Below are 72,089 nucleotides of genomic sequence, written 5' to 3'. Positions count from 1 at the left end.
GGTTGTATCTATGATGGCACTGGTGTCAATAGTTGGTCCGTCCGTTGTATCTATGATGGCACTGGTGTCAATAGTTGGTCCGTCGGTTGTATCTATGATGGCACTGGTGTCAATAGTTGGTCCGTCGGTTGTATCTATGATGGCACTGGTGTCAATAGTTGGTCCGTCGGTTGTATCTATGATGGCACTGGTGTCAATCGTTGGTCCGTCGGTTGTATCTATGATGGCACTGGTGTCAATAGTTGTTCCTTCGGTTGTATTTATCCTCGTACTGTTATCCGCAGTTGTTGTAGCAATGATAATCTCTGATGTACCGATTGTAGCTACAGCCTGGCTTCCATTAGGGTCTATCATGGTGATACTGATCTCCGGTGGTATGGGGGGGGTGATGCTGCCATCTTCAGTGTCCACAGCTGTGGTGTCAGGCTCAGGTGACGGTATGTACGTCTGCTCTGTTCCTATTGTTGATGGATCCGGTGATGTATATACGGCTGTGATTGTCTGACTGGGAGTGGGAACAGCCGCTGCAAGGGACAATAAGTGGGAACATATGAGTTAGTAATAGATAGTAAATAGATAATAGATGATCAATAGATAGAAAATATATAGATAATAGATGGATAATGGATAAATAGATAGAAAGATAGATTGATAATAGATAGATAATAGATGATAAGTCTCTGTCCCTCTTACCATAAAACAGCAGACTCAGGATCCCACATAAGCTCCATCCTGTCCTCGGGGCCATGTTTTTCGGTTCTGGACCTCCTTCTGGCGAGGATGGGTTTAGATCTCGCCCTCCTTCGCTCACCTGTACTCCTGACCTGTGGGAGGATCTTACTTCTCTCCAGAGAATTTATGTGACTTTTATAGCCGTGTGTACATTACACTGAGCAAGCACGCCTGACTGAGGACGGGAAGGAAACCTGATCTTAGAGATTTCTCTACTAAATTATCTTTACCTGCAGGACATAAGAGAGGAGAGCGAGTGTGGTCACATCGTACAGTCAGAATGTGTGCCACCACTTTAAACCACATCGGGGGGCTTCCTTATACCACATCGGGGGCTTCCATATAACACATCAGGGGGCTTCCTTATATCACATCGGGGGGCTTCCTTATATCACATCGGGGCTTCCTTATATCACATCGGGGGGCTTCCTTATATCACATCGGGGGCTTCCTTATATCACATCGGGGGCTTCCTTATATCACATTGGGGGGCTTCCTTATATCACATAGGAGCTTCCTTATATCACATCGGGGGGCTTCCTTATATCAAATCTGGGGGCTTCCTTATATCACATCGGGGGCTTCCTTATATCACATTGGGGGGCTTCCTTATATCACATCGGAGCTTCCTTATATCACATCTGGGGGCTTCCTTATATCACATTTGGGGGCTTCCTTATATCACATCGGGGGCTTCCTTATATCACATCGGGGGCTTCCTTAGATCACATTGGGGGGCTTCCTTATATCACATCGGAGCTTCCTTATATCACATCGGAGCTTCCTTATATCACATTGGGGGGCTTCCTTATATCACATCGGGGGCTTCCTTATATCACATTGGGGGGCTTCCTTATATCACATCGGGGGCTTCCTTATATCACATTTGGGGGCTTCCTTATATCACATTGGGGGGCTTCCTTATATCACATCGGGGGCTTCCTTATATCACATCGGGGGCTTCCTTATATCACATTGGGGGGCTTCCTTATATCACATCGGGGGCTTCCTTATATCACATTTGGGGGCTTCCTTATATCACATTGGGGGGCTTCCTTATATCACATCGGGGGCTTCCTTATATCACATTGGGGGGCTTCCTTATATCACATCGGAGCTTCCTTATATCACATCGGAGCTTCCTTATATCACATCGGGGCTTCCTTATATCACATCGGGGGGCTTCCTTATATCACATCGGGGGGCTTCCTTATATCACATCGGCGCTTCCTTATATCACATCGGGGCTTCCTTATATCACATCGGAGTTTCCTTATATCACATCGGGGCTTCCTTATATCACATCGGGGGGCTTCCTTATATCACATTGGGGGCTTCCTTATATCACATCGGAGCTTCCTTATATCACATCGGGGGCTTCTTTATATCACATTGGGGGGCTTCCTTATATCACATCGGGGGACTTCCTTATATCACATCGGAGCTTCCTTATATCACATCGGAGCTTCCTTATATCACATTGGGGGGCTTCCTTATATCACATCAGAGCTTCCTTATATCACATCGGAGCTTCCTTATATCACATCGGGGCTTCCTTATATCACATCGTGGGGCTTCCTTATATCACATTGGGGGGCTTCCTTATATCACATCGGGGGGCTTCCTTATATCACATCGGAGCTTCCTTATATCACATTGGGGGGCTTCCTTATATCACATCAGAGCTTCCTTATATCACATCAGAGCTTCCTTATATCACATCGGGGGGCTTCCTTATATCACATCGGGGGGCTTCCTTATATCACATCGGGGGGCTTCCTTATATCACATCGAGGGCTTCCTTATATCACATTGTGGTGCTTCCTTATACCACATCGGGGGGCTTCCTTATATCACATTGGGGGGCTTCCTTATATCACAATGATGGCTGATGGAGCATGGGAAAGCTTCCTTATATCACATTGGGGGGCTTCCTTATATCACATCGGGGGCTTCCTTATATCACATCAGAGCTTCCTTATATCACATCGGAGCTTCCTTATATCACATCGGGGCTTCCTTATATCACATCGGGGGGCTTCCTTATATCACATTGGGGGGCATCCTTATATCACATTGGGGGGCTTCCTTATATCACATCGGGGGGCTTCCTTATATCACATCGGGGGCTTCCTTATATCAAATCAGAGCTTCCTTATATCACATCGGGGCTTCCTTATATCACATCGGAGCTTCTTTATATCACATCGGGGCTTCCTTATATCACATTGGGGGGCTTCCTTATATCACATCGGAGCTTCCTTATATCACATCGGGGGGCTTCCTTATATCACATCGGAGCTTCCTTATATCACATCGGAGCTTCCTTATATCACATCGGAGCTTCCTTATATCACATTGGGGGGCTTCCTTATATCACATTGGGGGCTTCCTTATATCACATTGGGGGGCTTCCTTATATCACATCGGAGCTTCCTTATATCACATCGGAGCTTCCTTATATCACATCGGGGGGCTTCCTTATATCACATCGGGGCTTCCTTATATCACATCGGAGCTTCCTTATATCACATCGGAGCTTCCTTATATCACATTGGGGGGCTTCCTTATATCACATTGGGGGGCTTCCTTATATCACATCGGGGGCTTCCTTATATCACATCAGAGCTTCCTTATATCACATCGGGGCTTCCTTATATCACATCGGAGCTTCTTTATATCACATCGGGGCTTCCTTATATCACATTGGGGGGCTTCCTTATATCACATTGGGGGGCTTCCTTATATCACATTGGGGGCTTCCTTATATCACATTGGGGGGCTTCCTTATATCACATCGGAGCTTCCTTATATCACATCGGAGCTTCCTTATATCACATTGGGGGGCTTCCTTATATCACATTGGGGGCTTCCTTATATCACATTGGGGGGCTTCCTTATATCACATCGGAGCTTCCTTATATCACATCGGAGCTTCCTTATATCACATCGGGGGGCTTCCTTATATCACATCGGGGATTTCTTATATCACATTGGAGCTTCCTTATATCACATCGGAGCTTCCTTATATCACATTGGGGGGCTTCCTTATATCACATTGGGGGGCTTCCTTATATCACATTGGGGGGCTTCCTTATATCACATCGGAGCTTCCTTATATCACATCGGGGCTTCCTTATATCACATCGGAGGGGGCTTCCTTATATCACATCGGGGTTCTTCCTTATATCACATCGGCGCTTCCTTATATCACATCGGAGCTTCCTTATATCACATCGGGGGGCTTCCTTATTTCACATTGGGGGCTTCCTTATATCACATCGGAGCTTCCTTATATCACATCGGGGGCGTCTTTATATCACATTGGGGGGCTTCCTTATATCACATCGGGGGACTTCCTTATATCACATCGGAGCTTCCTTATATCACATCGGAGCTTCCTTATATCACATTGGGGGGCTTCCTTATATCACATCAGAGCTTCCTTATATCACATCGGAGCTTCCTTATATCACATCGGAGCTTCCTTATATCACATCGTGGGGCTTCCTTATATCACATTGGGGGGCATCCTTATATCACATTGGGGGGCTTCCTTATATCACATCGGGGGGCTTCCTTATATCACATCGGAGCTTCCTTATATCACATTGGGGGGCTTCCTTATATCACATCAGAGTTTCCTTATATCACATCGGGGGGCTTCCTTATATCACATCGGGGGCTTCCTTATATCACATCGGGGGCTTCCTTATATCACATCAGAGCTTCCTTATATCACATCGCAGCTTCCTTATATCACATCGGGGCTTCCTTATATCACATCGGGGGGCTTCCTTATATCACATTGGGGGGCATCCTTATATCACATTGGGGGGCTTCCTTATATCACATCAGGGGGCTTCCTTATATCACATCGGGGGGCTTCCTTATATCACATCGGGGGCTTCCTTATATCACATCAGAGCTTCCTTATATCACATCGGGGCTTCCTTATATCACATCGGAGCTTCTTTATATCACATCGGGGCTTCCTTATATCACATTGGGGGGCTTCCTTATATCACATCGGAGCTTCCTTATATCACATCGGGGGGCTTCCTTATATCACATCGGGGGGCTTCCTTATATCACATCGGAGCTTCCTTATATCACATCGGGGGCTTCTTTATATCACATTGGGGGGCTTCCTTATATCACATCGGGGGACTTCCTTATATCACATCGTAGCTTCCTTTTATCACATCGGAGCTTACTTATATCACATTGGGGGGCTTACTTATATCACATCAGAGCTTCCTTATATCACATCGGAGCTTCCTTATATCTCATCGGGGCTTCCTTATATCACATCGGGGGGCTTCCTTATATCACATTGGGGGGCATCCTTATATCACATTGGGGTGCTTCCTTATATCACATCGGGGGGCTTCCTTATATCACATCGGAGCTTCCTTATATCACATTTGGGGGGCTTCCTTATATCACATCGGAGCTTCCTTATATCACATCGGGGGGCTTCCTTATATCACATCGAGGGCTTCCTTATATCACATAGGGGGGCTTCCTTATATCACATCGGGGCTTCCTTATATCACATTGTTGGGCTTCCTTATACCACATCGGAGGGCTTCCTTATTTCACATTGGGGGGCTTCCTTATATCACAATGATGGCTGATGGAGCATGGGAAAGCTTCCTTATATCACATTGGGGGGCTTCCTTATATCACATCAGGGGCTTCCTTATATCACATCAGAGCTTCCTTATATCACATCAAGGCTTCCTTATATCACATTGGGGGGTTTCCTTATATCACATTGGGGGGCTTCCTTATATCACATCTGAGCTTGCTTATATCACATCGGGGGGCTTCCTTATATCACATTGGGGGGCTTCCTTATATCACATTGGGGGCTTCCTTATATCACATCGGGGGCTTCCTTATATCACATCGGGGGGCTTCCTTAGATCACATCGAGGGCTTCCTTATATCACATAGGGGGGCTTCCTTATATCACATCGGGGCTTCCTTATACCACATCGGGGGGCTTCCTTATATCACATTGGGGGGCTTCCTTATATCACAATGATGGCTGATGGAGCATGGGAAAGCTTCCTTATATCACATTGCGGGGCTTCCTTATATCACATCGGGGGCTTCCTTATGTCACATCAGAGCTTCCTTATATCACATCGGAGCTTCCTTATATCACATCGGGGCTTCCTTTTATCACATCGGGGGGCTTCCTTATATCACATTGGGGGGCATCCTTATATCACATCGGGGGGCTTCCTTATATCACATCGGGGGGCTTCCTTATATCACATCGGGGGCTTCCTTATATCACATCAGAGCTTCCTTATATCACATCGGGGCTTCCTTATATCACATCGGAGCTTCTTTATATCACATCGGGGCTTCCTTATATCACATTGGGGGGCTTCCTTATATCACATCGGAGCTTCCTTATATCACATCGTGGGGCTTCCTTATATCACATCGGGGGGCTTCCTTATATCACATCGGAGCTTCCTTATATCACATCGGGGGCTTCTTTATATCACATTGGGGGGCTTCCTTATATCACATCGGGGGACTTCCTTATATCACATCGGAGCTTCCTTATATCACATCGGGGGCTTCCTTATATCACATTTGGGGGCTTCCTTATATCACATTGGGGGGCTTCCTTATATCACATCGGGGGCTTCCTTATATCACATTGGGGGGCTTCCTTATATCACATCGGAGCTTCCTTATATCACATCGGAGCTTCCTTATATCACATTGGGGGGCTTCCTTATATCACATTGGGGGGCTTCCTTATATCACATCGGAGCTTCCTTATATCACATCGGAGCTTCCTTATATCACATCGGGGGGCTTCCTTATATCACATAGGGGCTTCCTTATATCACATCGGAGCTTCCTTATATCACATCGGAGCTTCCTTATATCACATTGGGGGGCTTCCTTATATCACATTGGGGGGCTTCCTTATATCACATTGGGGGGTTTCCTTATATCACATTGGGGGGCTTCCTTATATCACATCGGAGCTTCCTTATATCACATCGGAGCTTCCTTATATCACATTGGGGGGCTTCCTTATATCACATCGGGGGCTTCCTTATATCACATCGGGGGCTTCCTTATATCACATTGGGGGGCTTCCTTATATCACATCGGGGGCTTCCTTATATCACATTTGGGGGCTTCCTTATATCACATTGGGGGCTTCCTTATATCACATCGGGGGCTTCCTTATATCACATCGGGGGCTTCCTTATATCACATTGGGGGGCTTCCTTATATCACATCGGGGGCTTCCTTATATCATATTTGGGGGCTTCCTTATATCACATTGGGGGGCTTCCTTATATCACATCGGGGGCTTCCTTATATCACATTGGGGGGCTTCCTTATATCACATCGGAGCTTCCTTATATCACATCGGAGCTTCCTTATATCACATTGGGGGGCTTCCTTATATCACATTGGGCGGCTTCCTTATATCACATTGGGGGGCTTCCTTATATCACATCGGAGCTTCCTTATATCACATCGGAGCTTCCTTATATCACATCGGGGGGCTTCCTTATATCACATCGGGGCTTCCTTATATCACATCGGAGCTTCCTTATATCACATCGGAGCTTCCTTATATCACATTGGGGGGCTTCCTTATATCACATTGGGGGGCTTCCTTATGTCACATCGGAGCTTCCTTATATCACATCGGGGCTTCCTTATATCACATCGGGGGGCTTCCTTATATCACATCGGGGGGCTTCCTTATATCACATCGGCGCTTCCTTATATCACATCGGGGCTTCCTTATATCACATCGGAGTTTCCTTATATCACATCGGGGCTTCCTTATATCACATCGGGGGGCTTCCTTATATCACATTGGGGGCTTCCTTATATCACATCGGAGCTTCCTTATATCACATCGGGGGCTTCTTTATATCACATTGGGGGCTTCCTTATATCACATCGGGGGACTTCCTTATATCACATCGGAGCTTCCTTATATCACATCGGAGCTTCCTTATATCACATTGGGGGGCTTCCTTATATCACATCGGAGCTTCCTTATATCACATCGGGGGGCTTCCTTATATCACATCGAGGGCTTCCTTATATCACATAGGGGGGCTTCCTTATATCACATCGGGGCTTCCTTATATCACATTGTTGGGCTTCCTTATACCACATCGGGGGGCTTCCTTATTTCACATTGGGGGGCTTCCTTATATCACAATGATGGCTGATGGAGCATGGGAAAGCTTCCTTATATCACATTGGGGGGCTTCCTTATATCACATCAGGGGCTTCCTTATATCACATCAGAGCTTCCTTATATCACATCAAGGCTTCCTTATATCACATTGGGGGGTTTCCTTATATCACATTGGGGGGCTTCCTTATATCACATCTGAGCTTGCTTATATCACATCGGGGGGCTTCCTTATATCACATTGGGGGGCTTCCTTATATCACATTGGGGGGCTTCCTTATATCACATCGGGGGCTTCCTTATATCACATCGGGGGGCTTCCTTAGATCACATCGAGGGCTTCCTTATATCACATAGGGGGGCTTCCTTATATCACATCGGGGCTTCCTTATACCACATCGGGGGGCTTCCTTATATCACATTGGGGGGCTTCCTTATATCACAATGATGGCTGATGGAGCATGGGAAAGCTTCCTTATATCACATTGCGGGGCTTCCTTATATCACATCGGGGGCTTCCTTATGTCACATCAGAGCTTCCTTATATCACATCGGAGCTTCCTTATATCACATCGGGGCTTCCTTTTATCACATCGGGGGGCTTCCTTATATCACATTGGGGGGCATCCTTATATCACATCGGGGGGCTTCCTTATATCACATCGGGGGGCTTCCTTATATCACATCGGGGGCTTCCTTATATCACATCAGAGCTTCCTTATATCACATCGGGGCTTCCTTATATCACATCGGAGCTTCTTTATATCACATCGGGGCTTCCTTATATCACATTGGGGGGCTTCCTTATATCACATCAGAGCTTCCTTATATCACATCGTGGGGCTTCCTTATATCACATCGGGGGGCTTCCTTATATCACATCGGAGCTTCCTTATATCACATCGGGGGCTTCTTTATATCACATTGGGGGGCTTCCTTATATCACATCGGGGGACTTCCTTATATCACATCGGAGCTTCCTTATATCACATCGGAGCTTCCTTATATCACATTGGGGGGCTTCCTTATATCACATCAGAGCTTTTTTATATCACATCGGAGCTTCCTTATATCACATCGGGGCTTCCTTATATCACATCGGGGGGCTTCCTTATATCACATTGGGGGGCATCCTTATATCACATTGTGGGGCTTCCTTATATCACATCGGGGGCTTCCTTATATCACATCGGAGCTTCCTTATATCACATTGGGGGGCTTCCTTATATCACTTCGGGGGACTTCCTTATATCACATCGGAGCTTCCTTATATCACATCGGAGCTTCCTTATATCACATTGGGGGGCTTCCTTATATCACATCGGAGCTTCCTTATATCACATCGGGGGGCTTCCTTATATCACATCGAGGGCTTCCTTATATCACATAGGGGGGCTTCCTTATATCACATCGGGGCTTCCTTATATCACATTGTTGGGCTTCCTTATACCACATCGGGGGGCTTCCTTATTTCACATTGGGGGGCTTCCTTATATCACAATGATGGCTGATGGAGCATGGGAAAGCTTCCTTATATCACATTGGGGGGCTTCCTTATATCACATCAGGGGCTTCCTTATATCACATCAGAGCTTCCTTATATCACATCAAGGCTTCCTTATATCACATTGGGGGGTTTCCTTATATCACATTGGGGGGCTTCCTTATATCACATCTGAGCTTGCTTATATCACATCGGGGGGCTTCCTTATATCACATTGGGGGGCTTCCTTATATCACATTGGGGGGCTTCCTTATATCACATCGGGGGCTTCCTTATATCACATCGGGGGGCTTCCTTAGATCACATCGAGGGCTTCCTTATATCACATAGGGGGGCTTCCTTATATCACATCGGGGCTTCCTTATACCACATCGGGGGGCTTCCTTATATCACATTGGGGGGCTTCCTTATATCACAATGATGGCTGATGGAGCATGGGAAAGCTTCCTTATATCACATTGCGGGGCTTCCTTATATCACATCGGGGGCTTCCTTATGTCACATCAGAGCTTCCTTATATCACATCGGAGCTTCCTTATATCACATCGGGGCTTCCTTTTATCACATCGGGGGGCTTCCTTATATCACATTGGGGGGCATCCTTATATCACATCGGGGGGCTTCCTTATATCACATCGGGGGGCTTCCTTATATCACATCGGGGGCTTCCTTATATCACATCAGAGCTTCCTTATATCACATCGGGGCTTCCTTATATCACATCGGAGCTTCTTTATATCACATCGGGGCTTCCTTATATCACATTGGGGGGCTTCCTTATATCACATCAGAGCTTCCTTATATCACATCGTGGGGCTTCCTTATATCACATCGGGGGGCTTCCTTATATCACATCGGAGCTTCCTTATATCACATCGGGGGCTTCTTTATATCACATTGGGGGGCTTCCTTATATCACATCGGGGGACTTCCTTATATCACATCGGAGCTTCCTTATATCACATCGGAGCTTCCTTATATCACATTGGGAGGCTTCCTTATATCACATCAGAGCTTTTTTATATCACATCGGAGCTTCCTTATATCACATCGGGGCTTCCTTATATCACATCGGGGGGCTTCCTTATATCACATTGGGGGGCATCCTTATATCACATTGTGGGGCTTCCTTATATCACATCGGGGGCTTCCTTATATCACATCGGAGCTTCCTTATATCACATTGGGGGGCTTCCTTATATCACTTCGGGGGGCTTCCTTATATCACATCGGGGGGGGCTTCCTTATATCACATCAAGGGCTTCCTTATATCACATAGGGGGGCTTCCTTATATCACATCGGGGCTTCCTTATATCACATTGTGGGGCTTCCTTATACCACATCGGGGGGCTTCCTTATATCACATTGGGGGGCTTCCTTATATCACAATGATGGCTGATGGAGCATGGGAAAGCTTCCTTATATCACATTGGGGGGCTTCCTTATATCACATCGGGGGCTTCCTTATATCACATCGGGGGCTTCCTTTTATCACATCAGAGCTTCCTTATATCACATCGGAGCTTCCTTATATCACATCGGGGCTTCCTTATATCACATCGGGGGGCTTCCTTATATCACATTGGGGGGCATCCTTATATCACATTGGGGGGCTTCCTTATATCACATCGGGGGCTTCCTTATATCACATCAGAGCTTCATTATATCACATTGGGGCTTCCTTTAATCACATTGGAGCTTCTTTATATCACATCGGGGCTTCCTTATATCACATTGGGGGGCTTCCTTATATCACATCGGAGCTTCCTTATATCACATTGGGGGGCTTCCTTATATCACATCGGGGGCTTCCTTATATCACATCGGGGGCTTCCTTATATCACATCAGAGCTTCCTTATATCACATCGGGGCTTCCTTATATCACATCGGAGCTTCTTTATATCACCTCGGGGCTTCCTTATATCACATCGGGGGGCTTCCTTATATCACATCGGGGGGCTTCCTTATATCACATCGGGGGCTTCCTTATATCACATCAGAGCTTCCTTATATTACATCGGGGCTTCCTTATATCACATCGGAGCTTCTTTATATCACATCGGGGCTTCCTTATATCACATCGGGGGGCTTCCTTATATCACATCGGGGGGCTTCCTTATATCACATCGGGGACTTCCTTATATCACATCAGAGCTTCCTTATATCACATCGGGGCTTCCTTATATCACATCGGAGCTTCTTTATATCACATCGGGGCTTCCTTATATCACATCAGGGGGCTTCCTTATATCACATCGGAGCTTCCTTATATCACATCGGGGGCTTCTTTATATCACATTGGGGGGCTTCCTTATATCACATCGGGGGACTTCCTTATATCACATCGGAGCTTCCTTATATCACATCGGAGCTTCCTTATATCACATTGGGGGGCTTCCTTATATCACATCAGAGCTTCCTTATATCACATCGGAGCTTCCTTATATCACATCGGGGCTTCCTTATATCACATCGGGGGGCTTCCTTATATCACATTGGGGGGCATCCTTATATCACATCGGGGGGCTTCCTTATATCACATTGGAGCTTCCTTATATCACATTGGAGGGCTTCCTTATATCACATCGGAGCTTCCTTATATCACATCGGGGGGCTTCCTTATATCACATCGAGGGCTTCCTTATATCACATAGGGGTGCTTCCTTATATCACATCGGGGCTTCCTTATATCACATCGGGGCTTCCTTATATCACATTGTGGGGCTTCCTTATACCACATCGGGGGGCTTCCTTATATCACATTGGGGGGCTTCCTTATATCACAATGATGACTGATGGAGCATGGGAAAGCTTCCTTATATCACATTGGGGGGCTTCCTTATATCACATCGGGGGCTTCCTTATATCACATCAGGGCTTCCTTATATCACATTGGGGGTTTCCTTATATCACATTGGGGGGCTTCCTTATATCACATCTGAGCTTCCTTATATCACATCGGGGGGGCTTCCTTATATCACATTGGGGGGCTTCCTTATATCACATCGGGGGCTTCCTTATATCACATCGGGGGCTTCCTTATATCACATCGGGGGGCTTCCTTATATCACATCGGGGCTTCCTTATATCACATCGAGGGCTTCCTTATATCACATTGGGGGGCTTCCTTATACCACATCGGGGGGCTTCCTTATATCACATTGGGGGGCTTCCTTATATCACAATGATGGCTGATGGAGCATGGGAAAGCTTCCTTTCTAATGAAGGAGCTGATGGACTGGTAGTCTGGTCACCACCTCCATCATTTCCTCCTCCTCCACCACCCCCATTATTGCCCTTTCCACCACCACCATCATTGCATTCTCCCCCACCACCCCATCATCATTTCTTTTTCCCTCACCACCCCATCATTGCCTTCTCCCCATCACCCCCACCATTGCCTTCTCCCCATCACTCACATCAATGCCTTCTCCATCACCCCATCATTGCTTTCTCCCCATCACTCCCATCATTGCCTGCTCCATCACTCCCATCATTGCCTTCTCCATCACCCCATCACTGCCTTCTCCCCATCAATCCCATCATTGCCTGCTCCATCACCCCATCACTCCCATCATTGCCTTCTCTCCATCACTCCCATCATTGCCTGCCTCATCACCCCCATCATTGCCTTCTCCCCATCACTCCCATCATTGCCTTCTCTCCATCACTCCCTTCCCCCATCATTCCCATCATTGCCTGCTTTATCACCCCATCACTCCCATCATTGCCTGCGCCATCACCCCTTCATTGCCTGCTCCCCATCACTCCCATCATTGCCTTCTCCCCATCACCCCCACCATTGCCTTCTCCCCATCACTCCCATCAATGCCTTCTCCATCACCCCATCATTGTTTTCTCCCCATCACTCCCATCATTGCCTGCTCCATCACCCCATCACTCCCATCATTGCCTTCTCCATCACCCCATCACTGCCTTCTCCCCATCAATACCATCATTGCCTGCTCCATCACCCCATCACTCCCATCATTGCCTTCTCTCCATCACTCCCATCATTGCCTGGTTCATCACCCCCATCATTGCCTGCTCCATCACCCCATCATTGCCTTCTCCCTATCACTCCCATCATTGCCTGCTCTATCACCCCATCACTCCCATCATTGCCTGCTCCATCACCCCATCATTGCCTTCTCCCCATCACTCCCATCATTGCCTTCTCTCCATCACTCCCTTCCCCCATCATTCCCATCATTGCCTGCTTTATCACCCCATCACTCCCATCATTGCCTGCTCCATCACCCCTTCATTGCCTGCTCCCCATCACTCCCATCATTGCCTTCTCCCCATCACCCCCACCATTGCCTTTTCCCCATCACTCCCATCAATGCCTTCTCCATCACCCCATCATTGTTTTCTCCCCATCATTCCCATCATTGCCTGCTCCATCACCCCATCACTCCCATCATTGCCTTCTCCATCACCCCATCACTGCCTTCTCCCCATCAATCCCATCATTGCCTGCTCCATCACCCCATCACTCCCATCATTGCCTTCTCTCCATCACTCCCATCATTGCCTGGTTCATCACCCCCATCATTGCCTGCTCCATCACCCCATCATTGCCTTCTCCCTATCACTCCCATCATTGCCTGCTCTATCACCCCATCACTCCCATCATTGCCTGCTCCATCACCCCATCATTGCCTTCTCCCCATCACTCCCATCATTGCCTTCTCTCCATCACTCCCTTCCCCCATCATTCCCATCATTGCCTACTTTATCACCCCATCACTCCCATCATTGCCTGCTCCATCACCCCATCACTCCCATCATTGCCTTCTCCCCATCACTCCCTTTCCCCATCATTCCCATCATTGCCTTCTCCATCACCCCATCACTGCCTTCTCTCCGTCACTCCCATCACTGCCTTCTCCCCATCACTCCCATGATCCCATCAATGCCTTCTCCCTTTACCCCCTCGTGGCCTTCTCCCATTACCCCCTCATGGCCTTCTCCCATCACCCCAGGCATCATGGCCTTCTCCCCGTCATGGGCTTCTCCTCATGTCCCCATCTCCTCCAGGGCCAAGCTTCACCTAGATACACACACAGACACACACACAGACATACACACATACACGCATACATACCCACACGCACAGACATACGTACATACATACATACACACACACAGACAGACTTACACACATACGTACACACCCAGACACACACACCCAGACACACACATACATACACACACACAGACATACATACATACACACACACACACACCACCTCTCACCTGTCCGCAGCATCGCCTGCGCTTCCTCGCTTTGACACAGCAGTGGCCGCTGAATGATGACGTCATTCAGCGGCGCGCTCCTCTCTGTGTCAGAGACAGGAAGCGCGGGTGGCGGGCAGGGAGCAGGATAGATCCTTGCAGCTCCACTACTGCAATTTTCTCTTGCAGGCAGCTGAGCTGCTTGGATTGCTCCCTGCCTGCTGCTACATATGAGGACAATCTGGCCAGGGACCCCCCGAAGCCTCGGGCCCGGAGAAACCTGTCAGATTGCCCTCATCATTAGCTGCCTTGAAGGGCCCCCTTGGAGGCTCTGAGCCCCGTAGCAGTTGCACCTGTTGAACCGGCGGTATTTCCGCCCATGCCTGTTTCATTTTATGGATTGTTATTTGTAGGTTGTATTTTGTAATGCCACCATTTTTGGGTTTTGGTATTTCGTTTTAAAAATGGAATGTACCAAGAATTGTGCACATTTTTTGAGTTTTTTTTTTTTTTTAGCCACATTCAACTTGTGGTTTTAGTGATGTAATAACTTTATTTTAAGCATCAGTACGATCACGGTCCAAAAATTAGTGTCCAACTGTTTAGATGCTGCTTTTGCTGTTGACTGTGACATCTAAGGGAGTAAACTGTAGGAATCCCCACATAGCAGTATGAGGGAGCATCCCCTTCACTACAAGAGTGAAGATCCATTTAATCACTCAGAATTGGCCGTCGATCCAAAGTCTCAGAAAACCGGGCAAACTTCCCTGTGTGTATAATGGGGAAGTAATAAAGGTAATACCAGAGAGGATTGTCCCCGTCCTTATACTTACATGTTACAGCAACAATGGAGTCAATGTTTAGAGGAAGTTTCACATAAAAAGAAGCTTCCTCCTAAAATCGGGGGAGACCAGTTGATCTCAATGCTTGGGGACAATGTGTTCTGTATGTAGAGATTTGGGTTTTTCCAGTCCCTGTTGATACATAATCTCCAGTGGTTACTGGTTCAGCCAGTTTGTATAATAAATGGATTTATGCGCTGTATTATTCCTGATGAAGGAGGAATCTCCAAAAAGCATTGGTCTCAACAAGAGTCCAAAAGACACATGAGATAACAATTGTCCAAATTCACCGATTTTGGCAGGATCGGCCATCCATCTACTGAGTGTGAGCGCCTCCCAATTTGAAGGAAAGAATGCTCTGCTTTCCCCATAGAGAACACATGAACGCTGCCTAGAAAATGCTTATTCAGGGGGTACCCACCTTGTAAGATTTTTAAAGGCTTAGGAAGCCTTTACAGGTGTTTTTTGTTAATTATTCTAATTTCCTGAGATAATGACTTTTGGGTTTTCTTTGGCTGTAAGCCATAATCATCAACATTAACAGAAATAAACCCGTGAAATAGATCACTCTGTGTGTAATATATGAAGAACTGAAATAAATTAACTTTTTGATGATACTCTAATTTTGTGAGAAGCTCCTGTATGCAGTAGTTCGGGTGTGTCCTTGTATCTATGTAGCAAGTTTGGTTCTGATACCAGATATATGTAGTAAGCTTGGTTCTATTCCTGTATCCATATAGTATGTTTGGGTCTGTCCTTGTATCCATATAGTAAGTTTGGGTCTGTTCCTGTATCCATATAGTAAGTTTGGTTCTGTTCCTGTATCCATATAGTAAGCTTGGTTCTATTCCTGTATCCATATAGTAAGATTGGGTCTGTTCCTGTATCCATAGAGTAAGCTTGGTTATGTTCCTGTATCCATATAGTAAGCTTGGTTCTGTTCCTGTATCCATATAGTATGTTTGGTTCTGTTCCTGTATCCATATAGTAAGTTTGGTTCTGTTCCTGTATCCATATAGTAAGCTTGGTTCTTTTCCTGAATCCATATTGTAAGCTTGGTTATGTTCCTGTATCCATCAAGTAAGTTTGGTTCTATTCCTGTATCCATATAGTAAGATTGGGTCTGTTCCTGTATCCATAAAGTAAGCTTGGTTATGTTCCTGTATCCATATAGTAAGCTTGGTTCTGTTCCTGTATCCATATAGTACGTTTGGTTCTGTTCCTGTATCCATATAGTAAGTTTGGTTCTGTTCCTGTATCCATAAAGTAAGTTTGGTTCTGTTCCTGTATCCATATAGTAAGCTTGGTTCTGTTCCTGTATCCATATAGTAAGTTTAGTTCTGTTCCTGTATCCATATAGTACGTTTGGTTCTGTTCCTGTATCCATATAGTAAGTTTGGTTCTGTTCCTGTATCCATATAGTAAGTTTGGTTCTGTTTCTGTATCCATATAGTAAGTTTGGTTCTGTTCCTGAATCCATATATTAAGCTTGGTTCTGTTCCTGAATCCATATATTAAGCTTGGTTATGTTCCTGTATCCATAAAGTAAGTTTGGTTCTGTTCCTGTATCCATATAGTAAGTTTGGTTTTGTTCCTGTATCCATATAGTAAGCTTGGTTCTGTTCCTGAATCCATATATTAAGCTTGGTTCTGTTCCTGTATCCATCTAGAAAGCTCGGTTAATGTTCCTGTATCCATATAGTAAGCTTGGTTCTGTTCCTGTATCCATATAGTAAGTTTGGGTCTGTTCCTGAATCGATATAGTAAGCTTGGTTCTGTTCCTGTATCTATATAGTAAGTTTGGTTCTGTTCCTGTATCCATATATTAAGCTTGGTTATGTTTCTATATCCATATAGTAAGTTTGGTTCTGTTCCTGAATCCATATAGTAAGCTTGGTTATGTTCCTGTATCCATATAGTAAGATTGGTTTTGTTCCTGTATCCATATAGTAAATTTGGGTCTGTTCCTGTATCCATATATTAAGCTTGGTTCTGTTCCTGTATCCATATATTAAGCTTGGTTAATGTTCCTGTATCCATATAGTATGCTTGATTATTTTCCTGTATCCATATAGTAAGCTTGGGTCTGTTCCTGTATCCATATTTTAAGCTTGGTTCTGTTCCTGTATCCATATAGTAAGTTTGGTTCTGTTCCTGTATCCATATAGTAAGCTTGGTTATGTTCCTGTATCCATATAGTAAGTTTGGTTATTTTCCTGTATCCATATAGTAAGTTTGGGTCTGTCCCTGAATTCATATATTAAGCTTGGTTATGTTTCTGTATCCATATAGTAAGTTTGGTTCTGTTCCTGTAGCCATATAGTAAGCTTGGTTCTGTTCCTGTATCCATATAGCAAGCTTGGTTATCTTTCTGTATCCATATAGTAAGCTTGGTTATTTTCCTGTATCCATATAGTAAGTTTGGTTCTGTTCCTGTATCCATATAGTAAGCTTGGTTCTGTTCCTGTATCCATATAGTAAGCTTGGTTATGTTCCTGTATCCATATAGTATGCTTGGTTATTTTCCTGTATCTATATAGTAAGTTTGGGTCTGTTCCTGTATCCATATATTTAGCTTAGTTCTGTTCCTGTATCCATATAGTAAGCTTGGTTATGTTTCTGTATCCATATAGTAAGTTTGGTTGTGTTCCTGTATCCATATAGTAAGCTTGGTTCTGTTCCTGTATCCATATAGTAAGCTTGGTTATTTTCCTGTATCCATATAGTAAGCTTGGGTCTGTTAATGTATCCATATATTAAGCTTGGTTCTGTTCCTGTATCTATATAGTAAGCTTGGTTTTGTTCCTGCATCCATATAGTAAGCTTGGTTCTGTTCCTGTATCCATATAGTAAGTTTGGTTCTGTTCCTGTATCCATATAGTAAGCTTGATTCTGTTCCTGTATCCATATAGTAAGCTTGGTTATTTTCCTGTATCCATATAGTAAGCTTGGGTCTGTTCCTGTATCCAAATAGTAAGCTTGGTTCTGTTCCTGTATCTATATAGTAAGCTTGGTTCTGTTCATGTATCCATATATTAAGCTTGGTTCTGTTCCTGTATCCATATAGTAAGCTTGGTTATGTTCCTGTATCTATATAGTAAGCTTGGTTCTGTTCCTGTATCCATATAGTAAGCTTGGTTCTGTTCCTGTATCCATATAGTAATTTTGGTTCTGTTCCTGTATCCAAATAGTAAGCTTGGTTCTGTTCCTGTATCCATCTAGAAAGCTTGGTTAATGTTCCTGTATCCATATAGTAAGCTTGGGTCTGTTCCTGTATCCATATATTAAGCTTGGTTCTGTTCCTGTATCCATATAGTAAGTTTGGTTCTGTCCCTGTATCCATATAGTAAGTTTGGGTCTCATCCTGTATTCATATAGTAAGCTTGGTTATGTTCCTGTATCCATATAGTAAGATTGGTTTTGTTCCTGTATCCATATAGTAAGCTTGGTTTTGTTCCTGTATCCATATAGTAAGCTTGGTTCTGTTCCTGTATCCATATAGTAAGCTTGGTTCTGTTCCTGCATCCATATAGTAAGCTTGGTTATGTTCCTGTATCCATATAGCAAGCTTGGTTATTTTCCTGTATCCATATAGTAAGTTTGGGTCTGTTCCTATATCCATAGAGTAAGCTTGGTTATTTTCCTGTATCCATATAGCAAATTTGGGTCTGTCCCTGAATCCATATATTAAGCTTGGTTATGTTCCTGTATCTATATAGTAAGCTTGGTTATGTTCCTGTATCTATATAGTAAGCTTGGTTCTGTTCCTGCATATGTATAGTAAGCTTGGTTCTGTTCCTGTATCCATATAGTAAGCTTGGTTCTATTCCTGTATCCATATAGTAAGATTGGGTCTGTTCCTGTATCCATAGAGTAAGCTTGGTTATGTTCCTGTATCCATATAGTAAGCTTGGTTCTGTTCCTGTATCCATATAGTATGTTTGGTTCTGTTCCTGTATCCATATAGTAAGTTTGGTTCTGTTCCTGTATCCATATAGTAAGCTTGGTTCTTTTCCTGAATCCATATTGTAAGCTTGGTTATGTTCCTGTATCCATCAAGTAAGTTTGGTTCTATTCCTGTATCCATATAGTAAGATTGGGTCTGTTCCTGTATCCATAAAGTAAGCTTGGTTATGTTCCTGTATCCATATAGTAAGCTTGGTTCTGTTCCTGTATCCATATAGTACGTTTGGTTCTGTTCCTGTATCCATATAGTAAGTTTGGTTCTGTTCCTGTATCCATAAAGTAAGTTTGGTTCTGTTCCTGTATCCATATAGTAAGCTTGGTTCTGTTCCTGTATCCATATAGTAAGTTTAGTTCTGTTCCTGTATCCATATAGTACGTTTGGTTCTGTTCCTGTATCCATATAGTAAGTTTGGTTCTGTTTCTGTATCCATATAGTAAGTTTGGTTCTGTTCCTGAATCCATATATTAAGCTTGGTTCTGTTCCTGAATCCATATATTAAGCTTGGTTATGTTCCTGTATCCATAAAGTAAGTTTGGTTCTATTCCTGTATCCATATAGTATGTTTGGTTCTGTTCCTGTATCCATATAGTAAGTTTGGTTCTGTTCCTGTATCCATATAGTAAGCTTGGTTCTGTTCCTGAATCCATATATTAAGCTTGGTTCTGTTCCTGTATCCATCTAGAAAGCTCGGTTAATGTTCCTGTATCCATATAGTAAGCTTGGTTCTGTTCCTGTATCCATATAGTAAGTTTGGGTCTGTTCCTGAATCGATATAGTAAGCTTGGTTCTGTTCCTGTATCTATATAGTAAGTTTGGTTCTGTTCCTGTATCCATATATTAAGCTTGGTTATGTTTCTATATCCATATAGTAAGTTTGGTTCTGTTCCTGAATCCATATAGTAAGCTTGGTTATGTTCCTGTATCCATATAGTAAGATTGGTTTTGTTCCTGTATCCATATAGTAAATTTGGGTCTGTTCCTGTATCCATATATTAAGCTTGGTTCTGTTCCTGTATCCATATATTAAGCTTGGTTAATGTTCCTGTATCCATATAGTATGCTTGATTATTTTCCTGTATCCATATAGTAAGCTTGGGTCTGTTCCTGTATCCATATTTTAAGCTTGGTTCTGTTCCTGTATCCATATAGTAAGTTTGGTTCTGTTCCTGTATCCATATAGTAAGCTTGGTTATGTTCCTGTATCCATATAGTAAGTTTGGTTATTTTCCTGTATCCATATAGTAAGTTTGGGTCTGTCCCTGAATTCATATATTAAGCTTGGTTATGTTTCTGTATCCATATAGTAAGTTTGGTTCTGTTCCTGTAGCCATATAGTAAGCTTGGTTCTGTTCCTGTATCCATATAGCAAGCTTGGTTATCTTTCTGTATCCATATAGTAAGCTTGGTTATTTTCCTGTATCCATATAGTAAGTTTGGTTCTGTTCCTGTATCCATATAGTAAGCTTGGTTCTGTTCCTGTATCCATATAGTAAGCTTGGTTATGTTCCTGTATCCATATAGTAAGCTTGGTTATTTTCCTGTATCTATATAGTAAGTTTGGGTCTGTTCCTGTATCCATATATTTAGCTTAGTTCTGTTCCTGTATCCATATAGTAAGCTTGGTTATGTTTCTGTATCCATATAGTAAGTTTGGTTGTGTTCCTGTATCCATATAGTAAGCTTGGTTCTGTTCCTGTATCCATATAGTAAGCTTGGTTATTTTCCTGTATCCATATAGTAAGCTTGGGTCTGTTCATGTATCCATATATTAAGCTTGGTTCTGTTCCTGTATCCATATAGTAAGCTTGGTTATGTTCCTGTATCTATATAGTAAGCTTGGTTTTGTTCCTGCATCCATATAGTAAGCTTGGTTCTGTTCCTGTATCCATATAGTAAGTTTGGTTCTGTTCCTGTATCCATATAGTAAGCTTGATTCTGTTCCTGTATCCATATAGTAAGCTTGGTTATTTTCCTGTATCCATATAGTAAGCTTGGGTCTGTTCCTGTATCTATATATTAAGCTTGGTTCTGTTCCTGTATCCATATAGTAAGCTTGGTTATGTTCCTGTATCTATATAGTAAGCTTGGTTCTGTTCCTGTATCCATATAGTAAGCTTGGTTCTGTTCCTGTATCCATATAGTAATTTTGGTTCTGTTCCTGTATCCAAATAGTAAGCTTGGTTCTGTTCCTGTATCTATATAGTAAGTTTGGTTCTGTTCCTGTATCCATATAGTAAGCTTGGTTCCGTTCCTGAATCCATATATTAAGCTTGGTTCTGTTCCTGTATCCATCTAGAAAGCTTGGTTAATGTTCCTGTATCCATATAGTAAGCTTGGGTCTGTTCCTGTATCCATATATTAAGCTTGGTTCTGTTCCTGTATCCATATAGTAAGTTTGGTTCTGTCCCTGTATCCATATAGTAAGTTTGGGTCTCATCCTGTATTCATATAGTAAGCTTGGTTATGTTCCTGTATCCATATAGTAAGATTGGTTTTGTTCCTGTATCCATATAGTAAGCTTGGTTTTGTTCCTGTATCCATATAGTAAGCTTGGTTCTGTTCCTGTATCCATATAGTAAGCTTGGTTCTGTTCCTGCATCCATATAGTAAGCTTGGTTATGTTCCTGTATCCATATAGCAAGCTTGGTTATTTTCCTGTATCCATATAGTAAGTTTGGGTCTGTTCCTATATCCATATAGTAAGCTTGGTTATTTTCCTGTATCCATATAGCAAATTTGGGTCTGTCCCTGAATCCATATATTAAGCTTGGTTATGTTCCTGTATCTATATAGTAAGCTTGGTTATGTTCCTGTATCTATATAGTAAGCTTGGTTCTGTTCCTGCATATGTATAGTAAGCTTGGTTCTGTTCCTGTATCCATATAGTAAGTTTGGGTCTGTTCCTGTATCCATATAGTAAGCTTGGTTCTGTTCCTGTATATGTATAGTAAGCTTGGTTCTGTTCCTGTATCCATATTGTAAGCTTGGTTCTGTTCCTGTATCCATATATTAAGCTTGGTTCTGTTCCTGTATCCGTATAGTAAGCTTGGTTCTGTTCCTGTATCCGTATAGTAAGCTTGGTTCTGTTCCTGTATCCATATAGTATGTTTGGGTCTGTTCCTGTATCCATAGAGTAAGCTTGGTTCTGTTCCTGTATCCATATATTAAGCTTTGTTCTGTTCCTGTATCCATATAGTAAGCTTGGTTATGCTCCTGTATCTATATAGTAAGCTTGGTTCTGTTCCTGTATCCATATATTAAGCTTGGTTCTGTTCCTGTATATGTATAGAAAGCTTGGTTCTGTTCCTGTATCCATATAGTAAGTTTGGATCTGTTCCTGTATCCATATATTAAGTTTGGGTCTGTTCCTGTATCCATATAGTAAGTTTGGTTCTGTTCCTGTATCCATATAGTAAGTTTGATTCTTTTCCTGTATCCATATATTAAGCTTGGTTCTGTTCCTGTATCCGTATAGTAAGCTTGGTTCTGTTCCTGTATCCATATAGTAAGCTTGGTTATGTTTCTGTATCCATATAGTAAGTTTGGTTGTGTTCCTGTATCCATATAGTAAGCTTGGTTCTGTTCCTGTATCCATATAGTAAGCTTGGTTATTTTCCTGTATCCATATAGTAAGCTTGGGTCTGTTCCTGTATCCATATAGTAAGCTTGGTTATTTTCCTGTATCCATATAGTAAGCTTGGGTCTGTTCATGTATCCATATATTAAGCTTGGTTCTGTTCCTGTATCCATATAGTAAGCTTGGTTATGTTCCTGTATCTATATAGTAAGCTTGGTTTTGTTCCTGCATCCATATAGTAAGCTTGGTTCTGTTCCTGTATCCATATAGTAAGTTTGGTTCTGTTCCTGTATCCATATAGTAAGCTTGATTCTGTTCCTGTATCCATATAGTAAGCTTGGTTATTTTCCTGTATCCATATAGTAAGCTTGGGTCTGTTCCTGTATCTATATATTAAGCTTGGTTCTGTTCCTGTATCCATATAGTAAGCTTGGTTATGTTCCTGTATCTATATAGTAAGCTTGGTTCTGTTCCTGTATCCATATAGTAAGCTTGGTTCTGTTCCTGTATCCATATAGTAATTTTGGTTCTGTTCCTGTATCCAAATAGTAAGCTTGGTTCTGTTCCTGTATCCATATAGTAAGTTTGGTTCTGTTCCTGTATCCATATAGTAAGCTTGGTTCCGTTCCTGAATCCATATATTAAGCTTGGTTCTGTTCCTGTATCCATCTAGAAAGCTTGGTTAATGTTCCTGTATCCATATAGTAAGCTTGGGTCTGTTCCTGTATCCATATATTAAGCTTGGTTCTGTTCCTGTATCCATATAGTAAGTTTGGTTCTGTCCCTGTATCCATATAGTAAGTTTGGGTCTCATCCTGTATTCATATAGTAAGCTTGGTTACGTTCCTGTATCCATATATTAAGATTGGTTCTATCCCTGTATCCATATAGTAAGTTTGGGTCTCATCCTGTATTCATATAGTAAGCTTGGTTATGTTCCTGTATCCATATAGTAAGATTGGTTTTGTTCCTGTATCCATATAGTAAGCTTGGTTTTGTTCCTGTATCCATATAGTAAGCTTGGTTCTGTTCCTGTATCCATATAGTAAGCTTGGTTCTGTTCCTGCATCCATATAGTAAGCTTGGTTATGTTCCTGTATCCATATAGCAAGCTTGGTTATTTTCCTGTATCCATATAGTAAGTTTGGGTCTGTTCCTATATCCATATAGTAAGCTTGGTTATTTTCCTGTATCCATATAGCAAATTTGGGTCTGTCCCTGAATCCATATATTAAGCTTGGTTATGTTCCTGTATCTATATAGTAAGCTTGGTTATGTTCCTGTATCTATATAGTAAGCTTGGTTCTGTTCCTGCATATGTATAGTAAGCTTGGTTCTGTTCCTGTATCCATATAGTAAGCTTGGTTCTATTCCTGTATCCATATAGTAAGATTGGGTCTGTTCCTGTATCCATAGAGTAAGCTTGGTTATGTTCCTGTATCCATATAGTAAGCTTGGTTCTGTTCCTGTATCCATATAGTATGTTTGGTTCTGTTCCTGTATCCATATAGTAAGTTTGGTTCTGTTCCTGTATCCATATAGTAAGCTTGGTTCTTTTCCTGAATCCATATTGTAAGCTTGGTTATGTTCCTGTATCCATCAAGTAAGTTTGGTTCTATTCCTGTATCCATATAGTAAGATTGGGTCTGTTCCTGTATCCATAAAGTAAGCTTGGTTATGTTCCTGTATCCATATAGTAAGCTTGGTTCTGTTCCTGTATCCATATAGTACGTTTGGTTCTGTTCCTGTATCCATATAGTAAGTTTGGTTCTGTTCCTGTATCCATAAAGTAAGTTTGGTTCTGTTCCTGTATCCATATAGTAAGCTTGGTTCTGTTCCTGTATCCATATAGTAAGTTTAGTTCTGTTCCTGTATCCATATAGTACGTTTGGTTCTGTTCCTGTATCCATATAGTAAGTTTGGTTCTGTTTCTGTATCCATATAGTAAGTTTGGTTCTGTTCCTGAATCCATATATTAAGCTTGGTTCTGTTCCTGAATCCATATATTAAGCTTGGTTATGTTCCTGTATCCATAAAGTAAGTTTGGTTCTATTCCTGTATCCATATAGTATGTTTGGTTCTGTTCCTGTATCCATATAGTAAGTTTGGTTCTGTTCCTGTATCCATATAGTAAGCTTGGTTCTGTTCCTGAATCCATATATTAAGCTTGGTTCTGTTCCTGTATCCATCTAGAAAGCTCGGTTAATGTTCCTGTATCCATATAGTAAGTTTGGTTCTGTTCCTGTATCCATATAGTAAGTTTGGGTCTGTTCCTGAATCGATATAGTAAGCTTGGTTCTGTTCCTGTATCTATATAGTAAGTTTGGTTCTGTTCCTGTATCCATATATTAAGCTTGGTTATGTTTCTATATCCATATAGTAAGTTTGGTTCTGTTCCTGAATCCATATAGTAAGTTTGGTTATGTTCCTGTATCCATATAGTAAGATTGGTTTTGTTCCTGTATCCATATAGTAAATTTGGGTCTGTTCCTGTATCCATATATTAAGCTTGGTTCTGTTCCTGTATCCATATATTAAGCTTGGTTAATGTTCCTGTATCCATATAGTATGCTTGATTATTTTCCTGTATCCATATAGTAAGCTTGGGTCTGTTCCTGTATCCATATTTTAAGCTTGGTTCTGTTCCTGTATCCATATAGTAAGTTTGGTTCTGTTCCTGTATCCATATAGTAAGCTTGGTTATGTTCCTGTATTCATATAGTAAGTTTGGTTATTTTCCTGTATCCATATAGTAAGTTTGGGTCTGTCCCTGAATTCATATATTAAGCTTGGTTATGTTTCTGTATCCATATAGTAAGTTTGGTTCTGTTCCTGTATCCATATAGCAAGCTTGGTTATCTTTCTGTATCCATATAGTAAGCTTGGTTATTTTCCTGTATCCATATAGTAAGTTTGGTTCTGTTCCTGTATCCATATAGTAAGCTTGGTTCTGTTCCTGTATCCATATAGTAAGCTTGGTTATGTTCCTGTATCCATATAGTAAGCTTGGTTATTTTCCTGTATCTATATAGTAAGTTTGGGTCTGTTCCTGTATCCATATATTTAGCTTAGTTCTGTTCCTGTATCCATATAGTAAGCTTGGTTATGTTTCTGTATCCATATAGTAAGTTTGGTTGTGTTCCTGTATCCATATAGTAAGCTTGGTTCTGTTCCTGTATCCATATAGTAAGCTTGGTTATTTTCCTGTATCCATATAGTAAGCTTGGGTCTGTTCATGTATCCATATATTAAGCTTGGTTCTGTTCCTGTATCCATATAGTAAGCTTGGTTATGTTCCTGTATCTATATAGTAAGCTTGGTTTTGTTCCTGCATCCATATAGTAAGCTTGGTTCTGTTCCTGTATCCATATAGTAAGTTTGGTTCTGTTCCTGTATCCATATAGTAAGCTTGATTCTGTTCCTGTATCCATATAGTAAGCTTGGTTATTTTCCTGTATCCATATAGTAAGCTTGGGTCTGTTCCTGTATCTATATATTAAGCTTGGTTCTGTTCCTGTATCCATATAGTAAGCTTGGTTATGTTCCTGTATCTATATAGTAAGCTTGGTTCTGTTCCTGTATCCATATAGTAAGCTTGGTTCTGTTCCTGTATCCATATAGTAATTTTGGTTCTGTTCCTGTATCCAAATAGTAAGCTTGGTTCTGTTCCTGTATCCATATAGTAAGTTTGGTTCTGTTCCTGTATCCATATAGTAAGCTTGGTTCCGTTCCTGAATCCATATATTAAGCTTGGTTCTGTTCCTGTATCCATCTAGAAAGCTTGGTTAATGTTCCTGTATCCATATAGTAAGCTTGGGTCTGTTCCTGTATCCATATATTAAGCTTGGTTCTGTTCCTGTATCCATATAGTAAGTTTGGTTCTGTCCCTGTATCCATATAGTAAGTTTGGGTCTCATCCTGTATTCATATAGTAAGCTTGGTTATGTTCCTGTATCCATATAGTAAGATTGGTTTTGTTCCTGTATCCATATAGTAAGCTTGGTTTTGTTCCTGTATCCATATAGTAAGCTTGGTTCTGTTCCTGTATCCATATAGTAAGCTTGGTTCTGTTCCTGCATCCATATAGTAAGCTTGGTTATGTTCCTGTATCCATATAGCAAGCTTGGTTATTTTCCTGTATCCATATAGTAAGTTTGGGTCTGTTCCTATATCCATATAGTAAGCTTGGTTATTTTCCTGTATCCATATAGCAAATTTGGGTCTGTCCCTGAATCCATATATTAAGCTTGGTTATGTTCCTGTATCTATATAGTAAGCTTGGTTATGTTCCTGTATCTATATAGTAAGCTTGGTTCTGTTCCTGCATATGTATAGTAAGCTTGGTTCTGTTCCTGTATCCATATAGTAAGTTTGGGTCTGTTCCTGTATCCATATAATAAGCTTGGTTCTGTTCCTGTATATGTATAGTAAGCTTGGTTCTGTTCCTGTATCCATATTGTAAGCTTGGTTCTGTTCCTGTATCCATATATTAAGCTTGGTTCTGTTCCTGTATCCGTATAGTAAGCTTGGTTCTGTTCCTGTATCCATATAGTAAGCTTGGTTCTGTTCCTGTATCCATATAGTATGTTTGGGTCTGTTCCTGTATCCATAGAGTAAGCTTGGTTCTGTTCCTGTATCCATATATTAAGCTTGGTTCTGTTCCTGTATCCATATAGTAAGCTTGGTTATGCTCCTGTATCTATATAGTAAGCTTGGTTCTGTTCCTGTATCCATATATTAAGCTTGGTTCTGTTCCTGTATATGTATAGTAAGCTTGGTTCTGTTCCTGTATCCATATAGTAAGTTTGGATCTGTTCCTGTATCCATATATTAAGTTTGGGTCTGTTCCTGTATCCATATAGTAAGTTTGGTTCTGTTCCTGTATCCATATAGTAAGTTTGATTCTTTTCCTGTATCCATATATTAAGCTTGGTTCTGTTCCTGTATCCGTATAGTAAGCTTGGTTCTGTTCCTGTATCCATATAGTAAGCTTGGTTATGTTTCTGTATCCATATAGTAAGTTTGGTTGTGTTCCTGTATCCATATAGTAAGCTTGGTTCTGTTCCTGTATCCATATAGTAAGCTTGGTTATTTTCCTGTATCCATATAGTAAGCTTGGGTCTGTTCCTGTATCCATATAGTAAGCTTGGTTATTTTCCTGTATCCATATAGTAAGCTTGGGTCTGTTCATGTATCCATATATTAAGCTTGGTTCTGTTCCTGTATCCATATAGTAAGCTTGGTTTTGTTCCTGTATCTATATAGTAAGCTTGGTTTTGTTCCTGCATCCATATAGTAAGCTTGGTTCTGTTCCTGTATCCATATAGTAAGTTTGGTTCTGTTCCTGTATCCATATAGTAAGCTTGATTCTGTTCCTGTATCCATATAGTAAGCTTGGTTATTTTCCTGTATCCATATAGTAAGCTTGGGTCTGTTCCTGTATCTATATATTAAGCTTGGTTCTGTTCCTGTATCCATATAGTAAGCTTGGTTATGTTCCTGTATCTATATAGTAAGCTTGGTTCTGTTCCTGTATCCATATAGTAAGCTTGGTTCTGTTCCTGTATCCATATAGTAATTTTGGTTCTGTTCCTGTATCCAAATAGTAAGCTTGGTTCTGTTCCTGTATCCATATAGTAAGTTTGGTTCTGTTCCTGTATCCATATAGTAAGCTTGGTTCCGTTCCTGAATCCATATATTAAGCTTGGTTCTGTTCCTGTATCCATCTAGAAAGCTTGGTTAATGTTCCTGTATCCATATAGTAAGCTTGGGTCTGTTCCTGTATCCATATATTAAGCTTGGTTCTGTTCCTGTATCCATATAGTAAGTTTGGTTCTGTCCCTGTATCCATATAGTAAGTTTGGGTCTCATCCTGTATTCATATAGTAAGCTTGGTTATGTTCCTGTATCCATATAGTAAGATTGGTTTTGTTCCTGTATCCATATAGTAAGCTTGGTTTTGTTCCTGTATCCATATAGTAAGCTTGGTTCTGTTCCTGTATCCATATAGTAAGCTTGGTTCTGTTCCTGCATCCATATAGTAAGCTTGGTTATGTTCCTGTATCCATATAGCAAGCTTGGTTATTTTCCTGTATCCATATAGTAAGTTTGGGTCTGTTCCTATATCCATATAGTAAGCTTGGTTATTTTCCTGTATCCATATAGCAAATTTGGGTCTGTCCCTGAATCCATATATTAAGCTTGGTTATGTTCCTGTATCTATATAGTAAGCTTGGTTATGTTCCTGTATCTATATAGTAAGCTTGGTTCTGTTCCTGCATATGTATAGTAAGCTTGGTTCTGTTCCTGTATCCATATAGTAAGTTTGGGTCTGTTCCTGTATCCATATAGTAAGCTTGGTTCTGTTCCTGTATATGTATAGTAAGCTTGGTTCTGTTCCTGTATCCATATTGTAAGCTTGGTTCTGTTCCTGTATCCATATATTAAGCTTGGTTCTGTTCCTGTATCCGTATAGTAAGCTTGGTTCTGTTCCTGTATCCGTATAGTAAGCTTGGTTCTGTTCCTGTATCCATATAGTATGTTTGGGTCTGTTCCTGTATCCATAGAGTAAGCTTGGTTCTGTTCCTGTATCCATATATTAAGCTTGGTTCTGTTCCTGTATCCATATAGTAAGCTTGGTTATGCTCCTGTATCTATATAGTAAGCTTGGTTCTGTTCCTGTATCCATATATTAAGCTTGGTTCTGTTCCTGTATATGTATAGTAAGCTTGGTTCTGTTCCTTTATCCATATAGTAAGTTTGGATCTGTTCCTGTATCCATATATTAAGTTTGGGTCTGTTCCTGTATCCATATAGTAAGTTTGGTTCTGTTCCTGTATCCATATAGTAAGTTTGATTCTTTTCCTGTATCCATATATTAAGCTTGGTTCTGTTCCTGTATCCGTATAGTAAGCTTGGTTCTGTTCCTGTATCCATATAGTAAGCTTGGTTATTTTCCTGTATCTATATAGTAAGTTTGGGTCTGTTCCTGTATCCATATATTTAGCTTAGTTCTGTTCCTGTATCCATATAGTAAGCTTGGTTATGTTTCTGTATCCATATAGTAAGTTTGGTTGTGTTCCTGTATCCATACATTAAGCTTGGTTCTGTTCCTGTATCCGTATAGTAAGCTTGGTTCTGTTCCTGTATCCATATTGTAAGCTTGGTTCTGTTCCTGTATCCATATATTAAGCTTGGTTCTGTTCCTGTATCCGTATAGTAAGCTTGGTTCTGTTCCTGTATCCGTATAGTAAGCTTGGTTCTGTTCCTGTATCCATATAGTATGTTTGGGTCTGTTCCTGTATCCATAGAGTAAGCTTGGTTCTGTTCCTGTATCCATATATTAAGCTTGGTTCTGTTCCTGTATCCATATAGTAAGCTTGGTTATGCTCCTGTATCTATATAGTAAGCTTGGTTCTGTTCCTGTATCCATATATTAAGCTTGGTTCTGTTCCTGTATATGTATAGTAAGCTTGGTTCTGTTCCTGTATCCATATAGTAAGTTTGGATCTGTTCCTGTATCCATATATTAAGTTTGGGTCTGTTCCTGTATCCATATAGTAAGTTTGGTTCTGTTCCTGTATCCATATAGTAAGTTTGATTCTTTTCCTGTATCCATATATTAAGCTTGGTTCTGTTCCTGTATCCGTATAGTAAGCTTGGTTCTGTTCCTGTATCCATATAGTAAGCTTGGTTATTTTCCTGTATCTATATAGTAAGTTTGGGTCTGTTCCTGTATCCATATATTTAGCTTAGTTCTGTTCCTGTATCCATATAGTAAGCTTGGTTATGTTTCTGTATCCATATAGTAAGTTTGGTTGTGTTCCTGTATCCATACATTAAGCTTGGTTCTGTTCCTGTATCCGTATAGTAAGCTTGGTTCTGTTCCTGTATCCATATTGTAAGCTTGGTTCTGTTCCTGTATCCATATATTAAGCTTGGTTCTGTTCCTGTATCCGTATAGTAAGCTTGGTTCTGTTCCTGTATCCGTATAGTAAGCTTGGTTCTGTTCCTGTATCCATATAGTATGTTTGGGTCTGTTCCTGTATCCATAGAGTAAGCTTGGTTCTGTTCCTGTATCCATATATTAAGCTTGGTTCTGTTCCTGTATCCATATAGTAAGCTTGGTTATGCTCCTGTATCTATATAGTAAGCTTGGTTCTGTTCCTGTATCCATATATTAAGCTTGGTTCTGTTCCTGTATATGTATAGTAAGCTTGGTTCTGTTCCTGTATCCATATAGTAAGTTTGGATCTGTTCCTGTATCCATATATTAAGTTTGGGTCTGTTCCTGTATCCATATAGTAAGTTTGGTTCTGTTCCTGTATCCATATAGTAAGTTTGATTCTTTTCCTGTATCCATATATTTAGCTTGGTTCTGTTCCTGTATCCGTATAGTAAGCTTGGTTCTGTTCCTGTATCCATATAGTAAGCTTGGTTATTTTCCTGTATCTATATAGTAAGTTTTGGTCTGTTCCTGTATCCATATATTTAGCTTAGTTCTGTTCCTGTATCCATATAGTAAGCTTGGTTATGTTTCTGTATCCATATAGTAAGTTTGGTTGTGTTCCTGTATCCATATAGTAAGCTTGGTTCTGTTCCTGTATCCATATAGTAAGCTTGGTTATTTTCCTGTATCCATATAGTAAGCTTGGGTCTGTTCATGTATCCATATATTAAGCTTGGTTCTGTTCCTGTATCCATATAGTAAGCTTGGTTATGTTCCTGTATCTATATAGTAAGCTTGGTTTTGTTCCTGCATCCATATAGTAAGCTTGGTTCTGTTCCTGTATCCATATAGTAAGTTTGGTTCTGTTCCTGTATCCATATAGTAAGCTTGATTCTGTTCCTGTATCCATATAGTATGCTTGGTTATTTTCCTGTGTCCATATAGTAAGCTTGGGTCTGTTCCTGTATCTATATATTAAGCTTGGTTCTGTTCCTGTATCCATATAGTAAGCTTGGTTATGTTCCTGTATCTATATAGTAAGCTTGGTTCTGTTCCTGTATCCATATAGTAAGCTTGGTTCTGTTCCTGTATCCATATAGTAATTTTGGTTCTGTTCCTGTATCCAAATAGTAAGCTTGGTTCTGTTCCTGTATCCATATAGTAAGTTTGGTTCTGTTCCTGTATCCATATAGTAAGCTTGGTTCTGTTCCTGCATATGTATAGTAAGCTTGGTTCTGTTCCTGTATCCATATAGTAAGTTTGGGTCTGTTCCTGTATCCATATAGTAAGCTTGGTTCTGTTCCTGTATATGTATAGTAAGCTTGGTTCTGTTCCTGTATCCATATAGTAAGTTTGGGTCGGTTCCTGTATCCATATATTAAGCTTGGTTCTGTTCCTGAATCCATATATTAAGCTTGGTTCTGTTCCTGAATCCATATAGTAAGTTTGATTCTGTTCCTGTATCCATACATTAAGCTTGTTTCTGTTCCTGTATCCGTATAGTAAGCTTGGTTCTGTTCCTGTATCCATATTGTAAGCTTGGTTCTGTTCCTGTATCCATATATTAAGCTTGGTTCTGTTCCTGTATCCGTATAGTAAGCTTGGTTCTGTTCCTGTATCCGTATAGTAAGCTTGGTTCTGTTCCTGTATTCATATAGTATGTTTGGGTCTGTTCCTGTATCCATAGAGTAAGCTTGGTTCTGTTCCTCTATCCATATATTAAGCTTGGTTCTGTTCCTGTATCCATATAGTAAGCTTGGTTATGCTCCTGTATCTATATAGTAAGCTTGGTTCTGTTCCTGTATCCATATATTAAGCTTGGTTCTGTTCCTGTATATGTATAGTAAGCTTGGTTATTTTCCTGTATCCATATAGTAAGCTTGATTCTGTTCCTGTATCCATATAGTAAGCTTGGTTATTTTCCTGTATCCATATATTAAGCTTGGGTCTGTTCCTGTATCTATATATTAAGCTTGGTTCTGTTCCTGTATCCATATAGTAAGTTTGGATCTGTTCCTGTATCCATATATTAAGTTTGGGTCTGTTCCTGTATCCATATAGTAAGTTTGGTTCTGTTCCTTTATCCATATAGTAAGTTTGATTATTTTCCTGTATCCATATATTAAGCTTGGTTCTGTTCCTGTATCCGTATAGTAAGCTTGGTTCTGTTCCTGTATCCATATAGTAAGCTTGGTTATTTTCCTGTATCTATATAGTAAGTTTGGGTCTGTTCCTGTATCCATATATTTAGCTTAGTTCTGTTCCTGTATCCATATAGTAAGCTTGGTTATGTTTCTGTATCCATATAGTAAGTTTGGTTGTGTTCCTGTATCCATATAGTAAGCTTGGTTCTGTTCCTGTATCCATGTAGTAAGCTTGGTTATTTTCCTGTATCCATATAGTAAGCTTGGGTCTGTTCATGTATCCATATATTAAGCTTGGTTCTGTTCCTGTATCCATATAGTAAGCTTGGTTATGTTCCTGTATCTATATAGTAAGCTTGGTTTTGTTCCTGCATCCATATAGTAAGCTTGGTTCTGTTCCTGTATCCATATAGTAAGTTTGGTTCTGTTCCTGTATCCATATAGTAAGCTTGATTCTGTTCCTGTATCCATATAGTAAGCTTGGTTATTTTCCTGTATCCATATATTAAGCTTGGGTCTGTTCCTGTATCAATATATTAAGCTTGGTTCTGTTCCTGTATCCATATAGTAAGCTTGGTTATGTTCCTGTATCTATATAGTAAGCTTGGTTCTGTTCCTGTATCCATATAGTAAGCTTGGTTCTGTTCCTGTATCCATATAGTAATTTTGGTTCTGTTCCTGTATCCAAATAGTAAGCTTGGTTCTGTTCCTGTATCCATATAGTAAGTTTGGTTCTGTTCCTGTATCCATATAGTAAGCTTGGTTCCGTTCCTGAATCCATATATTAAGCTTGGTTCTGTTCCTGTATCCATCTAGAAAGCTTGGTTAATGTTCCTGTATCCATATAGTAAGCTTGGGTCTGTTCCTGTATCCATATATTAAGCTTGGTTCTGTTCCTGTATCCATATAGTAAGTTTGGTTCTGTCCCTGTATCCATATAGTAAGTTTGGGTCTCATCCTGTATTCATATAGTAAGCTTGGTTATGTTCCTGTATCCATATAGTAAGATTGGTTTTGTTCCTGTATCCATATAGTAAGCTTGGTTTTGTTCCTGTATCCATATAGTAAGCTTGGTTCTGTTCCTGTATCCATATAGTAAGCTTGGTTCTGTTCCTGCATCCATATAGTAAGCTTGGTTATGTTCCTTTATCCATATAGCAAGCTTGGTTATTTTCCTGTATCCATATAGTAAGTTTGGGTCTGTTCCTATATCCATATAGTAAGCTTGGTTATTTTCCTGTATCCATATAGCAAATTTGGGTCTGTCCCTGAATCCATATATTAAGCTTGGTTATGTTCCTGTATCTATATAGTAAGCTTGGTTATGTTCCTGTATCTATATAGTAAGCTTGGTTCTGTTCCTGCATATGTATTGTAAGCTTGGTTCTGTTCCTGTATCCATATAGTAAGTTTGGGTCTGTTCCTGTATCCATATAGTAAGCTTGGTTCTGTTCCTGTATATGTATAGTAAGCTTGGTTCTGTTCCTGTATCCATATAGTAAGTTTGGGTCGGTTCCTGTATCCATATATTAAGCTTGGTTCTGTTCCTGAATCCATATATTAAGCTTGGTTCTGTTCCTGAATCCATATAGTAAGTTTGATTCTGTTCCTGTATCCATACATTAAGCTTGGTTCTGTTCCTGTATCCGTATAGTAAGCTTGGTTCTGTTCCTGTATCCATATTGTAAGCTTGGTTCTGTTCCTGTATCCATATATTAAGCTTGGTTCTGTTCCTGTATCCGTATAGTAAGCTTGGTTCTGTTCCTGTATCCGTATAGTAAGCTTGGTTCTGTTCCTGTATCCATATAGTATGTTTGGGTCTGTTCCTGTATCCATAGAGTAAGCTTGGTTCTGTTCCTGTATCCATATATTAAGCTTGGTTCTGTTCCTGTATCCATATAGTAAGCTTGGTTATGCTCCTGTATCTATATAGTAAGCTTGGTTCTGTTCCTGTATCCATATATTAAGCTTGGTTCTGTTCCTGTATATGTATAGTAAGCTTGGTTCTGTTCCTGTATCCATATAGTAAGTTTGGATCTGTTCCTGTATCCATATATTAAGTTTGGGTCTGTTCCTGTATCCATATAGTAAGTTTGGTTCTGTTCCTGTATCCATATAGTAAGTTTGATTCTTTTCCTGTATCCGTATAGTAAGCTTGGTTCTGTTCCTGTATCCATATATTAAGCTTGGTTCTGTTCCTGTATCCATATAGTAAGCTTGGTTATGTTCCTGTATCTATATAGTAAGCGCTGGTTCTGTTCCTGTATCCATATATTAAGCTTGGTTCTGTTCCTGTATCCATATAGTAAGCTTGGTTCTGTTCCTGTATCCATATATTAAGCTTGGTTCTGTTCCTGTATCTGTATAGTAAGCTTGGTTCTGTTCCTGTATACATAGAGTAAGCTTGGTTCTGTTCCTGTATCCATATAGTAAGCTTTGTTATGTTCCTGTATCTATATAGTAAGCGCTGGTTCTGTTCCTGTTTCCATATATTAAGCTTGGTTCTGTTCCTGTATCCATATAGTAAGCTTGGTTCTGTTCCTGTATCCATATATTAAGCTTGGTTCTGTTCCTGTATCTGTATAGTAAGCTTGGTTCTGTTCCTGTATACATAGAGTAAGTTTGGTTCTGTTCCTGTATCCATATATTAAGCTTGGTTCTGTTCCTGTATCCATATAGTAAGATTGATTCTGTTTCTGTATCCATATAGTAAGCTTGGTTCTGTTCATGTATCCATAGAGTAAGCTTGGTTCTGTTCCTGTATCCATATATTAAGCTTGGTTCTGTTCCTGTATCCATATAGTAAGTTTGATTCTGTTCCTGTATCCATATAGTAAGCTTGGTTCTGTTCCTGTATCCATATAGTAAGCTTGGGTCTGTTCCTGTATCCATATAGTAAGTTTGGGTCTGTTCCTGCATCCATATATTAAGCTTGGTTCTGTTCCTGAATCCATATATTAAGCTTGGTTCTGTTCCTGTATCCATATAGTAAGCTTGGTTCTGTTCCTGTATCTATATAGTAAGCTTGGTTCTGTTCCTATATCCATATATTAAGCTTGGTTCTGTTCCTGTATCCGTATAGTAAGCTTCGTTCTGTTCCTGTATCCATATAGTAAGTTTGTTTCTGTTCCTGTATCCATATATTAAGCTTGGTTCTGTTCCTGTATCCGTATAGTAAGCTTGGTTCTGTTCCTGTATCCATATAGTAAGTTTGGATCTGTTCCTGTATCCATATATTAAGTTTGGGTCTGTTCCTGTATCCATATAGTAAGTTTGGTTCTGTTCCTGTATCCATATAGTAAGTTTGATTATTTTCCTGTATCCATATATTAAGCTTGGTTCTGTTCCTGTATCCGTATAGTAAGCTTGGTTCTGTTCCTGTATCCATATAGTAAGCTTGGTTATGCTCCTGTATCTATATAGTAAGCTTGGTTCTGTTCCTGTATCCATATATTAAGCTTGGTTCTGTTCCTGTATATGTATAGTAAGCTTGGTTCTGTTCCTGTATCCATATAGTAAGTTTGGATCTGTTCCTGTATCCATATATTAAGTTTGGGTCTGTTCCTGTATCCATATAGTAAGTTTGGTTCTGTTCCTGTATCCATATAGTAAGTTTGATTATTTTCCTGTATCCATATATTAAGCTTGGTTCTGTTCCTGTATCCGTATAGTAAGCTTGGTTCTGTTCCTGTATCCATATAGTAAGCTTGGTTATTTTCCTGTATCTATATAGTAAGTTTGGGTCTGTTCCTGTATCCATATATTTAGCTTAGTTCTGTTCCTGTATCCATATAGTAAGCTTGGTTATGTTTCTGTATCCATATAGTAAGTTTGGTTGTGTTCCTGTATCCATATAGTAAGCTTGGTTCTGTTCCTGTATCCATATAGTAAGCTTGGTTATTTTCCTGTATCCATATAGTAAGCTTGGGTCTGTTCATGTATCCATATATTAAGCTTGGTTCTGTTCCTGTATCCATATAGTAAGCTTGGTTATGTTCCTGTATCTATATAGTAAGCTTGGTTTTGTTCCTGCATCCATATAGTAAGCTTGGTTCTGTTCCTGTATCCATATAGTAAGTTTGGTTCTGTTCCTGTATCCATATAGTAAGCTTGATTCTGTTCCTGTATCCATATAGTAAGCTTGGTTATTTTCCTGTATCCATATAGTAAGCTTGGGTCTGTTCCTGTATCTATATATTAAGCTTGGTTCTGTTCCTGTATCCATATAGTAAGCTTGGTTATGTTCCTGTATCTATATAGTAAGCTTGGTTCTGTTCCTGTATCCATATAGTAAGCTTGGTTCTGTTCCTGTATCCATATAGTAATTTTGGTTCTGTTCCTGTATCCAAATAGTAAGCTTGGTTCTGTTCCTGTATCCATATAGTAAGTTTGGTTCTGTTCCTGTATCCATATAGTAAGCTTGGTTCCGTTCCTGAATCCATATATTAAGCTTGGTTCTGTTCCTGTATCCATCTAGAAAGCTTGGTTAATGTTCCTGTATCCATATAGTAAGCTTGGGTCTGTTCCTGTATCCATATATTAAGCTTGGTTCTGTTCCTGTATCCATATAGTAAGTTTGGTTCTGTCCCTGTATCCATATAGTAAGTTTGGGTCTCATCCTGTATTCATATAGTAAGCTTGGTTATGTTCCTGTATCCATATAGTAAGATTGGTTTTGTTCCTGTATCCATATAGTAAGCTTGGTTTTGTTCCTGTATCCATATAGTAAGCTTGGTTCTGTTCCTGTATCCATATAGTAAGCTTGGTTCTGTTCCTGCATCCATATAGTAAGCTTGGTTATGTTCCTTTATCCATATAGCAAGCTTGGTTATTTTCCTGTATCCATATAGTAAGTTTGGGTCTGTTCCTATATCCATATAGTAAGCTTGGTTATTTTCCTGTATCCATATAGCAAATTTGGGTCTGTCCCTGAATCCATATATTAAGCTTGGTTATGTTCCTGTATCTATATAGTAAGCTTGGTTATGTTCCTGTATCTATATAGTAAGCTTGGTTCTGTTCCTGCATATGTATTGTAAGCTTGGTTCTGTTCCTGTATCCATATAGTAAGTTTGGGTCTGTTCCTGTATCCATATAGTAAGCTTGGTTCTGTTCCTGTATATGTATAGTAAGCTTGGTTCTGTTCCTGTATCCATATAGTAAGTTTGGGTCGGTTCCTGTATCCATATATTAAGCTTGGTTCTGTTCCTGAATCCATATATTAAGCTTGGTTCTGTTCCTGAATCCATATAGTAAGTTTGATTCTGTTCCTGTATCCATACATTAAGCTTGGTTCTGTTCCTGTATCCGTATAGTAAGCTTGGTTCTGTTCCTGTATCCATATTGTAAGCTTGGTTCTGTTCCTGTATCCATATATTAAGCTTGGTTCTGTTCCTGTATCCGTATAGTAAGCTTGGTTCTGTTCCTGTATCCGTATAGTAAGCTTGGTTCTGTTCCTGTATCCATATAGTATGTTTGGGTCTGTTCCTGTATCCATAGAGTAAGCTTGGTTCTGTTCCTGTATCCATATATTAAGCTTGGTTCTGTTCCTGTATCCATATAGTAAGCTTGGTTATGCTCCTGTATCTATATAGTAAGCTTGGTTCTGTTCCTGTATCCATATATTAAGCTTGGTTCTGTTCCTGTATATGTATAGTAAGTTTGGTTCTGTTCCTGTATCCATATAGTAAGTTTGGATCTGTTCCTGTATCCATATATTAAGTTTGGGTCTGTTCCTGTATCCATATAGTAAGTTTGGTTCTGTTCCTGTATCCATATAGTAAGTTTGATTCTTTTCCTGTATCCGTATAGTAAGCTTGGTTCTGTTCCTGTATCCATATATTAAGCTTGGTTCTGTTCCTGTATCCATATAGTAAGCTTGGTTATGTTCCTGTATCTATATAGTAAGCGCTGGTTCTGTTCCTGTATCCATATATTAAGCTTGGTTCTGTTCCTGTATCCATATAGTAAGCTTGGTTCTGTTCCTGTATCCATATATTAAGCTTGGTTCTGTTCCTGTATCTGTATAGTAAGCTTGGTTCTGTTCCTGTATACATAGAGTAAGCTTGGTTCTGTTCCTGTATCCATATAGTAAGCTTTGTTATGTTCCTGTATCTATATAGTAAGCGCTGGTTCTGTTCCTGTATCCATATATTAAGCTTGGTTCTGTTCCTGTATCCATATAGTAAGCTTGGTTCTGTTCCTGTATCCATATATTAAGCTTGGTTCTGTTCCTGTATCTGTATAGTAAGCTTGGTTCTGTTCCTGTATACATAGAGTAAGCTTGGTTCTGTTCCTGTATCCATATATTAAGCTTGGTTCTGTTCCTGTATCCATATAGTAAGATTGATTCTGTTTCTGTATCCATATAGTAAGCTTGGTTCTGTTCATGTATCCATAGAGTAAGCTTGGTTCTGTTCCTGTATCCATATATTAAGCTTGGTTCTGTTCCTGTATCCATATAGTAAGTTTGATTCTGTTCCTGTATCCATATAGTAAGCTTGGTTCTGTTCCTGTATCCATATAGTAAGCTTGGGTCTGTTCCTGTATCCATATAGTAAGTTTGGGTCTGTTCCTGCATCCATATATTAAGCTTGGTTCTGTTCCTGAATCCATATATTAAGCTTGGTTCTGTTCCTGTATCCATATAGTAAGCTTGGTTCTGTTCCTGTATCTATATAGTAAGCTTGGTTCTGTTCCTATATCCATATATTAAGCTTGGTTCTGTTCCTGTATCCGTATAGTAAGCTTCGTTCTGTTCCTGTATCCATATAGTAAGCTTGTTTCTGTTCCTGTATCCATATATTAAGCTTGGTTCTGTTCCTGTATCCGTATAGTAAGCTTGGTTCTGTTCCTGTATCCATATAGTATGTTTGGGTCTGTTCCTTTATCCATATAGTAAGCTTGGTTCTGTTCCTGTATCCATATAGTAAGCTTTGTTCTGTTCCTGTATCCATATAGTATGTTTGGGTCTGTTCCTGTATCCATATAGTAAGCTTGGTTCTGTTCCTGTATCCATATATTAAGCTTGGGTCTGTTCCTGTATCCATATAGTAAGCTTGATTCTGTTCCTGTATCCATATATTAAGCTTGGTTCTGTTCCTGTATCCATATAGTAAGCTTGGTTATGTTTCTGTATCCATATAGTAAGTTTGGTTGTGTTCCTGTATCCATATAGTAAGCTTGGTTCTGTCCCTGTATCCATATAGTAAGCTTGGTTCTGTTCCTGTATCCATATAGTAAGCTTGGTTATGTTCCTGTATCTATATAGTAAGCTTGGTTATGTTCCTGACGAAGAGGGTAGCCACCCTCGAAACGCGTTGGTTTGTGCCCTCTGCGCACCCGTCCTTTTTTCAAGCTTGTGACGTCACAGAGCTCCGCCCCCCTATCGTGCCGCGTCCTCGCTGTTGCTTCCGGCAGGAGCACACGAGGTGCCTAGCGTTCACCCGCTCCCTCTCTACGTGCGGTGCAGTCTCATCTTCCCCGCGCACAGCAAACATTTCGCCACAGCTATCATCTGGGCAGATTAGGGTACTCAGCAAACGGCACAAGTAAGTTAGATCAAAAAGCCCTAATTGGGCTAACTGATCACCTTAACATTACTATATCAAGCGATCTATGTTATATATTTTTTTTTTCTATAGTGCCTGATAGAACTAGCAAACCTTGCTCCTACTCTATTCAGCCAGCAGGGATTATTATAAGCACTCCATCAGTGATAAAAACAGTTACAGCCAGAATCTCCATTACAATGCCTACATGAGGGGACACTGTTCCTGTTTACCTCTTTCATATCAATATAAGTAAGTGGAGAGGCATTTTTTACAGCTGAGACATACTATCACAGTATTAACCATATCTAATTCTACCTGTTTAGCACTGTACCAATGGGCTGCCAATAAGTACCACGGTACCCATCTGAAGGAAACTGCAACATCATAAAAAAACTCCATTATAAAGGAGGATACTGCTCCTGTTCACGTCTTCCACACAAATAGAAGTAAGTGGAGAGGCACTTTTACCACTGTGTCATATTATCATAGTCACTTGTATTAATTATATCTAATTCTATCTGTTCAGCATCGTAAAAATGAGCTATTAGTAAGCACTACGGTACCCATCTGAAGGAAATAGCAACATTCAGAAAACTGTAGTGAGTATAGTCAACCCACTAACTTACAGTTTAGATATTAACATTATTGATAATCTAATTCTATCAATATATTTCCTCATCAGTGTCACTGACTACTACAAGAAATTACGAATACAACATCACGGGCGAGGCATCTGCTAGATAAACGCCTTAAAATTACTAAGAATATGTTATTAACACTTCATTTAACAGTAAGTATTGGTTTGTAATCTCCACCCTTTCTCCCCCCCCCCCTGGTATTCTGTCTACTATAGACCTTGTTGGTCCCATACACCTGCTCAGTATAGCGCGGTAAGGTATACAATTTTACAGTTATATATTAAGCTTGGTTCTGTTCCTGTATCCATATAGTAAGTTTGATTCTGTTCCTGTATCCATATATTAAGCTTGGTTCTGTTCCTGTATCCGTATAGTAAGCTTGGTTCTGTTCCTGTATCCATTTATTAAGCTTGGTTCTGTTCCTGTATCCATATAGTAAGCTTGGTTATGTTCCTGTGTCTATATAGTAAGCGCTGGTACTGTTCCTGTATCCATATATTAAGCTTGGTTCTGTTCCTGTATCCATATAGTAAGCTTGGTTCTGTTGCTGTATCCATATAGTAAGCTTGGTTCTGTTCCTGTATCCATATATTAAGCTTGGTTCTGTTCCTGTATCCGTATAGTAAGCTTGGTTCTGTTCCTGTATACATAGAGTAAGCTTGGTTCTGTTCCTGTATCCATATATTAAGCTTGGTTCTGTTCCTGTATCCATATAGTAAGTTTGATTCTGTTTCTGTATCCATATAGTAAGCTTGGTTCTGTTCCTGTATCCATAGAGTAAGCTTGGTTCTGTTCCTGTATCCATATATTATGCTTGGTTCTGTTCCTGTATCCATATAGTAAGTTTGATTCTGTTCCTGTATCCATATAGTAAGCTTGGTTCTGTTCCTGTATCCATAAAGTAAGCTTGGTTATGTTCCTATATCCATATAGTAAGTTTGGGTCTGTTCCTGTATCCATATATTAAGCTTGGTTCTGTTCCTGTATCCATATAGTAAGCTTGGTTCTGTTCCTGTATCTATATAGTAAGCTTGGTTCTGTTCCTATATCCATATATTAAGCTTGGTTCTGTTCCTGTATCCGTATAGTAAGCTTGGTTCTGTTCCTGTATCCGTATAGTAAGCTTGGTTCTGTTCCTGTATCCATATATTAAGCTTGGTTCTGTTCCTGTATCTGTATAGTAAGCTTGGTTCTGTTCCTGTATCCATATAGTATGTTTGGGTCTGTTCCTTTATCCATATAGTAAGCTTGGTTCTGTTCCTGTATCCATATAGTAAGCTTTGTTCTGTTCCTGTATCCATATAGTATGTTTGGGTCTGTTCCTGTATCCATATAGTAAGCTTGGTTCTGTTCCTGTATCCATATATTAAGCTTGGGTCTGTTCCTGTATCCATATATTAAGCTTGGTTCTGTTCCTGTATCCATATAGTAAGCTTGATTCTGTTCCTGTATCCATATAGTAAGCTTGGTTCTGTTCCTGTATCCATACAGTAAGCTTGGCTTTGTTCCTTTATCCATATAGTAAGCTTGGTTCTGTTCCTGTATCCATATAGTAAGCTTGGTTCTGTTCCTGTATCCATATAGTATGTTTGGGTCTGTTCCTGTATCCATATAGTAAGATTGGTTCTGTCCCTGTGTCCATACAGTAAGCTTGGCTTTGTTCCTTTATCCATATAGTAAGCTTGGTTCTCTTCCTGTATCCATATAGTAAGCTTGGTTCTGTTCCTGTATCCATATAGTAAGCTTGGTTCTGTTCCTGTATCCATATATTAAGCTTGGTTCTGTTCCTGTATCCGTATAGTAAGCTTGGTTCTGTTCCTGTATACATAGAGTAAGCTTGGTTCTGTTCCTATATCCATATATTAAGCTTGGTTCTGTTCCTGTATCCATATAGTAAGTTTGATTCTGTTTCTGTATCCATATAGTAAGCTTGGTTCTGTTCCTGTATCCATAGAGTAAGCTTGGTTCTGTTCCTGTATCCATATATTATGCTTGGTTCTGTTCCTGTATCCATATAGTAAGTTTGATTCTGTTCCTGTATCCATATAGTAAGCTTGGTTCTGTTCCTGTATCCATATAGTAAGCTTGGGTCTGTTCCTGTATCCATATAGTAAGCTTGGGTCTGTTCCTGTATCCATATATTAAGCTTGGTTCTGTTCCTGAATCCATATATTAAGCTTGGTTCTGTTCCTGTTTCCATATAGTAAGCTTGGTTCTGTTCCTGTATCCATTTATTAAGCTTGGTTCTGTTCCTGTATCCGTATAGTAAGCTTGGTTCTGTTCCTGTATCCATATAGTATGTTTGGGTCTGTTCCTTTATCCATATAGTAAGCTTGGTTCTGTTCCTGTATCCATATAGTAAGCTTTGTTCTGTTCCTGTATCCATATAGTATGTTTGGGTCTGTTCCTGTATCCATATAGTAAGCTTGGTTCTGTTCCTGTATCCATATATTAAGCTTGGGTCTGTTCCTGTATCCATATATTAAGCTTGGTTCTGTTCCTGTATCCATATAGTAAGCTTGATTCTGTTCCTGTATCCATATAGTAAGCTTGGTTCTGTTCCTGTATCCATACAGTAAGCTTGGCTTTGTTCCTTTATCCATATAGTAAGCTTGGTTCTGTTCCTGTATCCATATAGTAAGCTTGGTTCTGTTCCTGTATCCATATAGTATGTTTGGGTCTGTTCCTGTATCCATATAGTAAGATTGGTTCTGTCCCTGTGTCCATACAGTAAGCTTGGCTTTGTTCCTTTATCCATATAGTAAGCTTGGTTCTCTTCCTGTATCCATATAGTAAGCTTGGTTCTGTTCCTGTATCCATATAGTAAGCTTGGTTCTGTTCCTGTATCCATATATTAAGCTTGGTTCTGTTCCTGTATCCGTATAGTAAGCTTGGTTCTGTTCCTGTATACATAGAGTAAGCTTGGTTCTGTTCCTATATCCATATATTAAGCTTGGTTCTGTTCCTGTATCCATATAGTAAGTTTGATTCTGTTTCTGTATCCATATAGTAAGCTTGGTTCTGTTCCTGTATCCATAGAGTAAGCTTGGTTCTGTTCCTGTATCCATATATTATGCTTGGTTCTGTTCCTGTATCCATATAGTAAGTTTGATTCTGTTCCTGTATCCATATAGTAAGCTTGGTTCTGTTCCTGTATCCATATAGTAAGCTTGGGTCTGTTCCTGTATCCATATATTAAGCTTGGTTCTGTTCCTGAATCCATATATTAAGCTTGGTTCTGTTCCTGTATCCATATAGTAAGCTTGGTTCTGTTCCTGTATCTATATAGTAAGCTTGGTTCTGTTCCTATATCCATATATTAAGCTTGGTTCTGTTCCTGTATCCGTATAGTAAGCTTGGTTCTGTTCCTGTATCCATATAGTATGTTTGGGTCTGTTCCTTTATCCATATAGTAAGCTTGGTTCTGTTCCTGTATCCATATAGTAAGCTTTGTTCTGTTCCTGTATCCATATAGTATGTTTGGGTCTGTTCCTGTATCCATATAGTAAGTTTGATTCTGTTCCTGTATCCATATAGTAAGCTTGGTTCTGTTCCTGTATCCATACAGTAAGCTTGGCTTTGTTCCTTTATCCATATAGTAAGCTTGGTTCTGTTCCTGTATCCATATAGTAAGCTTGGTTCTGTTCCTGTATCCATACAGTAAGCTTGGCTTTGTTCCTGTATCCATATAGTAAGCTTGGTTCTGTTCCTGTATCCATATAGTAAGCTTGATTCTGTTCCTGTATCCATATAGTAAGCTTGGCTTTGTTCCTGTATCCATACAGTAAGCTTGGCTTTGTTCCTGTATCCATATAGTAAGCTTGGTTCTGTTCCTGTATCCATATAGTAAGCTTGATTCTGTTCCTGTATCCATATAGTAAGCTTGGCTTTGTTCCTGTATCCATACAGTAAGCTTGGCTTTGTTCCTGTATCCATATAGTAAGCTTGATTCTGTTCCTGTATCCATATATTAAGCTTGGTTCTGTTCCTGTATCCATATAGTAAGCTTGGCGGGCGTCTCACACTTTAGTACAATTTCTTAACTTTTACTAAATTTAGAAAAAAAATTCCTGAAATTGAATAAATTTCAGAGCAAATTGACGCAATCTTATAGTGAATATAAATGTGACTTTGTGATCCTGGATGACCAGAATTGCATAAAGTGAGTATTTTGCCTGCTATGACATCTTCATGCCTGTTTACTTACTGCACCATTTTTTGAAAGCGCTGAGCATGCACAAATTAGGAACCGACTCACCTTAGGTACATTTTGGTTTCTGTCTTTGTGACTTAACATCCCAGAGTGAAAGTCAAGGCATGGCTCTGTGGGCAGTGACGTGACCCCGGGTCCCCCAAAAGTCATTTTTTTTTACAAGGCCTCGGTAGGTGCGCTGTGCACGCAGGAAGTGGAATAAGTTTCAGACTGGCGCCGCTGATCTCTGCTAGGCGGACGATTTTTAGGGTTTTATTATATATGATTGTATCTTGGTTGGACGTTTTGACTTTACAGCAGACTTTATGGGGCATTCAGTGCTCAGATCTTCCGCCCTTTGGATCTACGGTAATTTATTCTGTATTGCAGTGGAAATACATTCGATGTCTGCTGCAATCACTAGCGACAAATCGACCAATAGTCGGTTCTATTTTAGGATTTTTATTTCTTCTTACCATTTTTTTCCCACTGACAGCCACTATCGCAGTAAAGCTGCAACATCTTCATCCCAGCCCTAATAGACATATTGTAAAGCCAGGCTTGTCTCTGTGTTAGGTAGAGTTATGTTCACACAGAGGCTTTTTTAGGTGGATTTTTCAGGCTAAAAAAAACATCAAGATTAAAACTTTTTTTAAAATATTTTATTACTTTTTCACAAGAAGATCACTTTAAAAATTAAAAAAAAGTTTTTCTTTTTCCATTATATTCTGAGAGCTAGAACTTTTTCATTTTCTTTGTTTGCACAGTTCTTATGTAATGAGCTGGATATTATATTTGTTCCAATTTGAAGTACATAGGTTATTTTTTAATATTTTTTATATGAGGTGGAATGAACAAAAATAACATTTTTTTGCAGTGTTCATCATGTAAGGCACATTTTATTGTACCGGTCATTGCAGATGTGTGTTTTTATTTTTAGCGTTTGTTTTTAACTAATAAACTTTTTATTCTGAAAAATTGGATTTTTATTTAGATATTTTTAAAACACCCGAAAACATTTTTACCATATTTATTAGTACCATATAGTTATCTTCATTCTGCTATTGCATCTATGTAACAAGCTTGAGGGTGTTCTTGTCTCTACTGTATGTGATAAACTCTGTTCTGTTGTTGAGGAGAGCCTTAAGATTAAATACTTAATTAACCTCAACACATAAGAGATTGAGAGGAACTACCTATAAAGTGTATTATTTCACCTTACATGATCTTTTTCAGGTCATAGTGTGACACTAAAGATTGCTGCCATTTCCTGTTTCACTACACACCATGTGCTCCATGGATCCGCCCACGATGATGCCTACCCTGATGACCTCATGGATCCGCCCATGATGACGCCCATTCTGATGACCTCATGGATCCGCTCACGGACTAGCTCACTGCCCAACCCACTAACCAATGGAATACATTCGATCACTTCCATTTTAGAGTTAACCGAGCCCCCTTACAGGGGATATATAAACCTATGTTTGGATTAATAAAGCTCTCTCTCTCTTGGAGCTGTGCCATAGATTGATCAAAGAGAGGTTAAATCCGACTATGTCTCTGGTGTGATTTCCTTAGTGCGCACTGATCGATATCCATTGGGCCAGGCAACTCGTTAACATTTCTTATTGTTCAACCTAACAATGTTATCTAAGTAGTAAACTTGAATTTGTTGCCATATCTATGTAACAAGCTTGGTTCTGTACTTATATCTAAGCGGTAAGATTGTTTTAATTATTGTATCTATGCAGCAAGCTTGGTTCTGATACTGTATCTATGTAGTAAGCTCAGTTTAGTTACCCCATCTATGAAGTAAGCTGGGCTCTGTTACCTTATCTATGTAGTAAGCTTGGTTCTGTTCCCATATCCATGCAATAAGCTTGGTTCTGTTCCTGTATCTATGTAGTATGCTTGGATTTGTTCCTGTATCTATGTAGTAAGCTTGGTTCTGTACTTATATATCTTAATTATTATATTTATGCAGTAAGCTTAGTTCTGTTACTGTATCTGTGTTGTAAGCTTGGTTCGGTTCCCATATCTATGAAGTAAGCTCGGTTCTGTTACTGTATCTGTGTTGTAAGCTTGGTTCGGTTCCCATATTTATGAAGTAAGCTTAGTTCTGTTCCATTATCTATGTAGTAAGCTTGGTTCTGTTCTAGTATTTGTATACTAAACTTCTTTTCCAGTATCTATGTTGTAAGCTTGGCTCTGTTCCCATATCCATCCAGTAAACTTAGTTTTATTCTAGTATCTTTATACTAAGCTTAGTTCTGTTCTATTATCTATGTCGTAAGGTTGGTTCTGTTCCCATATACAGCCAGTAAGCTTTCTTCTGTTCCTGTACCTATGTAGTAAGCTTGTTTGGGTAATGTGGGGTGTCTAAACTGTGAGTTTTTAAAATGCCTGAAATCATTTTTACAATATTTATTAGTCCCATAAAGGGACTTGAAGACACAATCCATTGATTGCATAGATAGCACCCTGCACTACTTATGTAGTGTAGAGCATTGTTCAACCTGTCAGTGTTAGACCTCATTCAGACTTTGTGATTTTTTTCGTACCTCATAACACAAACCGCTGTTCATCGCTATTGTGAGTCGGAGTTTCATCAGTGCTTGATTCATGTGTCAGCTTTTACCATCAGTGTATGGTCAGTGTTATTCACTGATGAAAAAATAAATAAATTAGAAAGCGACTTATATCTAGCTACAATGTTAATCACGTACAGCAAACATATTGTACACTGATATCCATGATTAGTGGTTATAGAGATGCACAGATACAGCCCCTGAGGAAGCCACACTTATGTGGCGAAACGCATTGGGCTCCTCTCACCCCCACTTTTCATATTCACTTTACAGAGGTTGTTGGATCATGCTACTTATTTTTTCCAGCTGACTACAAGTGGCGAAACTTGAAGCTCATGGGACACAAAGCAAAAGCTCTAAAGAGGCCCCCAATAATTACAATTCTTTAATAGTATTGGTATTTTTATATAGGCAAAAGGGAATTTTTGGAGTCCCTAGTCTCCAGGGCTCGAGTGCGATTGCAACCCCTGCACCTACTGTAGTTACGCCCTGGTGATTATTGCTGCTGGTCTTTGGCGACACTGTTTGTTGGCTCTTACTCTATCCATCTCTCACTGTTTTTCTATGAGTTATTGTCACAGTTATCAGGATTTGCCTTTCACTTCTGCATCTTATGCACCTTGTGACCATGCAGGTCTGCTTTCACTATGTACTATTCTTGTCCATAGGATGCTCCATTATATTTTTTACTTAGTCTTTGTACTGGCTATATACGCAGGTGCTCTGTATTATTTTGTGTGGGTATTTTTTGGTGCATCCATATCTGTATCTCAAACCTTTGCATATTTAGTGAATAGGCAGGGTGGGATTCAGCTCCATTGTGGGGTGATTTGTTTCATGCATTGTGCCAACTGGCTTTTCTTTAAGTGTTTTTAATTGTTTGGCGCCTATCATTTCAATAAATATTTAAAATTTTAAGGTGATCTCTTTTATGTGGTATGTCTATTTTCTTATGTCTTAATGTTCAGTTTTACATGCCTTAGGTTGCTCCCCTATATAGCATGGTGGCCTCTTTGTCCTTGTTTTCAATACAGAACTGGCCATGCCCCCTCACAAAGTCAGTTTTCGTAAAGTGGCCCCCTGAAGGCATGGTGTGTTGGCAATTAATGCCCAGCCCTAGTCTTTGGGCAGAGGGGGAGGGTATGTAGTAATGCCAAGTAGGCTGGAGTTAAATCCTAGCTCTGTAGGTTTTGTTTAGTACACCTGGCTAGCTCTGCATATAAACAGGTTAGGTGTTCATCGAAGTCAGTCTGCTGGGGAGGATGAGCAGACTGGATATGTCTTGGGGCTGAAGAGAGAGACTAGCCAGAACCTCTTTGAAAAGAGTCTGCACAGGCCGTGTGCACCAAACTGCAAGTATCACTGGTTGCTATGTATAATAGCTGTTTTGTTTTATGGAACTAGGGCAAGCTCAGTGATGTCTGAAGTAGTCATGGTCTATACTGTTTAGTTAGTGCCTGGACAAAGCTATGAGTTTTTGTTTATGATTTTGTTTTTGCTGCTGTGCAACGTGTATAAATATACATTATTCTGTTTATGACATCAAAACTCTGTGCGAATGCTACCGACTGCCAGAGACTGAACCCCTACACCACAGATGTTTAATGCCTTAGATCAGGCCTGCTGGACATTCGGCTCACATGCCGCATGCAGCCCACTAAAGGTTTTGCAGCGGCCGCAGAGTCATCACTGAGACAATGATCCTTTCTTCTTATATTCAGATGTATTTAGATGTGAATACTTATGAACACTGTGGCCCAAGGACTGGGGCAGAGGAAACCTGTCAGCTTTGGCCCCAACGTACAGCAGTGTGATGAGGTCAGCAAAATGCTAACGACATCACACTGCTCCTGGCACCTCAGCACCAAAACGCCGCAGAGGAGCAGAGCTGGTGCGGGTAACAGTAAGCGCTCCAACATGGGGCCGATCTGACGCTGCAATTGATCGCGGTAGTTAGCGTGGTGATTTATTCATGTACTGACTGTGGTTCTGTCACTGCATTCATGGGCAGATGGTGGTTCTGGTGCTACATTCATGTGCTGATGGTGGTTCTGGTGCTGCATTCATGGGCAGATGGTGGTTCTGGTGCTGCATTCATGTGCTTACGGTGGTTCTGGTGCTGCATTCATGTGCTGACGGTGGTTCTGGTGCTGCATTCATGTGCTGACGGTGGTTTTGGTGCTGCATTCATGTGCAGATGGTGGTTCTGGTGCTGCATTCATGTGCTGACGGTGGTTCTGGTGCTGCATTCATGTGCTGACGGTGGTTCTGGTGCTGCATTCATGTGCTGACGGTGGTTCTGGTGCTGCATTCATGTGCTGATGGTGGTTCTGGTGCTGCATTCATGTGCTGACGGTGGTTCTGGTGCTGCATTCATGTGCTGATGGTGGTTCTGGTGCTGCATTCATGTGCTGATGGTGGGTCTGGTGCTGCATTCATGTGCAGATGGTGGTTCTGGGGCTGCATTCATGTGCAGATGGTGGTCCTGGTGCTGCATTCATGTGCTGACGGTGGTTCTGGTGCTGCATTCATGTGCAGATGGTGGTTCTGGTGCTGCATTCATGTGCAGATGGCGGTTCTGGTGCTGCATTCATGTGCAGATGGTGGTCCTGGTGCTGCATTCATGTGCAGACGGTGGTTCTGGTGCTGCATTCATGTGCAGATGGTGGTTCTGGTGCTGCATTCATGTGCAGATGGTGGTTCTGGTGCTGCATTCATGTTGAAATGGTGGTTCTGGTGCTGCATTCATGTGGTGACGGTGGTTCTGATATTGTACACATGTAGCAATCCAAAACGCTCTTTGTGGTTATGTTAAAATTGAAAATCCTCAAAACTCCAAATCCTCCTCAAATACTCAAAACTTGGTTCTGGTGATGTCTTAATGTACTGATGGTGGTTCTGATGATGCACAGATGTAAATACACCTTTACGTTTTTTACACCCTTGGGATTTGTTCAGTATGGCATTGTGGCCCTTGGACCAAATCATGTTCAGCCTAAGATGCTATGGTCAATAGAGACTGCTGCATCTAAAGCAATTCAATGGGAGATTTATACTGCTGTCAATCATGGACATCTCACAATTCAATGACAATGTGCCAGTGGATCCCAGGAGCAGCCCAGAGCCTAACAAATCCCGTTAATGCTGTCTCATGAGTGACATTAATGAGGTTAGCCCCCGAAAAAACATTTATTACCCACTTGTAAGATAAAAGATACACTCATCAGAGCATCCATGTGTTCTTCATGTGTGAAGGGGTGGAGTCCCTGCCAGGTCATCTGTCTCCTCTGGTTAAAACCTGTCCATTATGAGAAGGAATGGGATGGGGCATATTGAAATTGGACATGCCTGATCCTTGTTTCCTTCATGATCTGCCGGGGGAGAGACAGGACACCCACACAGAAATCAGCATTTATCTAATGTGTATTGCTACCTTAGGCTGAAGCTGGGGATCTGGAGCTCTGTATCAGAAAAGCAAAACCAATGAGGAGCAGAGACACGTGATAATCTTTTGGGGGTGATACATGGATAGGGAGATATATGGACCCCAAAGATTAATCATTTTCCACTTTCAAATAAATAAGCTTTATTAAAAATTGGAACAATCCACGGTTGCTCCGTTTACACAGCTCCGGTCAGCATTTACGCTATATTTACATGTTACTGAGGCGTTCTGTTCATGAACCAGGAAGCTCAGGATGTGCACAGCTAAATGCTCCCCCAATTATGGGATAGGGGATGAAAGATATAGATGGGGAGACAGAGACCAGAGCAAGGACACAGAGCTACTGAATATTGCCTGGCACTGCAGTGTGGGCACTAGAGTCTCAGGACATTGTAGCATGTGAATAGCGCCTCAATACCTGAGATGTGAATGGCACCCCAATACTAGAGATACGAATGGCGCCCCGATACCTGAGATGTGAATGGCACCCCAATACTAGAGATACGAATGGCGCCTCAATACCTGAGATGTGAATGGCACCCCAATACTAGAGATACGAATGGCGCCCCGATACCTGAGATGTGAATGGCACCCCAATACTAGAGATACGAATGGCGCCCCGATACCTGGGATGTGAATGGCACCCCAATACTAGAGATACGAATGGCGCCCCGATACCTGGGATGTGAATGGCACCCCAATACTAGAGATTCGAATGGCGCCCCGATACCTGGGATGTGAATGGCGCCCCAATACTAGAGATACAAATGGCGCCCCGATACCTGGGATGTGAATGGCACCCCAATACTAGAGATACAAATGGCGCCCCGATACCTGGGATGTGAATGGCACCCCAATACTAGAGATACAAATGGCGCCCCGATACCTGGGATGTGAATGCCGCTCCAATACTAGAGATACGAATGGCGCCCCGATACCTGGGATGTGAATGGCGCCCCAATACTAGAGATACAAATGGCGCCCCGATACCTGAGATGTGAATGGCGCCCCAATACTAGAGATAGAAATGGTGCCCCGATACCTGGGATGTGAATGGCACCCCAATACTAGAGATACAAATGGCGCCCCAATACCTGGGATGTGAATAGCGCCCCAATACTAGAGATACAAATGGCGCCCCAATACCTGGGATGTGAATAGCGCCCCAATACTAGAGATACAAATGGCACCCTGATACCTGGGATGTGAATGGTGCCCCAATACTAGAGATACAAATGGCGCCCCGATACCTGGGATGTGAATGGCGCCCCAATACTAGAGATACAAATGGCGCCCCGATACCTGGGATGTGAATGGCGCCCCAATACTAGAGATACAAATGGCGCCCCGATACCTGGGATGTGAATGGCGCCCCAATACTAGAGATACAAATGGCGCCCCGATACCTGGGATGTGAATGGCGCTCCAATACTAGAGATATAAATGGCGCCCCGATACCTGGGATGTGAATGGCGCCCCAATACTAGAGATACAAATGGCACCCCGATACCTGGGATGTGAATGGCGCCCCAATACTAGAGCTACAAATGGCGCCCCGATACCTGAGATGTGAATGCCGCCCCAATACTAGAGATACAAATAGCGCCCCGATACCTGGGATGTGAATGGCACCCCAATACTAGAGATACGAATGGCGCCCCGATACCTGGGATGTGAATGCCGCCCCAATACTAGAGATACGAATGGCGCCCCGATACCTGAGATGTGAATGCTGCCCCAATACTAGAGATACAAATGGCACCCCGATACCTGGGATGTGAATGGCGCTCCAATACTAGAGATACAAATGGCGCCCCGATACCTGGGATGTGAATGGCGCCCCAATACTAGAGATACAAATGGCGCCCCGATACCTGGGATGTGAATGGCGCTCCAATACTAGAGATATAAATGGCGCCCCGATACCTGGGATGTGAATGGCGCCCCAATACTAGAGATACAAATGGCACCCCGATACCTGGGATGTGAATGGCGCCCCAATACTAGAGCTACAAATGGCGCCCCGATACCTGAGATGTGAATGCCGCCCCAATACTAGAGATACAAATAGCGCCCCGATACCTGGGATGTGAATGGCACCCCAATACTAGAGATACGAATGGCGCCCCGATACCTGGGATGTGACTGCCGCCCCAATACTAGAGATACGAATGGCGCCCCGATACCTGAGATGTGAATGCTGCCCCAATACTAGAGATACAAATGGCGCCCCGATACCTGGGATATGAATGGCGCCCCAATACTAGAGATACAAATGGCGCCCCGATACCTGGTAGACATTGGCACTATCAGTTCTGGTCCATCGTGTCTGGACAGCCGGCTTTTACCAGTGCAGGATGTATGGAGCCACATTTCATGCTCCGTCTCTGCTGTGTCAGTCTCTACAGTACTGTAATTCTGTAATTCTAACATTCTGTTCATGAATCAGGAGGTTCTGGATGACTATGGGTTTCTCCTATTTGGAGGAATGGTCCAGAGCATAAAATTGTGGGAAAACAGATAAAAAGTGAATATAAATGGTTCGATGATATGAAATAGACGCTGTGATTATCTTATCCATGGACGGTTTCTGCGGCGAGTCTGAAGCAAGAACGACCTGACGTAACGGCAGATTCCGAGGTTTTAGTGTCCACGTAACGGTGAGAAGTCAGGACTACCCGCTGCTCCACGGAAACGACGCGCAGCTCCGCGAGGTCCTGGGGGCCCCATAGGTCACGGTCAGGTCTCCAGTGTGCAGCTCCCGATACAGCAGGGAACACACCTGAGGAAGAAGAGGAGGTTATCAGATGGCCTGGCAACACACAAGCCTCGACACCGCTCCGTCAAAGGGGGAGGAATAAAACATTGGAATGGTGACAGAAACTACATTTGTTTTTTCAGAATCTTCTTTTCAAAGTCTGAGGTCGGTACACCCTGAGGCTCGATCAAGTCTCTCTGCCCAGCAAGTAGGGTTCAAAATGGTAAAAAAATGAATAGAAGCACAAAGGAAGAAAATTGTAAGGGCATGCTGGGAGTTGTAGTTCATACGGACACATTACCTGCTGTAGTAATAAATCCATTACACTGACATCTACAGGGACAGAACTGGTCATCCAGAGCTTCAGTACAACCGCACCTGTCGGAGAACGGAGACCGATGCCATCACAAAGATCAGATATTACCGGAACATAATGAGAAAACTCTGGCGTCATCTCTCCCCAGTGGAGACCCCCGGGCTGGAAACTGCAGAAGAACAAGTCTCCAGCCCGCGGGTAATCCATGAAAATCCACTACTATATTATAAAATATAGATTTCATCCAACATAGAAATTCCCCAAAAAAACACAAACAAAGTCAGTACTAGAAATAATTACAATACAGGGTAAATGCGCACCTTAATCAAGAATTGATGTCCGAAACGCGTCTGCCCTGGAATTTAATTATTTTTAGTGGTGGCTTGGTTGTGTTTCTTTTTTATTTTAGTTTCTATTTTGGATTACGGTATATATATTCTTTACAATATAATATTGATTTTTTTTTTATGGATAAGCCGCTGGCTGGAGACCTTCTTCACAATGTATCTTTTCAGTATAAGTTATTGTTGCCTTTTATCAGCCATTATTGGGGAGGTGACTGTAGGACACTGGGGAAGAATTAGTAATATACCACGGGATGAATAATATGACTTATCCTTTCCCCCATAACTGGGCCTCACTATAAAAGTAATGATACTCAGGGACTGTGGTCTCTTTATAAATGATCCACCAAGTGGAATTGTCACGAGTGTGTCACGTCCTCCTGGGAGATTTGGAGGTAGAAGATCACTACGTATTGTGAAGAAACGTGCAACTTCATTACAGCTGCTTCTGATCTGGTCATTACCTCTCTCTATAAAATCTGGTGTGAGGCAGTGAGGAGGATCATATGCGAGGGTCGATATGTGTCTCCCAGGATGCGGACGGAGTCCTATTAAACTCACTGGAGTGCCTTGTGTTTACAGAAGAACGCCTGTGAGTCACAAGGCAAAATAAAAGAATGAATTGGGTACAAGCAGTGACTCAGTCAGATTTGTAGGTAAACCTGTTAAGGGCTTTTATTCTTAAAGAGATTTGCAGGTTTGGTAGTGGGGTGAATCCCTCTCTCCACTTTGGGTTTTGGAAGTGGCTCTATGGCCACAATTCCATTTAAATCTGTCAGTTTTGCCTTGGGTGTGTCAGTGTTTTGGGGTTTGCAAGCTGCAGAGCAGGAGGCTCTGTGCAGCCCTGGTCTGTTTGGAGCCAACACAGAGTCAGGGACTTCCAGTTGGCTGACACACCCAAAAGACACGGCGTTGCCATTGTCCACGGCAACGCCTTTTGAGTTCTGGATTGTGTATGTTTTATCTCCGGGTTCCTATTGGTTAGTACATTCCTATCCTGCCCTGTATACCTCTCTACCTTTGGTGAGTGTTTGTATGTTTGTTGCTTTCTGTGTTTTGTCTTTGTCTTGTTTGCCTTATATTTCTGTCCCATGCCTCATTTGGTGGGGGAGGGGACAGATTAGGGATAACAGGAGCACAGTAAAGGTCCCGTTACATTTAGCGATGCACCAGCGATCCTGACAACGATACGACCCGGTCAGGATCACTGGTGCATCGCTAAATGGTCGCTAGTGAGCTGCCAAACAGGCAGATCTCACCAGCGACATCGCTGGGGACGGAGGTCGCTACTTACCTGTCAGACGGCAGCTCTGCTGACGACTTCCTCCCGCATCCATGGAGTCGCCCGTCGGCGCCCGCAGGAAGCCGACAACGAGAAATGGACCAGGACGATCTCGCACAATCAACGATAGCCAGCGGGGGGGGGGGCGGACGTTCTGTAAGTGTCACATGTAGAGAGATCGCTACCGATATCGCTGTTGCGTCACAAAATCGGTGACGCTTTAGCGATATCGCTAGTGATCTCGCTATGTGTGAAGGGGGCTTAAGAGTCTCTCTACCATCAAGAGTACCCTCTGGACAGGGATAGTTAGGATCACTGTTCCAGAGACAGGTTGAGGCCCTCCCTTCCTAAATGGAATCTGATCTTGCAGCAGGAAGTCATAGAACAGGTGGATTTGATCAGAATGATGTACATTTTTGTGGGAAAAGTTTCATTAAAATTTGCATTCTATCATAGAAAGCCCTGGTGTTTGTATACTTTTGGGTCCAGTGGGTGGTTCTACAAGTGATTGACAGTCTTTCCTGTATGACTGTGCTGCAGAGACAGCTGTCAGTCACCGAGTAGGACCGCCCACTGGACTCCGACACCAGAGATTTCTATGAATAAAGTACAAGCTATACTGAATCTTTTCTAACAAACCTACATATCCTTCAGCGTCTTCTCTTCTCTGTGCTGTCCACACATCAGGCTGCATCTACAACATGACAGCGGCATTTTACAACAGATGGTCACTATCATAAGGAAGCAAGGTCTATGTTTTTATGGGGCACATCTCCACATTTGTAATATGTGAAAAGAAAAGGGGGAGACAGGGCGCTTCCAATGCATAGGTCTGTATGGAAAGTAGATGAGTGCACAGCAAGTGTTAGGCTCACCTGATAGGGTTGTGAGAGTCACAACACCTATAATCGCATAAAACAGCTGCAGCAGTCTGCACGAGGTCCAAGGACTTGGTACAAAGAGAAGGCTGGTAGTGCAATAAGAGACTGCGCTGCTGTGGTAGAATTCAAGGTATCTTTATTGCCAACGCGTTTCCTGAGCCAGTCGCAGCTCACTTCATCAGGGCATCTGATGAAGTGAGCTGGGACTGGCTCAGGAAACGCGTTGGCAATAAAGATACCTTGAATTCTACCACAGCAGCGCAGTCTCTTATTGCACTACCAGCCTTCCATTTGTAATATGTGACATAGAAGAACTAAGTATTATACTTTACTCACTGGTCATGTTTCTTCCTGGAGCCGAGGACTGTGACGTGGTACCGGCTTGTGTAGAAAGATTTGGTTTCATAGTACTGGAGGTAAGATCCAGCACTGGAATGGAGGTTTTCCATATGGTTGTATTTGGAAAGGTGGGTGAAGGGAAGGATGTTGGGATCCTGGTACTAACAGAAGTAGTAGGTAATGATGAGGGCAACACTATGCTGGTAGACAGTGGTGTGGGCGTCATAGTTGGAGTCGTAGCTACTGTTAGGTTTCTAGTTGCAGTAGATAATATTGTGGTCCCGGTTGGAGTAGATAATGTTGTGGTCCCGGCTGGAGTAGATAATGTTGTGGTCCCGGTTGGAGTAGATAATGTTGTGGTCCCGGTTGGAGTAGATAATGTTGTGGACCCAGTTGGAGTTGATAATGTTGTGGTCCCGGTTGGAGTAGTTAATGTTGTAGTCCCGGTTGGAGTAGATAATGTTGTGGTCCCAGTTGGAGTAGATAATGTTGTGGACCCGGTTGGAGTAGATAATGTTGTGGTCCCGGTTGGAGTAGATAATGTTGTGGACCCGGTTGGAGTAGTTAATGTTGTGGTCCTGGTTGGAGTAGATAATGTTGTGGTCCTGGTTGGAGTAGATAATGTTGTGGACCCGGTTGGAGTAGATAATATTGTGGTCCCGGTTGGAGTAGATAATGTTGTGGACCCGGTTGGAGTAGTTAATGTTGTGGTCCCGGTTGGAGTAGATAATGTTGTAGTCCTGGTTTGAGTAGATAACGTTGTGGACCCGGTTGGAGTAGATAATGTTGTGGTCTCAGTTGGAGTAGATAATGTTGTGGTCCTAGTTGTAGTTGACATTCTACCTAATATTAGGGTCTCATTTGTAACTAGAGCAGAAGGTGATGGTGATGTCCCAGATGTAACTGAATTAATAGATGATATTGAGGTCCCAGGTGTACTTATAGCAGTAGAATCTGTTGTGGTCCCAGTTGGAGTAGATAATGTTGTGGTCCCAGTTGTAGTTGGTGTAGTAGCTAATTCTAGGGTTTCATTTGTAACTAGTGCAGTAGTTGATGGTGACATCCCAGGTGTACTTACAGTAGTAGATTCTGTGGTGGTCCCTTGTGCACTTACAGTAGTAGATTCTGTGGTAGTCGCAGGTGTACTTACAGCAGTAGATTCTGTTGTGGTCCCAGGTGTACTTACAGTAGTAGATTCTGTGGTCATCCCAGGTGTACTTACAGTAGTAGATTCTGTGGTGGTCCCAGGTGTACTTACAGTAGTAGATTCTGTGGTGGTCCCAGGTGTACTTACAGTAGTAGATTCTGTGGTGGTTCCATGTGCACTTCCAGCACTAGATTCTGTGGTGGTCCCATGTGTACTTACAGCAGTTGATTCTGTGGTGGTCCCAGGTGCACTTACAGTAGTAGATTCTGTGGTGGTCCCAGGTGTACTTACAGTAGTAGATTCTGTGGTGGTTCCATGTGCACTTCCAGCACTAGATTCTGTGGTGGTCCCATGTGTACTTACAGCAGTTGATTCTGTGGTGGTCCCAGGTGCACTTACAGTAGTAGATTCTGTGGTGGTCCCAGGTGTACTTACAGTAGTAGATTCTGTTGTGGTTCCATGTGCACTTCCAGCACTAGATTCTGTGGTGGTCCCATGTGTACTTACAGCAGTTGATTCTGTGGTGGTCCCAGGTGCACTTACAGTAGTAGATTCTGTGGTGGTCCCAGGTGTACTTACAGTAGTAGATTGTGTGGTGGTCCCAGGTGTACTTACAGTAATAGATTCTGTGGTGGTCCCATGTGCATTTACAGCAGTAGATTCTGCGGTGGTCCCTTGTGCACTTACAGTAGTAGATTCTGTGGTGGTCCCAGGTGTACTTACAGCAGTGGATTCTGCGGTGGTCCCAGGTGTACTTACAGCAGTAGATTCTGAGGTGGTCCCAGGTGCACTTACAGCAGTAGATTCTGTGGTGGTCCCATGTGCACTTACAGTAGTAGATTCTGAGGTGGTCTCAGGTGCACTTATAGCTGTAGATTCTGCGGTGGTCCCAGGTGCACTTACAGCAGTAGATTCTGTGGTGGTCCTATGTGCACTTACAGTAGTAGATTCTGTGGTGGTCTCAGGTTCACTTGCAGCAGTAGATTCTGCGGTGGTCCCAGGTGTACTTACAGCAGTAGATTCTGTTGTGGACACAGTTGTAATTTCTGTTATGTTCTTAAATAAAAAAGTAGTAAATGTTCCTGTCGTTGGTGTTCTGGTTGCAGGTGTTACTGCCATGGGGGAGTATTTAGGTGTAGTTGATGCTATCAGGTCTGATGATGAAGCTACAGATTCAGATGTAGACATTGTAGACTCGGTGATTACTGATGACACATTGACTGATGTTGTAGACAGATGAGTTATTGTTGCTAGTCGTGGTATAATTTCTGTAGTCTGGGAAAATTTAGTATGTGCGCTTGTCAATTCAGTTGTTAGGGGTGTTGCTGTTTGTTCACTTACTCCCACAGACTCAGTGGTTGACGGCTTCATTGTAGTTTCCACAGTTTTTGTCTCAGTTGTAGTTTCCTTAGGTTTTGATATTGGAGTTGATGGTTCAGCTGTTGCTGCAGGTGTAGATTCACTGCTGGTTGAAGACTGTACCTCTAATATTGTAGCATCAGTGCTGGGTGGCTCAGTTGTAGTTTCTGTGGTTGGGTGCTCAGTTGTAGTTTCTGTGGTTGGGTGTTCAGTTGTAGTTCCTGTGGTTGGGTGCTCAGTTGTAGTTTCTGTGGTTGGGTGCTCAGTTGTAGTTTCTGTGGTTGGGTGTTCAGTTGTAGTTTCTCTGGTTGGGTGTTCAGTTGAAGTTTCTGTGGTTGGGTGCTCAGTTGTAGTTTCTGTGGTTGGGTGTTCAGTTGTAGTTTCTGTGGTTGGGTACTCAGTTGTAGTTTCTGTGGTTGGGCGCTCAGTTGTAGTTTCTGTGGTTGGGTGCTCAGTTGTAGTTTCTGTGGTTGGGTGCTCAGTTGAAGTTTCTGTGGTTGGGTGCTCAGTTGTAGTTTCTGTGGTTGGGCGCTCAGTTGTAGTTTCTGTGGTTGGGCGCTCAGTTGTAGTTTCTGTGGTTGGGCGCTCAGTTGTAGTTTCTGTGGTTGGGTGCTCAGTTGTAGTTTCTGTGGTTGGGTGTTCAGTTGTAGTTTCTGTGGTTGGGTGCTCAGTTGTAGTTTCTGTGGTTGGGTGCTCAGTTGTAGTTTCTGTGGTTGGGTGCTTGGTTGTAGTTCCTGTGGTTGGGTGCTCAGTTGTAGTTTCTGTGGTTGGGTGCTCAGTTGTAGTTTCTGTGGTTGGGTGCTCAGTTGTAGTTTCTGTGGTTGGGTGTTCAGTTGTAGTTTTTGTGGTTGGGTGCTCAGTTGTAGTTTCTCTGGTTGGGTGTTCAGTTGAAGTTTCTGTGGTTGGGTGCTCAGTTGTAGTTTCTGTGGTTGGGTGTTCAGTTGTAGTTTCTGTGGTTGGGTGCTCAGTTGTAGTTTCTGTGGTTGGGTGCTCAGTTGTAGTTTCTGTGGTTGGGTGCTCAGTTGAAGTTTCTGTGGTTGGGTGCTCAGTTGTAGTTTCTGTGGTTGGGCGCTCAGTTGTAGTTTCTGTGGTTGGGCGCTCAGTTGTAGTTTCTGTGGTTGGGCGCTCAGTTGTAGTTTCTGTGGTTGGGTGCTCAGTTGTAGTTTCTGTGGTTGGGTGTTCAGTTGTAGTTTCTGTGGTTGGGTGCTCAGTTGTAGTTTCTGTGGTTGGGTGCTCAGTTGTAGTTTCTGTGGTTGGGTGCTTGGTTGTAGTTCCTGTGGTTGGGTGCTCAGTTGTAGTTTCTGTGGTTGGGCGCTCAGTTGTAGTTTCTGTGGTTGGGCATTCAGTTGTAGTTTCTGTGGTTGGTTGCTCAGTTGTAGTTTCTGTGGTTGGGTGCTCAGTTGTAGTTTCTGTGGTTGGGTGTTCAGTTGTAGTTTTTGTGGTTGGGTGCTCAGTTGTAGTTTCTCTGGTTGGGTGTTCAGCTGAAGTTTCTGTGGTTGGGTGCTCAGTTGTAGTTTCTGTGGTTGGGTGTTCAGTTGTAGTTTCTGTGGTTGGGTGCTCAGTTGTAGTTTCTGTGGTTGGGCCCTCAGTTGTAGTTTCTGTGGTTGGGCGCTCAGTTGTAGTTTCTGTGGTTGGGCGCTCAGTTGTAGTTTCTGTGGTTGGACGCTCAGTTGTAGTTTCTGTGGTTGGGCGCTCAGTTGTAGTTTCTGTGGTTGGGTGCTCAGTTATAGTTTCTGTGGTTGGGTGCTCAGTTGTAGTTCCTGTGGTTGGGTGCGTAGTTGTAGTTTTTCTGGTTGGGTGCTCGGTTGTAGGTTCTGTGGTTGGGTGCTCAGTTGTAGTTTCTGTGGTTGGGTGCTCAGTTGTAGTTTCTGTGGTTTGGTGTTCAGTTGTAGTTTCTGTGGTTGGGTGCTCAGTTGTAGTTTCTGTGGTTGGGTGCTCAGTTGTATCTGCTGCCATCCTAGATTCAGTTGTTGACAACTCAGCTGTTGCTCTAGTTGTAGATTCAGTAGTTGCTGATGGGTCGGTTGTCATTTCTGAGGCTGCAGTTGTTGACAACTCAGTCGTTGATGGCTCAGGTGTAGTAGCTGAGAACATAGTCATCGATAGCATAGGTTCAGATGTTGTAGAAAGCCCAATTGTAGTTTTTGACATTATGGATTCTGTTATTGATAGCTCAGTTGTACTTGAAGCAATTGTAGAATCAACTATTGACAACTCACTTGTATTTGCTGCAGGTGTAGATTCAGATGTTAATGACTTAGTCACAGCAGCTACAATGGCAGACTCAAATGTTAATGTTCGAGATTCAGTTGTTAATGGCTCAGTTGTAGATTTATATGTAGATACTGCCATTGTAGATTCAGTTGTTGATCGTTCAGTTGGAGTTTCTAAAGTTGTAGATTTAGTTGTTGATAGATCACTTGTAATTGATGTTGTGGTAGATTCAGTTGCTGAGGAATCAATTGCAGTTGCTGCAGTTGTAGGTTTTCCAGTTGTAGATTCAGTTGTTGATGGATCAGTTGCAGTTCCTCCGGTTGTAGATTCAGTTGTTGATGGATCAGTTGTAGATTCTCCGGTTGTAGATTCAGTTGTTGATATAACAGTTGCAGTTACTACGGTTGTAGATTCAGTTGTTGATGGATCAGTTGTAGATTCAGTTGTTGATGGATCAGATGCAGTTTCTCCGGTTGTAGATTCAGTTGTTGATGGATCAGTTGTAGATTCTCCGGTTGTAGATTCAGTTGTTTTTAGAACAGTTGCAGTTACTACGGTTGTAGATTCAGTTGTTGATGGATCAGTTGTAGATTCAGTTGTTGATGGATCGGTTGTAGATTCTCCGGTTGTAGATTCAGTTGTTGATAGAACAGTTGCAGTTACTACGGTTGTAGATTCAGTTGTTGATGGATCAGTTGTAGATTCAGTTGTTGATGGATCAGTTGTAGATTCTCCGGTTGTAGATTCAGCTGTTGTTGGATCAGTTGTAGATTCTCCGGTTGTAGATTCAGTTGTTGATAGAACAGTTGCAGTTACTACGGTTGTGGATTCAGTTGTTGATGGATCAGTTGTAGATTCAGTTGTTGATGTATCAGTTGCAGTTTCTCCGGTTGTAGATTCAGTTGTTGATGGATTAGTTGTAGATTCTCCGGTTGTAGATTCAGCTGTTGATGTATCAGTTGTAGATTCTCCGGTTGTAGATTCAGTTGTTGATAGAACAGTTGCAGTTACTACGGTTGTGGATTCAGTTGTTGATGGATCAGTTGTAGATTCAGTTGTTGATGGATCAGATGCAGTTTCTCCGGTTGTAGATTCAGTTGTTGATGGATCAGTTGTAGATTCTCCGGTTGTAGATTCAGCTGTTGATGGATCAGTTGTAGATTCTCCGGTTGTAGATTCAGTTGTTGATAGAACAGTTGCAGTTACTACGGTTGTGGATTCAGTTGTTGATGGATCAGTTGTAGATTCAGTTGTTGATGGATCAGATGCAGTTTCTCCGGTTGTAGATTCAGTTGTTGATGGATCAGTTGTAGATTCTCCGGTTGTAGATTCAGCTGTTGATGGATCAGTTGTAGATTCTCCGGTTGTAGATTCAGTTGTTGATAGAACAGTTGCAGTTACTACGGTTGTAGATTCAGTTGTTGATGGATCAGTTGTAGATTCAGTTGTTGATGGATCAGTTGTAGATTGTCCGGTTGTAGATTCAGTTGTTGATAGAACAGTTGCAGTTTCTCCGGTTGTAGATTCAGTTGTTGATGGATCAGTTGTAGATTCTCCGGTTGTAGATTCAGCTGTTGATGGATCAGTTGTAGATTCTCCGGTTGTAGATTCAGTTGTTGATAGAACAGTTGCAGTTACTACGGTTGTAGATTCAGTTGTTGATGGATCAGTTGTAGATTCAGTTGTTGATGGATCAGTTGTAGATTGTCCGGTTGTAGATTCAGTTGTTGATAGAACAGTTGCAGTTTCTCCGGTTGTAGATTCAGTTGTTGATGGATCAGTTGTAGATTCTCCAGTTGTAGATTCAGTTGTTGATGGATCAGTTGTAGATTCTCCGGTTGTAGATTCAGTTGTTGATGGATCACTTACAGTTTCTCCGGTTGTTGATGCATTTATTGTGGGTATTCGTGTAGTAGTGGTCACAGGTGTAGAACTCGGTATTGTTGATGTGACTTCTGGCGGTATTGTAGAGCTATTTGTAGACTCGATTGTCATCACAGGGGGATTTATTGTTTTTGTGGACTCGGTTGTGGCCGGTGTTGTGGGTTGTGTTGTAGATTCGGCTGTGATTTCAGGAGTTGTTACCATTGTGGAATCCCCTGTTGCGGGTTCAGCTATTGTAGTTTTCGTTATTAGTAGCACCGATGCGCTCGATGTGCACCCAGTCTTCATTGATATCAATGTTGTATTTCCAGGTGTTGATATTGTGTACCCAGTTGTAAATGGCTTAGTTGATGAAGAAATTCCTGTAACTACAGGATGAAATAATTAGATTTATTTTATTATGTCATCTGACAAATATGCTAAGTGACTAAAGTATGTGCAGAAACCAGTAACCAAGCCGGGCAGGCACAGGTCGGGACGAGGCCGGTGTACTGAATCCACAAGACTCTCTGTCTACACCGCACAAGATAGAAATCAGCTATTGACTCATGGCAAAAGACACTTTTTATTGCATATTTCTGTATTCGCCCCTAACCACTTTAGAAATACCTGCCTGCTGTCTGTGAGAGGTAAAGCCAGGGAACTGGATAAACCTGATATTCTCACGACTGACAGTTTGTTCCAATGTGTTCGGTGAAGACAGAAGAGATTTCTGCGACCTACATATAGGGCCATATGCACATGGAGCTTTTTTTGCTGCTTTTTTTCTGCATAGTCTCTGGACTTTAATCTGCAGTTGGATTATAATTACATTTTTGTTGTTTTTTTATGTGATTTTTTTTGTTTTGTCGCTAAGCCATTTTGATCGAAATGAGAAAAACTGATGAAAGAATTTACTTGCTGTGTATTTTTTTTGCAAGGAAAAAACTTTTTTTAATGATAATGTAAAACGTTCCTTTTTTTCCTAGCATGAAATAACGCATTAAAAATGCCATGTGTGAACAAGCCCTAAGGCTCTATTCACATGTCCAGTTTTCATCCGTTTGAAACAGATCTAGTAAGAAAAAGTAACTGGATCCATTACAAATAGAGCAAACATGGACGCACACGTTGGCTTCCATTTATAACAGATCTGTGTCTCTGTACCGGATACCTGCCTGATCCCGGGGCTACAAGCAGAGACCGGTTACCTCTGCAGCGTCGAGGGAGCACAGGGGATGAAAGATGAGCGGATCTGTACTTACATTTTCTGGTCGTCAACTTACCATGAAAAAGCAGCATCCATAATACCGTCATGATCACTCTCGGTGCCATAGTGCGGGAACATAGGGCGCAGAACGAGCTCCTGCCTGCGGGGCTGCGTCTCCTCACGCTGGAGGCTTGGAGGACTCTGAAGGGACTCGGGGAGTGGACGGAGCGTCATTCTTCATCCAAGATTACAATGCGAAACCAGCAACAATAACCGGATTACACTCAAGTCACTCGTTAACAGGAACTAAAAATGAAGACACGTGAGGGATGTGCCCCAGGCACCGGGTGAAGGGACGCTGTAAGGAAGGCTCCGGACCTCCACAGACATCTCGTGTGTCACGGGGTGGATGCTCCAAACCATAGCCTGCACACAGGAATTGCTTTATGGACTCAGTGGTGGAAACAGCACAAAAAAGGGTTGACCATCCTAAAAATGAAACAGGCAGAGAAGAAATATCCGCTGCGCTGTCAGGTCTGACACACGTTGCCTGGGAGCGCAGCAGATATTTCTTTTCTGTCCATTTCATTTTTGGGATGGTCAACCCTTTTTTGTGCTGTTTCCACCACTGAATCCATAAAGCAATTCTTTCAAGATGTGAGTGCTGGCTATAGGCTGAATGATTTATGATTTTCTGTTTCTTCCTCTTGGCCCAGAGGGACCATCAGAGCCCATTGCCGCCATCGGAGTCCAGATCTGCTATCGGAGCCCTGAGCCGCCATTAGAGCCCAGAGCAGCCATCAGAGCCGCCACCTGAGCCCAGAGGCGCGATCAGAGCCACCAACGGAGCCCAGAGCCGCCATCGGAGCCACCATCAGAGCCCGGAGCTGCCATCAGAGCCACCATCAGAGCCCGGAACCACCATCAGATCCGCCATCGGAGCCGCTATCAGAGCCCAGAGCCACCATTAGAGTCCAGAGCAGTCATCAGAGCCGCCACCTGAGCCCAGAGGCGCGATCAGAGCCACCATCGGAGCCCAGAGCCGCCATTGGAGCCACCATCAGAGCCCGGCGCTACCATCAGAGCCACCATCAGAGCCCGGAACCACCATCAGATCCGCCATCGGAGCTTGGAGCCGCTATCAGAGCCACCATTAGAGCCCAGAGCAGCCATCAGAGCCGCCACCTGAGCTAGAGGCGCGATCAGAGCCACCATTGGAGCCCAGAGCCGCCATCGGAGCCCAAAGCCACCATCGGAGCCACCATCAGAGCCCGGAGCTGCCATCAGAGCCACCATCAGAGCCCGGAACCACCATCAGAGCCGCCATCGGAGCTTGGAGCCGCTATCAGAGCCCAGAGCAGCCATCAGAGCCGCCACCTGAGCCCAGAGGCGCGATCAGAGCCACCATCAGAGCCCAGAGCCGCCATCGGAGCCCAGAGCCGCCATCGGAGCAACCATCAGAGCCCGGAGCTGCCATCATAGCCACCATCAGAGCCCGGAACCACCATCAGAGCCGCCATCGGAGCTTGGAGCCGCTATCAGAGCCCAGAGCCGCCATTAGAGCCCAGAGCAGCCATCAGAGCCGCCACCTGAGCCCAGAGGCGCCATCAGATCCCGGAACCACCATCATAGCCGCCATCGGAGCTTGGAGCTGCTATCATAGCCTGGAGCCGCCATCGGCCTCATTATTAACCGTCTGTCAGGGAAGATTGGGAAATCTCTGAATCGTCTTATGTTCATGTTGTCGTTTTTACAGCAATTTTTGCAAAACTGGAAATAAATAAATGCATTTGTTGTTATGTCTGGGGTCTGGGAGAAGTTAGGGGACCACTAATATTATCCCCTCACATTAAAGGAGACCAAAGATGCTAGCATTAACCCCTTTATTACAATAGACGTCTAGGAATGCTAGCATTAACCCCATTCACTACCCTAGATCACCAGGGATGCTATAATTAACCCTTTCTACACTAGACAACCAGGGATACTAGCATTAACCCCTTCACTACACAAGACCACCAGGGGTACTAGTTTTAACCCCTTCGCTACACTAGATCACCAGGGATAATAGCATTGACCCCTTCACTACGCTATACCAGCAGTGATACTAGCATTAACCCCTTCACTACACTAGATCACCAGGGATAATAGCATTGACCCCTTCACTACATGAGATCACCAGGTACTAGCGTTAACCACTTCTCTACACTAGACTACCAGGACTAATAGCATTGACCCCTTCACTACATAAGACAACCAGGAAAACTAGCTCTAGCACTTTCTACACTAGACCACCAAGGATGCTATTATTAAGTGAATCAATACACAAGACCGCCAGGAATACTAGCATTAACCCTTTCTACACTAGATTTCCAGGGATGCTAGCATTAACCCCTTCACAACACTAAACCACCACTGATGATCGGATTAACCCCTTCACTATACTAGACCACCAATAACAATAACATTAACCCCTTTGTAAGGGGGTGAGATGGAATTACCTCCATGCTTTCCTTTCTCGAATTGCCTTTGATCTGTTAATGTTGATTATGCCTATGATGAATGCTTGTGGTACTGCTACATCTGAATATGTATCACTGCTTATCTTGTTGGTACTGCCACATATATATATATATGTTACCATGCTTTAGAGACTGCGTTTATTAATGCTACACTGTATATAATATAAAGTGATGTATATTGATGTTCATGTACAGTTTAGGGCAAGTCAGTGCATCCTTTTGGGAACATAAGAGGGCACTTTAGTATATAGTTCTTATACATAGGGTAAGTGTAGTTCTGTGGCGGGCCACTAGATGGGGGCATACTAGTGGGCATGGTAGGTATAGTTTATAGGATGTTCATAGAGTGTTAATTGTAGGAGGGGCTGCTGGGAAGTAAGAAAGAAGTTTCTAGGATGTTAGGTCAGACAGGGCCAGGGTGCCCTAGTGTCCACATGGGCTATAGGCCCAGACAGCTCAGCAGCCACATAATGTTTAAGTGCTGCAGCCCACGTTTCCCACGGCCACTGTGTCATAGCAGTGGACCAGTACAGGAACAAAAAGATGTGGCAACTCATCGCCTGGGCCGATGCTTTTAGGGCAGGAGTCGGTTGGATTGAGGAAATGAAGAAAGTTGGAGCTTCGACGAGTTCGGTACAGACGGGCCAGATGCTTTACCAGAGGCAACCAAACCTGGCGACTAATGATTTCGAGTCTGGGGCGAAACAGGCAGAAGGAATTGTCATCATGGCAAGGTCAGGCCAGCAAGGAACTGGGGAGCAGTCTAGGACAGTTTGGTCCAGGTGTGTACTGCACAGAAGCGTCAGCAAGCAAGGGAAGGATGAGGAAACAAGTGAATATCATGATGTGCCAACTGTGAATGTAACGTGTGAAGTAATAAGTAAAGAGAGTGTTCAAGTTATCCTGGACTGTGTCACCGTTATTGGGGGTCACCTGAAGGAGGGACCATCATCGCTGCCTGGGAAGTGCCCAGGGGAGTCAGGATTTGGAGATGCAGGTATGCTGAAGAGAAGGCTACAGTCTTCTATAGGGGAAGGAATGGCCATTGATGTTACAGTATCTCAGGTCACGACTATAGTCCTGTCCCTCCCTTACACCTTCACTACACTAGATCACCAGGGATATTAGCATTAACCTTTTCACTACATTACACCAGCAGGGATGCTAGCATTAACCCATTCCCTACACTTGCCAAGGGATATTATCATTAACATCTTCACCACACAAGACCACCAGAGATGCTAGCATTAACCCCTTCATTACACTAAAAAAACCAGGGATGCTAGCATTACCTCCTTCACTATATTAGACCACCAGGGATGCTAACATTAACCCCTTTACTACACGAGACCATCAGGGATGCTAGTATTCATCCTTTGACTACACTAGATCACTATGTTGGGGGTCTGACAGCTAGGATTAATATGAAGAATCAGGCAGGTCTGGGAGCTCCCAGCTGAATGCGGCTCTGTGCTGAGGTCGCTCTGTGCAGCTCTCTCTGTGTGTTCGGCCGCTCTCTGCGCTCAGCGCCGCCTCTGTCAGCAGAACCAGTTTTGCAGGGAGAATTTCCCAGATTTTCACCTGCGCTTTGTGGCTATTTTGGTTGAAGCTTTCATTAGCAGTGGAGTCCTGGGAGGTCAAAGTGTCGCTGTATGGACCGGGGAGGGTGGACCGGGAATTGAGGACCAGGGAGAGTGGACCAGGGAGGGTGGACATTCACTCTCAGATGAAATTGGCAGCATATTTATCTGTATATGAGATCTCATAGAGATCACAAGCTGAGAGCTACAGGGCAATGCAACAGACCATACAGCAGCACAGAGTACTTCAGATGAGGGTGCTGATGATGTAGTGGAGTTATAGGGTGAAAGGAAGAACTGGACCTACAGCAGCGCAGAGTATTTCAGGAGAAGGTAATTTATTGTATGGTATATAGTAGAAGGAGCAGATCCTACAGCAGCACAGAGTATTTCAGGAAAGGAATGTAAAGATTTCCTGGAAGTACTCAAGCTGAGATTTACAGGGTGAAAGAAGCAGAAGCCACAGCAGCACAGAGTATCTCAAGGAGCACAGAGTATATGAAGCAGCACAGAGTATATGAAGCAGCACAGAATGTCTGAAGCAACACAGAATATCTGAAGCAGCACAGAGTAACTCCAGGAGCACAGAGTATCTCCAGCAGCACAGAGTATCTCCAGCAGCACAGAGTATCTCCAGCAGCTCAGAGTATCTCCAGCAGCACAGAGTATCTGAAGCAGCACAGAGTATCTCCAGCAGCTCAGAGTATCTCCAGCAGCACAGAGTATCTCCAGCAGCACAGAATATCTGAAGCAGCACAGAGTATCTCCAGCAGCACAGAGTATCTCCAGGAGCACAGAGTATCTCCAGCAGCACAGAATATCTGAAGCAGCACAGAGTATCTGAAGCAGCACAGAGTATCTGAAGCAGCACAGAGTATCTCCAGCAGCTCAGAGTATCTCCAGCAGCACAGAGTATCTGAAGCAGCACAGAGTATCTCCAGCAGCACAGAGTAACTCCAGGAGCACAGAGTATCTCCAGCAGCACAGAATATCTGAAGCAGCACAGAGTATCTCCAGCAGCACAGAGTATCTCCAGGAGCACAGAGTATCTCCAGCAGCACAGAATATCTGAAGCAGCACAGAGTATCTCCAGCAGCACAGAGTATCTCCAGCAGCACAGAATATCTGAAGCAGCACAGAGTATCTCCAGCAGCACAGAGTATCTCCAGGAGCACAGAGTATCTCCAGCAGAACAGAGTATCTCCAGCCGCACAGAATATCTGAAGCAGCACAGAGTATCTCCAGCAGCACAGAGTAACTCCAGGAGCACAAAGTATCTCCAGCAGCACAGAATATCTGAAGCAGCACAGAGTATCTCCAGCAGCACAGAGTATCTCCAGGAGCATAGAGTATCTCCAGTAGCACAGAGTATCTCCAGCAGCACAGAATATCTGAAGCAGCACAGAGTATCTCCATCAGCACAGAGTATCTCCAGCAGCACAGAGTATCTGAAGCAGCACAAAGTATCTCCAGAAGCACAGAGTATCTCCAGGAGCACAGAGTATCTCCAGCAGCACAGAATATCTGAAGCAGCACAGAGTATCTCCAGCAGCACAGAGTATCTCCAGGAGCACAGAGTATCTCCAGCAGCACAGAGTATCTCCAGCAGCACAGAATATCTGAAGCAGCACAGAGTATCTCCAGCAGCACAGAATATCTGAAGCAGCACAGAGTATCTCCAGCAGCACAGAGTATCTCCAGCAGCACAGAATATCTGAAGCAGCACAGAGTATCTCCAGCAGCACAGAGTATCTCCAGGAGCACAGAGTATCTCCAGTAGCACAGAGTATCTCCAGCAGCACAGAATATCTGAAGCAGCACAGAGTATCTCCAGCAGCACAGAGTATCTCCAGCAGCACAGAGTATCTCCAGCAGCACAGAGTATCTCCAGTAGCACAGAGTATCTCCAGTAGCACAGAGTATCTCCAGCAGCACAGAATATCTGAAGCAGCACAGAGTATCTCCAGCAGCACAGAGTATCTCCAGCAGCACAGAATATCTGAAGCAGCACAGAGTATCTCCAGCAGCACAGAATATCTGAAGCAGCACAGAGTATCTCCAGCAGCACAGAGTATCTCCAGCAGCACAGAATATCTGAAGCAGCACAGAGTATCTCCAGCAGCACAGAGTATCTCCAGGAGCACAGAGTATCTCCAGTAGCACAGAGTATCTCCAGCAGCACAGAATATCTGAAGCAGCACAGAGTATCTCCAGCAGCACAGAGTATCTCCAGCAGCACAGAGTATCTCCAGCAGCACAGAGTATCTCCAGTAGCACAGAGTATCTCCAGTAGCACAGAGTATCTCCAGCAGCACAGAATATCTGAAGCAGCACAGAGTATCTCCAGGAGCACAGAGTATCTCCAGGAGCACAGAGTATCTCCAGTAGCACAGAGTATCTCCAGGAGCACAGAGTATCTCCAGCAGAACAGAGTATCTCCAGCAGCACAGAATATCTGAAGCAGCACAGAGTATCTCCAGCAGCACAGAGTATCTCCAGCAGCACAGAGCAAAAGTGTAAAAGTTTTTTTTTTACTTTAATCAATCAATCAATCAATCAATCAATCAAATTTATTATCGCCAAGTACATATTACATATATACAAGGAATTCTTTGTGGCAAAGAGGCAACATAATATATAACAACAGATACAACAAGTAACATCTAACAAGACAGATACAGTATATAGTCT

At 42.2% G+C, this 72,089-nt stretch overlaps 2 protein-coding genes and 1 long non-coding RNA gene across 4 annotated transcripts in view; 1 reads left to right on the top strand and 2 right to left on the bottom strand.

The window, feature by feature from the left end:
- Positions 1-825, bottom strand: part of LOC141091680 (uncharacterized) — a 16,504-nt gene extending 15,679 nt beyond the window's left edge. For both annotated transcript variants that reach the window (XM_073577376.1, XM_073577377.1), the window contains exons 1-2: positions 694-825; positions 1-524 (exon numbers count right to left, since the gene is read on the bottom strand). The exon at positions 1-524 is cut by the window's left edge and continues 1,879 nt beyond it. In XM_073577376.1, coding sequence (XP_073433477.1) covers positions 1-524; positions 694-748 — 579 coding nt within the window. In that variant the 5' untranslated portion in view covers positions 749-825. The remainder of the gene's footprint in view (positions 525-693) is intronic.
- Positions 826-41,038: 40,213 nt separating this feature from the next.
- Positions 41,039-47,402, top strand: LOC141091729 (uncharacterized). Its single transcript, XR_012232564.1, has 4 exons — positions 41,039-41,163; positions 41,244-41,316; positions 41,400-41,507; positions 46,784-47,402. It is a non-coding gene; the product is annotated as an uncharacterized lncRNA (long non-coding RNA).
- A 3,937-nt stretch (positions 47,403-51,339) lies between these two features.
- On the bottom strand, positions 51,340-65,530 carry LOC141091706 (uncharacterized). Its single transcript, XM_073577399.1, has 5 exons — positions 65,373-65,530; positions 64,717-64,826; positions 57,501-64,475; positions 54,643-54,719; positions 51,340-54,365 (listed from the first exon to the last, which is right to left on the bottom strand). Exons 1-5 carry the CDS (start codon positions 65,528-65,530, stop codon positions 54,258-54,260), a joined length of 7,428 nt encoding a protein of 2,475 aa, XP_073433500.1. The 3' UTR covers positions 51,340-54,257.
- Between the last annotated feature and the right edge of the window lie 6,559 nt (positions 65,531-72,089).

This window comes from Dendrobates tinctorius, unplaced genomic scaffold (genome assembly GCF_039654945.1).
Source record: "Dendrobates tinctorius isolate UK_male_01 unplaced genomic scaffold, ASM3965494v1 ptg000055l, whole genome shotgun sequence".
NCBI lineage: Eukaryota > Metazoa > Chordata > Amphibia > Anura > Dendrobatidae > Dendrobates > Dendrobates tinctorius.
Note: the sequence above shows the minus strand (reverse complement) of the source record. Positions and strands in the feature narration are given on the sequence as shown.

What these genes read in the sequence shown, in the direction of transcription:
- LOC141091706 (XM_073577399.1), bottom strand. Translation starts at nt 65,530, where the DNA reads ATGACGCTCCGTCCACTCCCCGAGTCCCTTCAGAGTCCTCCAAGCCTC. An exon ending in ATGGATGCTGCTTTTTCATG is followed by an intron (nt 64,827 to 65,372) that starts GTAAGTTGACGA and finishes CCCTATATGTAG; the next exon opens with GTCGCAGAAATCTCTTCTGT. An exon ending in TGGATTTATTACTACAGCAG is followed by an intron (nt 54,366 to 54,642) that starts GTAATGTGTCCG and finishes CTTCTTCCTCAG; the next exon opens with GTGTGTTCCCTGCTGTATCG.